The 72,089-nt window shown below is 36.9% G+C and overlaps 1 protein-coding gene and 2 pseudogenes across 1 annotated transcript; all 3 read left to right on the top strand.

Annotated features, from left to right (window-relative positions):
• The window catches only part of LOC123819443, a 3,767-nt pseudogene extending 2,079 nt beyond the window's left edge, over nucleotides 1-1,688 (top strand).
• Nucleotides 1,689-1,774: 86 nt separating this feature from the next.
• On the top strand, nucleotides 1,775-20,155 carry LOC123819442 (annotated as a pseudogene).
• Nucleotides 20,156-39,092: 18,937 nt separating this feature from the next.
• Nucleotides 39,093-63,381, top strand: ZNF510 (zinc finger protein 510). The gene is made up of 7 exons (XM_045839808.1): nucleotides 39,093-39,152; nucleotides 41,328-41,614; nucleotides 42,680-42,738; nucleotides 58,382-58,508; nucleotides 58,793-58,888; nucleotides 61,634-61,757; nucleotides 61,923-63,381. Exons 3-7 carry the CDS (start codon nucleotides 42,724-42,726, stop codon nucleotides 63,307-63,309), a joined length of 1,749 nt encoding a protein of 582 aa, XP_045695764.1. The 5' UTR covers nucleotides 39,093-39,152; nucleotides 41,328-41,614; nucleotides 42,680-42,723; the 3' UTR covers nucleotides 63,310-63,381.
• The last annotated feature ends 8,708 nt before the right edge of the window (nucleotides 63,382-72,089 follow it).

Here is a 72,089-nt window from a genome sequence, read left to right as displayed (position 1 = left end):
GTAGAATGCATTAAAAAAGATGATCCAACTCTATGCTTACTATAAGATACTTATTTATATTTAAAGACACAAATAGTTTTAACATGAAGTATGGGAAAAACATATTCTGTGAAAATAGTAACCAAAAGACAGAAGGAGTAGCTATACAAATATCACACAAACTAGACTTTAAGTCAGATACTGTTAGGTGAGACAAAAAAGGACATTATATATTATAAAACAGGTCAAGTCACTATGAAGACATAACAATTATAAACATATGCACCAAACATCAGAGCTCCAAAATATATGAAGCAAACATTGACAGAGTTGAAGGAAGAAATTGACAGTTCTACAGTAATAGTTAATCACTTTAGTACCCCACTTTTACAATGAATTGAACAACCAGACAAAATAAAAGATGTGAACAACACTATAAAGCAACTGAACCTAACAGATATATAAAAGACTCCACCCAACTACAGCAGAATATACAGTTTTCCCATGTGTGCATTAATCATTCTCCAGGATAGGACACAGAATAACTCTTAATACATTTTAAAAGATTGAAATAATACGTATTACATGTTCCAATCATGATGAAACTAAGAAGTCAATAACAAAAGGAAAATGAGATGTCACAAATATGTGGAAAATAACCAAACACTAGTAAACAACCAATGAGTCAAATAACAAGGGAAATTAGCAAATACCCTGAGAAAATGAAAATGGAAACACAATATACCAAAACTTACAGGGTGTGGGAAAAGTAACATTAACATGGAAATTTGCAGTTGTAAACCCCTACATTAAACAAGAAGGAAGATCTCAAATTAATAATCTAACTTTATACCTTAAGGAACTAGAAAAATAACAATAAACTAAACCTAAATCTAGCTGAAAAAAGGAGGTAATATAGATTGGAAAAGAGGATAAAAAATAGAAAACAATGAAATCAATGACACTAAAAGTTGGTCTTTTGAAAAGAACAAAACTCACAAATCTCAGGTAGATTGAATAAGAAAAAAAGAGAAGACTCACATAACTAAAATTAGAAATAAAAGTGAGTATAGTACTATCAATTTCTGCAGAAGTAAAAGTAATTATGAGAATACTATGAGCAATTTCTACCAACAAATTGGAAAACCTAGTAAATGGACAACTTTTAGAAATATAAACTTTCAAAACTAAATACAAAGAAACAAAGTCTAAATAGATCTACTAGGAGTTTCTAGTGCCATTCTGCAATAAAAGGCATTAAAGTCCCTTGGAGAAGTGGCTGATTCTAAAGCTAAAGCATGGAACATAAAAGATGACTTTTGAGTAGCATGGAGTGATGGTGAGGAGCTATAGCAGCTCTGGGTGCAGGAGGCAGCAGACTCCATAGTGAAGAGTCAGGAGGGAGAGAACATCTAGAAGATGCAGGGCCTCAGGTTCTGGTGCCGTGCTGGCTGTTATGAGGATGGCCAAGCATCCCTGCAACAGGTGCACCAGTGCATTGAACAATGAGTGCCCTGAGGCTCTGCCTCAACTCTAGGCCCCTGTGCACCATTGCAATGACAAAGCCAAAGATTCAATAGATGCAAGGAATAAAGAGCTTCAGATAAAGTGGCAGCTGGGGTTGTATGGCCAAGTGTGTGGATGATCACATGAACCTCTTTCTAACCATGGCCAAGAAGATGAAGAATCTCTCAACCATTCAGAAATAGAAGTGTTTGCCCACTGGGACTCTATTTTAAAAGAAGAATGAGAATTTTGGCCTTTTAAGCAAAGTTTATACATGAAGAAATTAAGAATGGCAGCAAGGTTCAAGTATATGTCAGTTCTCTCTGGACACTAATTCATTTACATTTTAATTCTAGAAGATGAAACTAGTGCTAAAATTTGGGTCAGAATTTTTGAGAGCCTAAATTTCATGTGGCAAGTGCTTATTCTGGCTCTAGGCATTTCCTTCAAACCAAGCCAGAGCCCTGCGAGGTACCAACAGGCTGACGGTTTCCTCTAACCTGCCACTATCTAGTGAAATGTGAGGAGAGGTGTTCCTGTTTGTTGCCAATCTCCTGTTTACCAGAAACATCACCACACCACTTTCCTTAAGCTGTAAAACAAAATCCATGAGGTTACTGTTTTAGAAGGGATAAAAAGGTTTCTGGTATTTGTTTTGCTTGGTTTTGTTTTATAAACAAGGGCATAAAGTTGATTTCTGATGTGGATTTGGGAGAGGTAGTTTGAATAAGAACTTGGAAAGGTTCCTTTGGGTATCCTTTTCTGGCCATCAAGACATGGATGTGCATTTCTTAAAATTCTCACACATTACATCTTTCAGCCTGGAGACCCTCCAAAAAAACCCTGAGAGGCAATGTCACACTGTGAGAGGGAAACAGACCTTCCCTCTTTCACTGGCCACTGTGAGGGGCCCTGAGTCTGTTTTTAGCAAAGTGACAGGACAGTCTTGCTGTGGCATTGTCCCTTGAAGGGAAAGGGGGTTTTGATTGTGCTACATACCAATATCCAGGAATGATCAGGGGAAGAGGAACTGGTGGCTGCTTAATCAGGAGAGTTATAAAGTACTTGACTTGGAAAATAGCTGGTTTTCAAGAATGATATCTCAACCCAGTTATGCTTACTTAGACCTTTGAAATAACAGAGCCTTATTGAGACAATCCTTTGGCAACAGGAAAATCAGGAGAGCAAAAGTAAGCCACTTGGGTGAGCTCTGGCTCCTTTAGAGCAAAAGAAGGGTAGATCCCCATTAGCAAACACCACTTTTGCCAGGGACCTTTGCAACATGCTGTACCTGCCCCAGCTTTCTTCCGTTTGATAAGGACTTTGTTGTCTCTTTACAAACTTTTTATCAATACTTGAAATGATAATGCAGTTTGCTGTTCCAGGACAGTGGCATATTTTCCTAGTGGTCTGGTTTTTAAAAATAAATAAGGCTTGCCCTAACTGCTGTGGCTCAGTGGGTTGAGTGTTGCCAGTTCAAATCCTGGTCAGGGCACATTCTTGTGTTGCTGGCCAGATCCCTGGTTAGGGATGTGTGAGAGGCAACCCACAGATGTGTCTCTCATACAGTGATGTTTCTCTCCCTCTCTTTCTCCCTCCCTTCTTCTTTCTCTGAAAATAAATAAATAAAATCTTTTAAAAATAAAATAGGGAGTTTCCAGCTGAGCCCACAACTGCCAGCAGCTGACAGAGTGTGGGAGTCCAGCCACCACCTGCATGCCTGCAGTAGCGTATGGAAGATGCTACAGGGAGGTCGAGTGCGGGGGCTGGATCCATGCAGTATCTTCTAAAATTTTTCTTTGAGACTTCAGTCAAGACAGAGGTGCAGGTAAACATGGCTTGCCTCCTCACACAACCAGAGCAAAAACTACAACTAGACTACAAAATAAATATCACCCAGAATCATCAGAAAATTGAGCTGTATGGAAGTCTGACAATCAAGGAATTAGAGTCCAGATTCATCCAGATGAGTAGGAGTGGGGACATGGAGAGATGTGGAGATGTATAATGGAGGGTCCCACACCCACATGTGGTAGATAAAAATTGGGAGGGATACCTTGGGAACAAGGGATCCCAGCCCCACACCAAGCCACCCAGACCAGGGTTCCAGCACCAGGAGGGTAAGTCCCCATAACTTCTGGCTGTAAAAATCACTGGAGCTTGGGGGTGGGGGTGTGGAAGAAACTGAGATTCTCAGAAGTCTCCTTTTGAAGGCTGGCAATGGACTTTGGACTTATGTAGACTCATTCCCTCTGGGCTTTAGCATCAGGGAAACAACTGGAAGGGCACCAGTGGCATACAGGGAGAAACTGAAGTGACTGGCATGAGGGTGAGAGCTGAGAGACAGCTTCCTCTTGGACAAAGCTTCATAGGCCAGGCAGTAGCATTGTAGCATTGTCCCCTCCCTGTGCCTACCCCCATAGATAGCCACAGAAGGGCTTGCCCCACCCTGGAGGTTAACTAAGGCTCCACACATCCAACTTACCAGTGTGTTTTTTTAATAGGCCACACTACTAAGACAGGGAGTCAAAGCAGCTCTACCTAATACACAGAAACAAACACAGAGAGGCTGCCATAATGAGGAGACAAAGAAATATGACCCAAATAAAAGAACAGAATAAAACTCCAGAAAAAGAACTAAATGAGATAAGCAATCTTTCAGATACAGAGTTCAAAACACTGGTTATCAGAATGCTCAAGGAACTCATTGGGTACTTCAACAACATAAATAAGACCCAGGACAAAATGAAGGTTACACCTAGTAGAAAAAAGAACAATTTATCTATTTTAAAAATAATTTTATTAAACCAACAGTGGAGGGGATGAAGCTGAAAATCAAATAAATGGTTTGGAATATAAGGAAGAAAAAAACATTCAATTAGAACAGCAAGAAGAAAAAAAAGAATCCAAAAAAACTGAGGATAGGCTAAGGAGCCTCTGGGACATCTTCAAAGGTACAAACATTCAAATCACAGGGGTGCTGGAAGGAGAAGAGAAAGAGCAAGAAATTGAAAACTTATTTGAAAAAATAATGAAAGAAAACCTCCCTAATTTGGTGAAGCAAATAGACATACAAGTCCAGGAACCATGAAGAAGCATAACGAATCCCCAAAAAAGAAAGACCCAAAGAGGACCACACCAAGAAACATCATACTTAAAATGCGGAAGGTTAAAGATAAAGAGAAAATTTTAAAAGCAGCAAGAGAAAGGCAGATAGTTACCTAAAAAGGAGTTCCCATAAGATTGTCAGATGATTTCTGAAAAGAAACTTTGCAAGGTAGAAGGGACTGGCAAGAAGTATTCAAAATGATGAAAAGCAAGGATCAATAACCTCGATTACTCTATCTAGCAAAGCTATCATTTAGAATGGAAGTGCAGATAAAGTGCTTCCAGACAAGGTAAAGCTAAAGAAATTCATCATCACGAAGCCATTATTACATGAAATGTTAAAGGGAATTATATAAGAAATAGAAGAACAAAACTATGAACATTAAAATGGCCATAAGTCACAACTATGAATATTTGAATCTAAAAAAAGTAAATAACCAAACAGAAATACAGTCATAGGTATAGAGTTCATTTGGAGGGTTATCAGTTGGAGAGGAAAAGGGGAAAGTTGAGGGGAAAGTACAGGGATTAAGAAGTACAAATTGGTAGGTATAAAATAGACAGGGGGTTGTTAGGAACAGTATAGGATGTGGAGTAACCAAAGAATTTATGTGCATGACCCATGGACATTAGCAGTGATGTGGGGATAGCTTGAGGGAGTGGAGGGGATGCTGTTTAGAGGGGAGCAAAGGGAAAAATCAGGACAATTGTAATAGCATAAGTGATAAAATATTTTTTAAAAAAATCTTGAAAAGCAAATATGGCTTAATTTTTCTTAAAAAAACAGCAAAAACAAAAAACAAACTGGAGGAAAATAAAGAAATCCTCAGAATAACAGAATGATATGGTTATGTTTTAAGAACAGAGAAGCCAAACTGAAAGCCCATTGTGGCCAAAGGTACAACTATTTGAACAGTAAAATAACATAATGGTGTTTTAAAACTTAAAAGTATAAAGTATCCATGAGTCCAAACTGGTATGTGTTTGAATGAGTAAATAAATTGCTGGGAGAGACCAGAAAAATCCTCAATATAGATTTCCTAACAATTTATGTAGTGATTCCACCTTGATGGAGGTATAGTTCCCCACCCCTCTAGTGGGTGGTGCCTCGTGACTTCTAAAGAATGCAACCTACAGAGAGGAAAGGGGTCAGGCGATGAGTAACTTCACAGTGGGTGCCTGGGTATGCACTACCTCAGACAAGTGATCCAGGCTGTCATCAGTGATGCGTTGATAGCATGTTCCCTTGATGAGATGGGATAAGAATGGCAAACACTTTATTTTTGTGGTCTTTATCCCAAAAATACAAACTCCATTTTTATGAGAAAAATATCACAGAAACCCAGACTGAAGGATCTTCTACTGTGTCCTCTAAACTGCCAAGGTTATCACAAACAAGGCAAGTCATTTATAATGTGGAGGAGCCAAAGGAGACACGACCACCAAATGTGATGTATTTGGATGGTATTTTGAACAGGAAAAAAAAAAAGATTACTTAAAAATTTTAGGGGAGGGATGGATGGATGGGCTGGGATGGGAGTAAAGGGCAGAAAACTGTACTTGAACAACGATTAAAATAAAAAAAATTTAAAACAAAAACAAGGAAATATAAATGAAGTATGGATTTCATTTAATAATATATCAAAATTATATTATTACTTATGACAAATCTGTTAGTAATATAAATGTTAACAGTAAGGTAAATTGGGTGCAGAGTATGCAGGATTTTTTTCTATCCTTGCAACTTTTCTGTGAATTTAAAGCTACTCTAAATTAAAATACTTATTTTAAAAAATTCAGTGCATAATCATAGCAGGAGAATGGTGAGAACATAGGAAAATAAATCATTGAACTTTGTGATAGAAAAATAGAAATGGCTCAATTAGTACAGAGGAGAAAATATATTGAATAAAAAATGAACAGAGCTCCAGGACTCTGTTACAACAAAATCTCTTAAATTTGTGCCTTTAAGAGCCCCATAAGAAAAGGCTAAAAATAATTTCAAACAAATGGTTGAAAATTTCCCAAATTTGGCTCAAGACATAAGCCCATGGATTTAAGAAGCTGGGCAAACTCCATACAGGATAAACCTAAAGGAATTCATTTGAAGAACTCCTTGACTTTCAAACTCCTGAAACTAAAGACAAAGAAGGTATCTTAAAAGTAACAAGAAAAATAATACTTTACTTATAAGGAAAAGAACAATTTGAATACATTCATGAATTGAGTTTATTGTAGACAGTATAATAGTTGGGTCATTTTTTAAACCAAGTGTCAGGGTTCTATAGATGGGAAATAAGTCATGTTGCTTAAAAATGTCATTTAAATACTCTGTATTTTAATTTTTCATCTGCTTGTTCTACCAATTATCGAGAAAGTGCTGTTATCATCCAGTTGTAATTGTACATTTGACTATTCAGTGTTAACAAGTTTGCTTTGTGTATTTCGAAGTAGTGTTAAAAGATGGAAAAACATTTAGGATTGTTTTGTCCTCTTGATGAATTATTGTGCAGTGTTTCTTCTTTATTCCAAAAAATATTCCTTTCTTTTGAATTTCACTTCAATATCAGTATAGCCACTCATACGTTCTCTTTATTATATTTGCATGTTATCTTTTTTGTTCTTGTTACTTGTAACTCTTCTGTGTCTTTATATTTCAAGTGGATTTCTTGTAGACATCATATACTTGGGTCTTGACTTTATCCAGTCTATTAATCTCTGTCTTTATTGCAATGATTAGACTATTTTAATGCTGTTATTGATATGATTGTGTTTAAATGTAACATGTCCCTATTTGCCCGATGTGTTTTTTTCATTTTTTCTACTTTTGCTGTTTCCTTCTGATTAATTGTATATTTTTAGTGATCCCATTGCATTTATATTAGTGGCTTATTAGCTGTGCTCTGTTCTTTGTGTGGTTCCTTTAGCATTTACAGCACACATCTTTGACTTATCACAGTTTACTTTCAAACAGTTTGCTTTGTGTATTTCGAAGTAGTGTTAATATATCTCACAATATATGCTTACTCACAATACTGCTTACTTTTGAGGTACCACTTCACACCAGTCAGAATGGCCATCATAAACAAATCAACAAATGTTGGAGAGGTTGTGGAGAAAAGGGAACCCTAGTGCACTATTGGTGGGAATGCAGACTGGTGCTTCCACTGTCAAAAACAGAATGGAATTTCCTCAGAAAACTAAAAATGGAACTGCCTTTTGACCCAGCAGTTCCACTGCTGGGATTATACCCTATGAATCCTGACACACCAATTCAAAAGAACCTATGCACCCTCATGTTCATAGCAGCACAATTTGTAATCGCCAAGTGCTGGAAGCAACCTAAGTGCCCATCAGTAAATGAGTGGATCAAAAAACTGGTACATTTACACAGTGGAATACTATGCAGCAGAAAGAAAGAAGGAATTCCTACCCTACCTGACAGCATGGATGGAACTGCATTATACCAAGCAAAATAAGCCAGGCAGTGAAAGACAAGTACCATATGATCTCACCTATAAGTGAACCTAATCAACAAAACAAACAAGCAAGCAAAATATAACCAGAGACATTGAAATAAAGAACAAACTGACAGTAACCAGAGAGGAGAGGGGGGAAGGGATAATGGGGGAAAGAAGGGGAAGGGCCATTAAGGAATGTGTTATAAAGTAGACATGGACAAAGCCAAAGGGGGTAGGTCCTAGGGTGGAAGGTGGGGATGGGTGCGTCGGGGGAGGGGCCATTTTTGGGTGAAAATCGAGACAACTGTACTTGAAAAACAATAAAAACAAAAAATCATAATATATTTTCATTTTTTACCTCTCATCTTTTATGGTGATATCATGTATCATAAATCTCACAATATATTTAGTTTTGAAACATAATTTACTGAGCCCATGCCACAGCCACCAGGCCTAGAACTAGCAGAGATGTGGAGGGCAAGGCGCTGTTTGGGGGGCGGACAGGTGTGGGGCAAGTTACCCCTGGGAGGGGAGAGCAGAGCAGGGAAGGAGAGACTTTGAGTGGCATAGAGGCAAGAGGGAGGATTGTTAACTAGAGCAACCCCACGGTCTCAAGAGACCGTGGAATGCCTTCAGGAGTTCTCTGAACATCATAAACTGAACCTGAATGAACAGTGAGAGAAGGACCAGTTTACTGGCCTCACCCTGATTGTCAATGATTGCTATTTAAGGCCCACAAGTCTGTTTTGGTTGCTTGCAGTATGGTTTTCTACAAATTCTTTCAGGAGTTACTCGGGAACTTTTGGTGGAGATTTTTTACTACCACAAGGTGTTAGTAAAATGGCCTTTAGTCATTTAATTGAGTTCACATATACAGCAAAATTAATGATACAGGGAGGAGAAGAAGCCAATGGTGTGTGGAAAGCAGCAGAGTTTCTACAAATGCTAGAAGCTATATAAAAGCTCTTGAAGTCGGGAACAAATACAACTGTGCTCCACTAGCCGAAAATACCACAGGAAAAAATGGGGCAAAAAACTGAAAGATTGCAGAAACTTCAAATGTTATCACAGAATCATTGCCATCTGTAGAAATAGAACCTGCTGAAATTGAGGTGGAAGTTGTGGAAGGCACAATCGAAGTGGAAGATGAAGGCATGGAAATGTCAGAGGATGTGGCTTCTGCCACACAGTCCATAAAGTACATTCAGGGCATGGGCTCCTCTGATGATTCTGCTCTAGCACTGTTGGCAGATAATGCCAGCAAGTACTGTCCAGGTGATAGGAAAGGGCAGATTAAAGAAGATGGCTGTGTATCTGACCCCACAAGCAATACTTCCCACAGGTGGAAGGTATTGAAATTATGAAATTTCAGCTGTGACATGTGAGGGGCTTGTTTCATTGTGAGAAATGTAACCATTTAAATGTTTTACCATTTTAAGGATCACATGAAATCACAGTCCACTGGGAGTTTGAAGTGTGAAATATGCAATATACGGTATCTTTGGGAGAGTGCATGGAAACAACATCTCCATTGTTACCCTCTTGAAGATGGTGGGGTTAGTAAGACGCAAAGAACTGGGGGAAAAATTCACATGTTTATTCTATGAGAAACACTTTGACTACTGTGGACATTTTAAAGAGCATCTTTGAAAACATACAGGTAGTTAGCATATACCTTGTGTTAAAAAGTATGTTTTTTCCAAATCACTTTATGTCTAAATTTCCGAGTCTTTTTAAAGTCAGTACCACAGAAACCATCTCCTGTATTTTCAGAGTACACATTGCCTTTATAATATTAGTTTGTTGGAATACTGATGCTTTAAAAGTAAAATCAGTATCAATTTTGAAAGTAATAATCACTCCTGTGTCTTGCCAGTTTTTATATTTTTTAAAGAAATATGTTAAAGTAGAGTTTGTGATTATTTCCTAAGGGTCATCAGTTATAAAACTTTAATTATATTGAAACTTCAGTGTTACTATTTTTACACTTCCTGTCTTATGTTAACATATTACATAGATGAGTACATTTATAAGCAATCCTGGATATTTTCCTGCCTTGGTATACCTTTGGTCATCTGTTTTGGCCTGGTAGACAGTATATGTCCATCTCCCTCCCACCTCTCCATGGCAAACATGTCAGGAATGGTGGTCAGCCAGGGACATGAGAAGGATAAGGTCTTAATCTTGGGAGCTATCCCGGGCTCAAGGGAGATGTCCCAGGGACTCTACCTTAGGGCCTGTGGTCCTTACAGTTCTGCCTCTGTCCCCTTTGCTTCCTTTTCCCCTGTCAGATTCCCTGTGTTGCTCCCACTCCTTAAGCATTCTTTGCAAGATCTCCTTGTGCCAGATATAGGAACTACCACCAATTACTATTTTAAGGATGAATGCTGGGTAGTCTGTGGACCCACTATAACAAAAGTGTAGGGGTGGTAGTTACTACAATGAACTGTGTCAGATGTCTGGACACTTGTTTTCAAGTCCTTGTGTGTGATTCTTAAAGCTGTTTAGAGTATTAATACAGTGAGTATAGGAGAGCTATCCCACGCGTTCAATATCTTTCTCTTTGATGCTGGAGTTTAGAAAGCTTTTTTTTTTAAAGATTTTATTTATTTATCTTTAGAGAAAGGAGAGGGTGGGAGAAAGAGAGGGAGGGAAACATTGATGCCCGAGAGAGGCATTGATTGTTGGCTTCTCATACATCCCCAACTAGGGACCTCGCCATCAACCCAGGCAGTGCTCTGACTGGGAATTGAACCAGCGACCTTTCCATTTGCAGGGGTATGCCCAATCCACTGAACCACACCAGTTATGGTGACTTTGAAGAACTTTGGATGAAATGTTTTCATAAATCCTTCACTGTTTAGAGTGGCTTGCTATACACTACTTGAAGCTTAGAAACCAGATAGGTTGAAATAATGTGGTATCCCTTAATATTCAGATTATGTTATTAATAGGAACTGAATAAATATGCCAATAACAAGGGAATCTCATACTTAGGGCTCAGTATAGATTTAAGAAGCATTTTTCCCTCTTTTTAAAATATGGTTGACATTCGGTATTATTTTGTATTAGTTTCAGGTGTATAGCATAGTGGTTAGACATTTATGTAATTTACAAAGTGATCCCTCCAGTAAATCCTAGCACCCACCTGACTCCACACATAGTTATTACAGTATTATTGACTATATGCCCTATGCTGTATTTTTCATCCCTGTGACTACTTTGTAACTACCGATTTGTACTTCTCAATCCCTTCACCTTTCTCACCAAGTCTTGCATTCTGCCTCCCATCTGGCAACCATCAGTTTGTTCTCTATGTGATTGTTTCTGTTTTGTTCTTTATTTTGTTCTTTAGAGTCCACATTTGAGTGACATGGTGTTTGTCTTTCTCTGTATGACTTACTTCATTTAGTATAATACCCTCTTGGTCCATCCATGCTGTCACAAATGGTAAGATTTCATTCTTTTTTATGGCTGAGTAATACTTCATTATATATACATGTAATACAGCCTTTTTATCCAATTGTCTGGTGATAAACACTTAGATTGCATCCATAGTTTGGCTATTGTAAATAAAGCTGGTTCCATGTGTACTGAAAAGAATGTATATTTTGCTTTGGGGTGAAATGCTCCAAAAATGTCAATTAAATGCAACTGGTCTAATGTGTCCAAAAAACGACCCCCATAATTTATCATTTGTTCAGAGCTTTGAAAATTAGAAAAATATTTTTATCCTCATGTTTCCAGGTTATCATGCTCTTTATTTCTACATAGAAATCCATTCCTACCTGGTGGCATTTTTCTTCTGTCTGATGAATTTATTTATCTTTTCCTGTAATATTTGTCAGTTAGTGATAAATACTTTCAGGTTGTGTTTGTCAGAAAATGTATTATATTTGCTAGATATAGAAATCTAGGTTGACTTTTGTTTTCTTTCAGTACTTTAACGCTCTCAGTTCATTGTCTTCTGCCTACTGTATATTTTTTCTGACCAGAAGTAGGCATTCATTCTTATCTTTGTTCCTCTCTGCATATTATGTCTTTTATGCCTACTTAAGATTTTTTCCTTGTCAGTGGTTTTCAGCAATTTAATTATAATGTACCTTGATGTGGTTTTCTTTATGTTTCTTGGCATTCATGTAATTTCTTAGATGTCAAGGTATACACATGTTGTCAAAATTTGAACATTGATCTTTATTTCTTCAAATGTTTTTTTCTTCCTCCTTTGTTTCTTTTGAAGTGCTACTTATGCCACATGTGTTATATAACTTGGTATTATCCCACAGGTCACAGATAATTCTGCTTATTATTTCCTAATCCTTTTTCACTTTGGGTTTTTTCTTTTATAGTTTTAACTTATTATAGATTAACTGTGCCTTAAAGTTATCAATCTGTCTTATGTCATCTATCCTTCCTTATGTTGTATCTATACTTTTATTAATCCTATTGAGTGTTTGATTACTTGTTTTATGGTAGGTTTGTTTTCTGATGTGAACACTGGCCTGCAGTGTCTGCGGCGTTATGGATGAGAGGAGATACACTCACAGAGACTATTGAGTCCTGTGAAGGAAAAGGGACGGCATGGCTACTCTCACAAGAGGAGAATGCCCCAACCCTTGCCTTGACAGGTTTTTATTGGCTTTCAATTTGCACAGGAATATAGGTAAAGCTCGTTAATCATTGTCAGGCAGTAAGGATCAAAGAATAGATAGTATACAGAGAACTACAAGGGCTTATTCTGAGTCAGGGTCTGTTAGCTAAAGGGCTATAAAACTTTGGGAAACAAACTCACTTCCTGCTTAGACCCTTATCATTTAATTGAGCAAAGCAGATTTCACAGTAGTTTATGTATTCTTTCTTAGGCCTGATCACCCCGGGGAACCCACCCGTTCTAGCACAGGGCTGTACCACCCTTTGCCATTGTTTCAGGCTTAAGTCAGGCAGGGGAAGTAAGGCAGCTAAGAGATTGGGAGACATCTCACAGACAGAATGTGGACTCAGGCTATGTCAAAGCTGAGGGATGAGGGTCCATCACCCCCTTTTGCTATATCCGCCAAGTCCTTCCCTGGGGCCTCTCTGTGATTGTGCCTGTCTTAGGTCATTCCTCCCTTGAGGAATCTTACCTGTCATTGGCTATCTGATCAAGCACTGGGGGCCAGGCAGAGTGAAGAAAAAGGAGCAGAAGCGGTGCTCCTGCCAGGGAGATAAGCTTTGTCTCCTTAGTGGCTTATGATCCGAAGGCCGCTCACTCAGCCTGAGCAATGGGGCGGTGGGGGGGTAGGCGGTTACAGTTTCTGAAACCAGGCAGGGTGGTTTCCAACAGTTTTCAGATATTTTTTATATTTAAAATTTTAATTTGGAACTTTTAAAAAAATTCCCTTTTTCTTCTCATCATGTTCATGTTTCTCTTTTTAATCTCAAACATATATATTCACTGTTTTAATGACCTTGATTATTAACTTTATGTGTGCCATTTCTTACTCTGTTGCTACTTACTGATTTTTCACCTTGATAAGAGTTGTATGTCCCTACTTGTGTTCATTCTTAGTAATTTTTGTTAAGTGTTGGATACTATGAATTTTATAACCTCTTATCATATTATTTTAAGTTTTCAGGGACATTTTCTAGAATGTAGCTAAGTTATTTGCAAGTAATTTGATCCTTTCAAGGTTTGCTTTGTTATGTGAGATGTAGAGCTCACTGTAGTCTCGGACTAATTTGGCATCTTTAGTACAGCAATAAATACCCTTCTGGTTATTCTCCTTAGTTGGCCAAAAATTAGGAAGTTTTTCTACCTTGCTTCATGGGAATAGACACTTTCTACCTCTGTGCAGGCTTTGGTGATTTTCAGCCTACTCTTTTTCATTGGCCTTTCCCCACCTGCCAGTGTGTTTCTTACAGGCTTGTACAAGTTAGTACTCAGGAGACCTTTCTGCAGGTCTCCAAGACTCTTCATCAGTACATCTCTCTTCTCCGGTATTTCATCCTACAAATTTTAGTTGCCATGGCTGCCTTAAAGTCCATTTCTATTTCCTCATCTTTCTGAGTCAGCTGGGCTCTGTTCAGACTCTTTTTGTGTTATGGGTTGGAAACTCTCAGCTTTAAGCAGTGATAATCATAGAGTTCACTTAATTTATTTCTCTATTCTCAAGTATCCTTGTCTGCACTGCTTGTTGTCTAGAGTCTAAAAGCCAATTTATGTAATTTGTATGGTTTTTTAGGTGTCTGATATGGAGGGTTAAGTCAGTTTCTTTTACTCTGTTATAGCCACATTTCAAAGTCTGTATGAAAACTTTTGCTCAAAACACAGAAATGGACCATTTTAGTTTTTATTTTATTAAAGATTTTATTTATTTATTTTTAGACAGATGGGAAGGGGTGTGGAGAGAGGGAGAGAAATGTTGATGTCCAAGAGAAACATCCATCAGTTGCCTCTCCCACACCCCCGTCTGGGGACCTGGCCCACAACCTAGGCATGTGCCCTGACTGGGAATCAAACAAGCAAGCTTTCGGTTTGCAGGATGATGCCCAACCCACTGAGCTACACCAGTCAGGGGGAAATTGGCCATTTTAGAATAGGCTTCAGATTAAAGAGTTTAAGGAAAATGACCTATTATGAGTATAAGAAAATGGGTTTTTTGGTAACTTTCCCCCCCAAAACTTTCTTGTGAATGCACTCAGTGTGCCACTTCTGAAGCTGTACCTTCCTTCACATTCAAAAACAGTGAAACCTATGCAGCTAACTCAAATGCTAAATTATTCTACAGGGTACTGCTTCACCAAACCAGAATTGATCTTCGTGTTAGAACTAGGAGAAGATCCATGGTTACTAGAGGAAGAATTGCTAAGCAGAAGCTCCCCAGGTAAGTTATTGAATACCGGCAGAAGGCATCCAGGAAAATTAGATCAGTTACAAGTGAGCAGTTTGAATTGCTCTCTAGCACTCTCATTTTAGAGAACTTTACATTTGGAACTTTAGAAATAATAGGTCTGACATGTTAGGTAGATAGCCAACAAAGGGAATGGATTATAAGCATGTTAATATTCTCATCTATAAAAGATAAGAGCTAAGTATACCATTTGAAGCTGAAAAATAAGTAATGGATCTGTATTAACAGTAAAAAGAAAAACTAAGAAAGGTCAATAAAGCAGCTAAAATTGGAAGTAAAGAGATCAGAAGAGAGAAAGGAGGTGATTTTATCATCATATAATAATTGCTCAATACCATCTAAATAGATAATTAAGGAATTACATAATGTAATTAGAAAGATAACTATTGGAGCAAAGCACAACCTTCATAATTGTTAAAAGTTATGTACATTTGACAGAGCAAAGAATACAGACCTGTTACTAGAAAAGTTTCCTATAAAGCTGTATCAAGGGTCTCCTGGGCTCATTGGACCTGAAGGGACCTCAAGGGTCTATCAGGTTCATTGAGTCTCTAGGAAGACTAAGCATATCGTCATACTCATAGCTAAGATTTATACAGTGAGATGATACAAAGCAAAATCAGCAAAGAGAAAGGTGCATGGGGTAAAATCTAGAGGAAACCAGGCACAAGCTTTGAAGACCCCTGGCCATGAATTGTAACAACGCATGTGAAATGTTCTCTATCTCGAAAATTCAGTAGGGACAAGGTACTTGGGAACCATCTAGAAATCTAAGTTTTCAGATGTCAGCCAAAGGTTAATCTTCCAAGCAGGCCTTTGTCAGGATATCAGTCTCCTGCCTGCTGTGTTAACTCTTTTCTGCACTAAAAGTCTGCAAACATACTCTATAACATAGAGTAAAACAAATATATCTGTCACATCACTGATGTAAATGTATTAAGTTCACCTGTTAAGAGAAATGCTATCAGATTATCAAAGAGATACACCTAAAATATAATTCAGAAAGTTTGAAATACAATCCTAAATTAAAACAATAAACATAGAAATAACTCAGTATATATTTATGCTGAATATATAAGGTTCATTTCAGGTCAAAAAGGACAGTTGCTTAAAAGGATAACTTTTAAAGGAAATATAAAAGTTTTCATTATTACTGTGCCAAATAAATTATCAAGAGCCATAAAACAGAAAACTCCAAGAGTTGTAAGGAGAAATAGGAACACATTCAATATGACAGACCTTGCTATTCCTCTCTGATTTCATACCACAGCCAGTAGACTCGAGAATACTGCTGAGCGTGACCAGCAAAACCTAAAACATTTACTCTCTGACCTTTTACAGAAAAGTTGACCAACCTCTGGTCTAGAAACTATAACTAGCATATTTTATAGAATTAATCTATTATGTGTCTTTCAAAAATCTATTCTGAAAACAAAGAATAAATCTCATTTTAAATGATCTTGGAACATTGACAAAAATCTAAAGGTATTTTAGACAAATCTTGATACATTTCACAAAGTAGAGGTATTATTTTTCAATAACACTTAATTGCAGACATAAAAATTAAAATTCTTCTATCTTAAAATCAATAATGCATGCATATCTTTTTATAAAAACCTATTTTATCAAAGAGTAAATCAATATTTTACAATATCCAGAATTTTTAAAATATATTTTATTGATTATGCTATTACAGTTGCCCCATTTTTTTTCTCCCCTTTATTGCCCTCTGCCCTGTGCCTGGCCTTCTACCATCATTCCCCCACCCTAGTTCATGTCCAGAGATCATACATACAAGTTCTTTGGCTTTGCCATTTCCCATACTATTCTAAACCTCCTCCTGTCTATTTTGTACCTACCATCTATGCTTCTTTTTTTTTTTTATTGTTGAATCAAGTACAGTTGTCTGCAGTTTCCCCCAGGACCCCTCCCCCACCCCAGGCATCCCCACCTCCTTTCCCTGATTCCACCCTTCCTTGGTTATATCCATGTGTCCTTTATAGCTGTTACTGAAATCCCTTCCTCCTCTTCCCCCATCTAGGCTTCTTATTCCCTGTACATTTAACCCCATTCTCCCCCTTCCCTCTCCCCGCTGATAACCCTCCATGTGGTCTCCATTTCTGTGATTCTATTCTGTTCTAGTTTGCTTAGTTTGTTATTGTTTTTGATTTTTAGGTTCTGTTGTTGATAGTTGCCACTTCGTTGTCATTTTACTGTTCATATTTTTGATCATCTTCTTTTTCTTAGGTAAGTCCCTTTAACATTTCTTATAATAAGGGCTTGGTGAGGATGAACTCCTTTAACTTGACCTTATCGGGGAAGCATTTTATCTGCCCTTCCATTCTAAATGATAGCTCTGCTGGATAGAGTAATCTTGGATGTAGTTCCTTGCCTTTCACGACTTAGAATACTTCTTTCCAGTCCCTTCTTGCCTGTAAGGTTTCTTTTGAAAAATTAGCTGATAGCCTCATGAGAACTGCTTTGTAGGTAACTGTCTCTTTTTCTCTTGATGCTTTTAAGATTTTCTCCTTATTTTTAATCTTGGATAATGTAATTATGATGTGGCTTGGTGTGTGCTTCCTTGGTCCAACTTCTTTGGGACTCTCTGAGCTTCCTGGACTTCCTAGAAGTCTATTTCCTTTGCCAGATTGGGGAAGTTCTCCTTCATTATTTTTTCAAACAGGTTTTCAATTTCTTGCTCTTCCTCTTCCCCTTCTGGCACCACTATGAGTCGGATGTTGGAACATTTAAAGTTGTCCTGGAGGTTCCTAAGCCTCTTCTCGTTTTTTTGAATTTTTGTTTCTTCATTCTGTTCTGGTTGAATGTTTATTTCCTCCTTGTGCTCCAAATTGTTGATTTGAGTTCTGGTTTCCTTCCCTTGACTCTTGGTTCCCTGTGCATTTCTCTTCATTTCACTTTACATAGGCTTCACTTCTTCCTCTATTTTGCCACCATATTCAACCACTTCTGTGAAAATCCTGACTACTAGTGTTTTGAACTGTGCATCTGATAGGTTGGCTATCTCTTCATTGCTTAGTTCTGTTTTTGGAGCCTTGATTTGTTCTTTCATTTGGGCCATATTTCTTCATCTGAGCCTGCCTATTACGTTGTAAGGGGTGGAGCCTTAGGTATTCACCAGGGTGGGACAACCTACCTAGGTGTGTTACGGCACTGTATGTGGGGGAGGGGTCCAAGCTGGAACAGTGCCACTTGATTAACTCTCTTCTGGCTTTCAGTCACTTTCTGCACTACCCACAAGCAAATTGGGCCCTTCTGGTGCTGATTCCTGGGTAGTGGGTTTGTGTATATTCTGGCACCCTGTGGGTCTCTCTAATAAACTCTCCTATGAGGCTGGGAGTTTCTGCTGCTGCCTCAACCCCCACAGGTTTTTTCAGTCAAAGGCTTTGAGGCTTTATTTCTCTGCACTGGAACCCTGGGTTGCATGGTCTATCTTGTTCCCCAGTTGTACCTCCTGGATGATCCACATGTAAATATGGGACCACCCACTCTGCCAGCTGCCACCTTGCCCGATCCACCAGCCTCTGCCTTGCTGAGTGTCCTATCTACCCTAGCTCCCTGTCTCTGCCTGGATGGATGTTTCTTCTTTAACTCCTTGGTTGTCGGACTTCCATACAGTTCTATTTTCTGGCAGTTCTGGTTATTTTTTGTTTTTTAAATATGTTGTTGTCCCTTTGTAGTTGAGCAAGGAAGCAAAGTGTATTTACCTATGTTCCCATCATGGCTGGAAGTCCAGAATTTTTTTTAATTGAAACATATGTGTCAGAACCTTTGGGCTATAGATAAAGCAGTGCTTAGAGAAAATTTTCAGTCTCATATACTATTTTAAAAAGAAGAAAGTTAAAAAAACCAGGAAACTAAAGAGTCAACTACATAGTTGGGCATGTAAGTCTCATTCCATAGGGAATATGTTGAATATCATAAAGTAATTTTAATTTTCTCAGTTTTATAAAAATCCCAACTTGATGAACTCTCAGAGAAGAGCCCAGAATGCCAAGGCAAACAGTTGTGGGAAGTTTTATTTACCAACAAATCATTGACTACAGAGCAAGAAAGTTCAGGAAAACCATGTAATATGGACGTAAACATTTATCCTGTAAGAATGATATCTGGTAAATTTGACACTACAGGGCCTCCTTACTTGCACCCCAGCTCATTGACCCCTCATTGTCAATATTCAAGAAAGAAGACTCATGAGATTAATGTAGGTGAGAAAGGGACCCTCAGTATTAAGGATGGCAGAACTAATACTGGAAAGAAATCTTTTGTTTACAGTAAAAATGTAAAAGCCTTTGATTATAAAGAGGAAGTTATTCAGCATCAGACAATTCAGACTTTGTGGCAAGGTTTTGAATGTAATGAATGTGGAAAATCTTCCCTTGAAAAGACTGCTGTTGTTACATCTAATAAATACCACCCAAAAGTGCAATTTTATCAACTTAATACATTTGGGGAAAACCAATATAATAAATCAATCCTTATAGTCTCTCAGAGCTATTATCCAGAGGAGAAGAGCCACTGTGAGTTTAATGGATATGAATGTACTGAAAACAAAAATAAATTTCAATAGAATCACTCAAAAAACTGACACAGAAATCTTTCAGCCAAAAAGCGCACATTAGAGAACACCAGGATATTCATAAAGGGATGACACCTTTTGAATATGGAAAGAAATTCAGCCATAATTCAGCCCCCTTGGTGCATTAGAGAACTCACACAACAAACCCACCCTCTGATTGTGACGCATCTATAGAGACATTGGGTTACCAATCAACGTTCAGTATACATCAGGGAACTCACATAACAGTGAAACCCACTGAGTGTAATGAATGTGAAAAATCCTGTTGTATGAATTCACATGTAGCCCAGCCTCAGAAAAGTCACACAGGGGAGAAATGCTATGAATGTCACAAATGTAGGAAAGCTTTCAGTGAAAAATCATACCTCTGAAAACATCAGAGAACTCACACAGGAGAGAAACCCTATAAATGTGATGGGTGCGAGAAATCTTTCAGTGCAAAGTCTGGCCTAAGAATACATCAGAGAACTCACACAGGGGAGAAACCATTTGAATGTGATGAATGTGGGAAAACTTTTAATTATAAGTCAATCCTTATAGTACACGAGAGAACTCACACAGGGGAGAAACTTTTTGAATGTAATGAATGTGAGAAATCTTTCAGCCATATGTGAGGCCTAAGGAATCATCGGAGAACTCACACAGGGTAAAGACCATATAAATGTGATGAATGTGGGAAGGTTTTCAAACTGAAGTCAGGTCTAAGAAAACATCATAGAACTCACACAGGGGAGAAGCCCTATAAATGTAATCAGTGTGGGAAAGCTTTTGGTCAGAAGTCACAACTCAGAAGGTGTCATAGAATCCACACAGGAGAGAAACCATACAAATGTAATCATTGGAGGGAAACTTCCAGCCAGAAATCAAACCTTAGAGTACATCACAGGACTCACACTGGGGAGAAACCCTATAAATGTGATGAGTGTGGAAAAACTTTCAGGCAGAAATCTAATCTAAGGGGACATCAGAGAACTCAACACAGGAGAGAAACCCTATGAATGTAATGACTGTGGAAAAGCTTTCAGTGAGAAGTCAGCCCTAAGAAAACATCAAAGAATTCCCCCAGGAGAGAAACCCTATAAATACAACCACTGTGGAGAGGCTTTCAGCCAGAAATCAAACCTCAGAGTACATCAGAGAACTCACACGGGGGAGAAACCCTATAAATTTAATAAATGTGGGAAAACTTTCAGCCAGAAATCAAGCCTTAGGGAACATCAGAGAGCCCACACAGGGAACTAAACATATGAATATAAAGAATAGGGAGAAACCAAGTAGGGAGGAAATAAAATCTCACAATACAAAAGAGATCAAATTGGAGAGAACCCCTATGAATATAATGAACACTTGAAAGTTCCTCTGTAACTTACCAACCTTCACTAAACATCAGCGAACTTACACAGGAGATAAAGTCTTAGAATATATTTTGTGTAAGTAGTATTTCATCCAGAGTGTGGACCTCAGTGTAGATCACAGAACTCACCCAGCAAAGAAACTCAATAAAGATAAAGAATATAAGATATACTCTGTGCACTCAATCATCAGAAAATTCATACTGCAGAAAAACTCTGGGAGTGTAATAAAAATCTGAAAACTCTGTGCCAGCAATCAAAACTCATTTATTATAGAGAAATCACAGTGAGAGAACTGGGAATGTTATCAGTGTTTGGTAACTGTTAGCCAAAACCTAGCTTTCTTAGTACAGCTGAAAACACAGAGAGAGACCTCATCACATAACAATGCAGACAAGATATGTGGTAGTGAATGAGGAGATTTATTCTACTGTAAGTTATCTCTCAATATGACTTACTCAGGGGTAACCACCTCTGTTACATAAGAAGTATTGATTCTTCACCAGTAACTATTTCCTCTTCTCCTTCATACCACACTGAGTCTAAATTTCTCAACTACTTTGTCATCCAAACAGGGTAATATTATTAATCTCTGGCTAGTGGAATGTGGGAGTCATCGACAAGTCTCATTAGACACATCCCTGATATTCTCCATGTTTTCTCCTGTCCCTTACCAGAATGTAGTGGCAGTTGCCCTCAGTGAAACCATGAGGCTCAAGATGGAAGAGCCCATGATAAAAGGAAACAGTCCCAGAGTGACTGTTGGATGGAGCTTTTTTTGGTTATACAGTTAAGACTTTTTGCAGTGAGAAACTTGTTCTCTGTTGAGCTTTTGTAGGTTTTGGTATACTTAATGTTGACATATACTTGCCATCTCTCAGTTAACAAAACCTATGAGTATTTCTGTGGACATCTGAACCCAATAAAGAAACATCACATAGGAGAAACTCCTGACAATATACTGAATGACCATAGAATTTATCCATAATGCTTCCTTGTAAGCTCAGAAAATATTAGGAGAAGAAATCCAACATTTAAACATATGTAGGCAATTCTTTACCAAAAAATGACTCATAGATGGAGGACAGGGTGACAGCTGGGGTCAGAAGGAGATCAGAGGGTGGAGGGGTTGAGTAAAAAGAAAAAAGGACTCATGGACATGGACAACAGTGTGGTGACTGCTGGGGGTAAAGGGGACTAATGGTAAAGGAAAAAATGCAATAAAGACTAAGTAGAAATAAATTATATATAAACAGTATGATTATATTCCTTATTTTCATTATTATACTAGTATTCAAATCAATAACCCAAAGATATAAGCATAGTTTAAATTTAAAAATATCATTTTGATCTCCTAAAGAGTAGAAATGTTGAACAAATATCTGATCATTGAGTTATGAATGTGTGAAAGTTTTCAACAAATTATCAAACTTCAGTATCTCTGAGTATGTTACAAGAGGAAAATCTATTAGCCTTTACCTAGAAATACTTATATCAAAACTATTTTTCATATGTAATATTAAAAGATTTAATGATAATATAACTATTGATTCATAGACATTCACTAGAATAAGAAGCTTTAAAAAAATAAATTCCATAAACTGAACAGCATTGAAGTATATGAATATTTTCTGAGTTCTGTATTGCTTATCTATGAGTTTATATATGTGCATGCTACTTAAGAGATACTTGTTTTATATGTGAATTGGAATTCAATGTTGTAACAGAATTACGTACCCCTTGTGTAGTAACTATTCTGATATCAGCTTCAATTTGCCACATGTATGTTAATAATAAATACGCCTTTTATATGAAGTGTCTGAAAATTCAGAATCATATCACATTCCCTTTCTTATGCTGCCCTCTGACATGTAGATATAGGAAAGGACATTGTCACTAAACTGTCTCTTTTGAATGAAGCCAAACAATTAAAACATATACATTTAGCCATATGTGTGGCTAAATGTGTGTGCTATGGCTATGGCTTCCTGGTGTGCACACCCTCCCCCCACACATGCACAACCATATATAAAATCTTAAATATCACTCATTCCTCGGAGGTATCAAGTATTCAAAGGAGCCCTTTGAAGGCATTCTTTATTTATGGTACTTTTTAAAATTTCTAGCTTTGAAATTTTTGCTGAAATAATCAATCTGAAACTTGTTGTCTAGTTTTCCCACTAGAATCATTTTACATGGCATTTGGCATTCTCTGTCTCACTTAAGCAATGTCTTGCTTTGGGTCCTTGTTTCTCCATCAGCCACCTAGCTTCCCAAACTTTGGGTTCTTTTTGTGCTCTGCATTCTCAGATACCTGATGCATTCAAGAAAGGTTGTTAGTTTCAAGTCTGCCCAGCTGTTGTCTTAGGGAGAGGTGCAATGGCGTTTCCTGCTCTTTACTTACTGAGCTGTAACTGAAAGTTGTCAGTTGATTTTTAACAAGTGTTCTTAGGTGATTTGATGGGAAAAGGAGGATTGTTTTCAAAGAGGTGTTAAAATAGCTGGATATTCTTATATTTAAAATTCCTCTCTGTTTATACCATAATTAAATATTTATTGAAATAGGTTGTAGACCTAAACAAAATACCTAACAATATAAAATTTGTTAGAAAGCATGGAAGAAAATAATTGTACTTCAAGGAACACCAAGATTTTTAAGATTTAATACAAAATATGAAACATTAAAACAAAAAAATTAATTTGCAATTTATTAAAATTTAAAATGCTTTTCAAGATTTTATCAAAATGAAAAAGGAAATCACAGATTTGGAGGAAATATCTTTAGTAGATATATCTGACAAAGGACTTGCATGTACAATGTGTACAGACCATTCATAAAGCTATAATAATACAGAAGACCCAGGTAAAATGAGAAAAGTAAGAAAAAGGTTAAAACAGGCTTTTTACAAATGAAGATATATAGTTAGTCAATAAGTTGGTAAGATTCCAAAGTTCTAGTCATCAAGAAAGTACAAATTAAAACTATAAGATAACAGCATTATAAATCCATTTGAGAGTTCTGTATATATAATGCAACAAACAATTTCATTTCTAGGTATTTACCCCAGAGGAACAAAGAATTGTACCAAAAAAATAATAAAAATAATTTTTAAAGAATTATACCAAAATATTCACAAAATTTTATTTATAGTAGTCCCAAGTAGAAAGAACTAAAATGTCCATCAACAGCCTTGACCAGTGTGGCTCAGTTGGTTGGGTGACATCCTGCAAAGAGAAAGGTCACTGGATTGATTCCTGGTCAGGGCACATGCCTGGGTTGTGGGTTCAGTCCCCAGTCAAGGCATGTGCAAGAGGCAACCAATTGATATTTCTCACACTGATGTTTTTCTCTCTCTCTTACTCCCTTTTCCTCTCTCTAAAGATTAATAAAATCTTTAAAAAAATAAAATGTCCATCAACTGACAAATGTATAAACTGTTATATTACTTAATGGACTACAGTTCAGCAATAAAAAGGAAGCAAGTCCTAATGCATGTAACAACATTGATAAATTTCAATAAGATTATTCTGAGTAAAAGAAGTGAGGCACAAGAGAGTAGAGTTACATGGCTCCATTTATATGAAATTCTAGGAAAGACATCTAAACTAGAAGTGTAGCAGACCATTGGTTGCCGAGGGGTGGGGATGAGGATTAGCTGGGTAGGGGAACAAGGGAATGTGTTAATGTGATAGAATGTTCTATATCTTCATTGTGATGGTATTTACAAAGTTGTATACATTTTCATATAAAATATACCAAAATGAGTATATATGATATGAATTATACCTCAAAAAAGTTTATTTTTAAAATTGTAAAAGTGAATTTTGGAACCCTAGTATACTGAGACCCAGATTCTCAATTTGCTAAGTGGTTTATTGACTTAATTACTTGGGTATTTATTCCCTTTCCCCTCCTCTATGGCTCTGACCTTGAGCAAGCTATTTTCATTTATGTTCCACAGATTCCTCATATGTGAAAGGTGGGTAATGATGATAATTACTACAGTCCTTTTTGGAGTCATTTTCTGGGTTAATCTATATCAGTCACAAAAAGTAGAATCTGGCACTGAGTAAATGAGCAATAATAACTATCATGATTATACTATTAGTATTTTTAAAAATCAAAGTAAAGGTCTGTGGTTGGTGTTTCTTTAAAAAGCTTAAAGCAAGAGAGTAGTTCTCCCCCCCCCCCCAAGAAAGGGTAAATTACACCCAAAGGAGATTCAGCCTTGATGTGATGGGAAGGTGGGAGGTTCCTTGCCCTATTATGGCATCAATTTTTCTCTATCCATGACACCATTTTTGAGGTTTTTGAAACCTGAGGCCCTCTTGATTGGCTCATATGACTTCGCCCAAAACATTTTCTATGTGTCAGTTTCCAGGAAATTGCTTTTTTGGAAAGATAGAAGTCCCCCTTCTCATCACTCTTACCTTTGCCCACGCCTCCTAGAGCTTCTCTCTGGTAGAAGCTCTTTGAAGCCAGAACAAAAACAGAGTATTGTCAATTGGGTTCTTTGTTACAGTCCAGGGTAGAAGTTACACACTGATATACACATATAAATGTTTTAGAGAGAAGTCACACTATGGAAATGTACACACGCACACACACCCTGAGCTCTGTTTCATTACACTGGAGGTGATTTCAGGTGTCACGCATGATCCCTTTTAACACAGGACTGCATCCTCTGTTCTCTTGAGTAGTACAGTCACAGGGTAACTTCCAAGAGAAAAGGGTACTCAGAAATTAGAAGCTGACTTGGCCCTAATCATAGGCAAAAGGCATGAGTTTTCACATTCTTCACCACAGGTGTGTCAGAACATGAAAAAAAAAATTCAAGTATTAGATGGCCCTCTGTGTGTGTAGAGTCCATGGGGGCAGGATTTGGGCTAGTGTTTGAGAATCCATTTTTGGGTCATTGGAGAATTTTGGCAGGACCTTGAATGGAGACTGACCTCAATTCTTAGAGGTCCTTCCTTTTCATAAGAGAAACTTCTCATCAGTGGTTTGGACATGAGTATATTGGTAAATGCTTCAGCAGTAGATGAGATAAAATCAAACAGAGTGATGAGCCAAAGCAGTCTTTTATTTGTGGTATAAGTTATTCTTATATCAAAATTATTGGATCAGGGCAGAAGACAGACAGTAGTTACCAGATAGGTACACAAGTACGGAAGATTATAGTGAAAGGGTGGAGTGTACTGCACATAAGTATGCAACAAAAATTATTAAGTCGCCAACAGTTTTGATTGCTAGACCTTATTCCCTGCATTAATGTATTATATCCACTTATATATTTCAAATGGAGGTGAGCATTTTAGTTAACTTTCTGTTGGTATCATGTGTCTCAGTAACAGCCATGGAGAAACCAAAATCCTGCGATTTCTGGTACTGCCTGATTTTTTGGGGCATAACAGCCCAGAGTGGGTAAAAACATGATGCCAGCAGATGGTCTTGCTGGTTGCTGTGGGGCCAGGGTCCTGGATATCATGGTCAGCTTGATACACCGCTGAGGCTGCTGAGTTACACTTCCTACTGCCCTCTTTACTGTGTGGTGTTTGAGACAAAGAGTATCCTCTGCACCTGAAGAAGGGCAAGGTGGCTGTAGGCACATAGAATTTTAGCTCTAGACCGCATCTCAGTGTGTACTTTTTACAACTCAGGTGCATCACACCTGCTTAACAGATGCTTACAGCTCCCCCTCATTATTTTCTAACAACTAAACATATAGTAATTTTTCATAAAATTTTCTGGTATTTTAATTTTTGTTGAAAAATAAATACAGTTTTTACAAAGTAAGTCTAACTTGGCCTGACTCTTTGGCATATTTTCCCAGTCTTTTCATGTTATTTAGCTATAAATTCCATCCTTAGCAGTGTTTTTACTGTATCCTGTGTTGGGAGCTGACCAACAACTGACCTTTGACACAGTCGGGTAGGGTGAGATGCGTCTGCAAAGCAGACGTGGCTGTGGCCAGGTCTCCTGTCTATCTCTTCCTGTATGCCTGTCCCTATTAACATCAGGTGGTGGGATTTTTGGACGCCTGTGCTTTATAGCAAGGGACCTTGCATGATGCCTCTGGTTCTGCGTGAAATGACTCGCTGACCACTAACTGGGGGCTCCTGGTAGCCCTGGTGCTGCCCGCTCCCCGCACCTGGAAAGTTAAGGATAGATTTAAACTATGGGCAGACTAGCTGCCAGAACGCTGGAGGAGGCTGTTGCTAGGAATGTCTAGGGAGTCAGCATTCAAAAGCTCAAGATTTATTAGAACCACTGCCTTTCTCATGCCCTGGGCAGAAGCGGTTATTGATGGGACCAGATAAATAGAGGAGGAAGGAGTTTTAATTAAAATATAATAATCTCAGTACATGGAAACATAATATGCCCCCCCCCGATATGTAGTTAATAGATCTAGGCAAAAAATCATTTATCTAATGTAGACAATCTAATTTCTATAAACAATAACTAATTTTTAAATCATTCCTTGTACCCCTTTGATTTAGACCAATCTATAGAAACTTAGTAGATATTTAATTATAATTAGCATTTAAAAGTTTGTGCTCATATAGCTTCGTTGGCTATCTGATTAATGACCCTCTTGGCCAAAATAACCTTTGTTTAATATGGTTGATCTGTGGGACTTCCTGTACTTTTTGGTTATTTCTTTGTTTAACATGATTGATTTGTAAAATCTTCTGTGTTTTTAGAAATTATTTCTGTGGTAATCATTTGTTTTAATAATCACACTATGTATAGAATATTGTATAACCTCCCCTATAAAAATAAAGATTGATTTTTCTTGGTGAGTCAGTCAGGTCTAAAGAGCCTGGCTGTCCTCCGGCATCACATCTGGTGTCTGTCTCGTTTCACCTGAACCGTTCCTCCTTCGGGGACCCTGAGACCCGCCGAGGCTGGGCCCCGGGAATCCTGTGAGTTGGATATGCTGCATTTTCCTTTTCATTCATCTCTATTTTGTAATTTTCCTTGTGATTTCTTCTTTGAGCTACTGTTTAAGAGTGTGTTGTTTAAGTTCCACAAATTTGTGAACTTTCCTGTTTTCCTTCTGTTACTGATTTCTAACTTCATCCTATTGTGGTGATAGAAGAGACTTAAGAGGATATATACCTTTTTTAATCTATGGAGACTTAATCTGTATTTTAGCATGGTCTATCCTGGAGAATGTCCCATGTGCACCTGAGACAAAGGTGTATTCTGTTGTTATTGGGTACAGTGTTCTATAAATGTCTGTTAGATTTAGTTGACCTACTGTGTTGTTCAGGTACTCTATTTCCTTATTTTCTGTCTGATTGTTCTTTCCATTATTGAAAGTGACATATCAATAAAAATGAAGTCTCCCTATTATTGTAGAAATGTTTGTTTATCCCTCAGTTCTGTCCATTATTGCTTCCTATATTTGGATGGTCTGTTACTAATTTATAAATGTTTATACAGTCGTGTGCTGCTTAACAACAGATATGTTTGAGAAATGCAGGTGACTTGTCAATGTGCAAACATCATGGAATGAACTTATACAAAACTGGATGGTATAGCCTACATACAACACACTAGGCTTTCTGGTATACCACTGTCATATATGCAGTCACTCACTAACCAAACTGTTGTTTGCAGTACATAACTGTACTAATTTTAGTAATCCTGTGTCTGAATTGCCTTTCTAGTTGGAAGAGACTATTAAAGAGTTTCCTTTTAAAACAACATCACCTGAGGTTGCAGATAAACCTCCTTTACCCCTTAATCAAAGACTGAACTAAGAGCCATCGTTAAAGAATTTCTCAAACCCAGGGAAAATCCTCAAAAGTTTTTTGCAAATGGATTGCTCCCTGAGCATGACAGAGGGAAGGGAGACAAAATTTCACTTTGTTGCCATGGCCAGGTGGCTCAGTTTGGCATTGTCCTGTACACCAAAAGTTTGAGGGTTCAGTTCCTGGACAAGGCCCATACCTAGGTTGTGGGTTCAGTCCCTGGTTGGGGCATGTAAAGGAGGCAACCGATTGATGTTTCTCACATCTATGTTTCTTTCTCCCTCTCTCTTTACCTCACCCCCCCCGCTGCATCCCTACCTTCCTCTCTCTCTAAAACCAATAATATCCTTAGGTGAGGATTGAAAAAGCAAGGGAGGTGGTCCTTGGAGACAGGTTCAGGGAGTGGGCCTGGAATGAGCTGCTGCTGCCTGTCATTTCCCCTGGTTACCAGTCTCATGGGGAACCTTAGAGTTTAGGAGAGAAAAGTGAAGTGCATGCCTAAGAGGGATGAAAGGGTGATGTGCTTCAGAGAGAGCCTGTGCTGCATCTTTGCCTTGAGAGTACTTACTTGTTTTCTACAAATGAGAATTTGGGGGGAGGTAATTAAGGGAGGATCTTAGTAGAATATTCATCAGCATTATGCTGATGTGCCAAATGAAACTTATTCATTTGACTTCGTCCATCCTTGGGTGTGGTTGGCATAAATGGCACTAATGGGATTTCTGTTACCTGTCTCCCAGAGTAGGGAGATTTAAGCTATTTACCCTTTGTTTGGGGAGAAGAACTATAAATCATTTACTCTTAAGTATCCTTAGTTGAGGAAGATAGCATTTTACTATTTACTAGATGGCTCTAAACTGCTTGGCCATTTAATTGTATGTCTTAGTTTACCTATTCCACTTGTCCTGGCTTACTAACCTGTCTAACTTTCATTATACCTAGGCTTATTAGAGGTCAAATAAGTTCATGTTATCTCTGTTACAAAATTTGTCAATAAGAAAGAAAAGTTGGTAAGATAGAATTTTTGAAAGTAATCTAAAGTAATAACAGATAAAACAGATGTAAGTAGGAAAGAAGGATTTTAGGTGAACTTTAGTTTCTCTGAATATTTTTAGTAATCTGAAACCTTAAATAAAACTTTGTAAGATTAAACCAAATGATGTAAATATATTAAACATCTAGTTCATTTATAAAATATGGAAATATTAATTGCTGGACATAGGTTTATCCAATTTTGGCTTCCTTTTACAGAGGAACTAAAAATATTTGGATCTGTTAATAAGTATTTTTTATAACACTGAGAAATTTTCTATGAGAAAGCACATTTTTAGAAATTACAAAAATAGCCCTGGCTGGTGAGGCTCAGTGGACTGAGCACCAGCCTGTGAACCAAAGGGTTGCCAGTTTGATTCCTAGTCAGGGGACCTGCCTGGGCTGTGGGCCAGGTCCGCAGTAGGGGGCACATCAGAGACAACCACGCATTGATGTTTCTCTCTCTCTCTTTCTCCCTACCTTCCCCTCTCCAAAAATATTTTTTTAAAAGGAACTACAAAAACATTTATCCAAAGAATGTTAGTGTAAATAACAGTTCATGATTACTTACTACCCAGTAGTGGAATTGCTGGTTCATAGGTAGTTCCAATTTTAATTTTTTGAAAAAATTCCATACTGTTTTTGCACAGTGGCCGCACCAATTTGCAGTTGTACAGTGTTTCCTTTTCTCCACATCATCACCAACACATGTGATCGGATCACTGGGGAGGAGTAGGAGGGGCTGCAGGAGGAGGTTGCCTGAGGCAATGGTAAACAGTCTAGCTTGGGACTGACTGAGAAGGTGAATGCCTCTGGAGCTTATGGAATTACAGGCCAGAAGATTTAAAATAAAAGGAGGGCAGAGACTGGCTCTCTGGTTGTCTTTCTCCAGGATGCCTGGGTGATCATGCTGCAGCTGCTTATGTTTCCTAAAGGATGGTATTTTGGATAGATTTTGGGTTGGAGAAGAAACTCCAGACTCAGCCTAGGATTATGCTGGCCTGGCAAAGGGCAGCAGGATTATTCTTCTTTGGGTGTTCAAAAGTGGACAGCTCTGAGGCTGAAGGCTGCCAGTCTTCCAAAATTGTGTAGCTTTTGTTGTTTTAGTTTGTAAACTAATCCTTTAGAACTAAGATAATTAAAAGCTAACAGGGGAAATGATAGGGGAACTCAGGAGTTAAAGATTTTAGCCTTCATTGGTAGGTTTAAGAGACTAATGTATGAGAAAAGCTGTTATTCCAAAATTGTGTAGTGTTTGAATAAAGACTCCTTTCCTTTATCACCAAACCTTTGCCTCTGGAATTTTGCCTGCAGAGTGGCAATGGGCAGTGGAACCCCACTTGCTGTTCAGTAACAATGATAGCCATTCTGACAGGTGTGAGGTTGTATCTCATTGTAGTTTTAGTTTGCATTTCTCTGAGATTAGTGATGTTGAGCAACTTTTCATAGGTGTATTGGCCATCTGTATGTCCTCTTTGAAGAAGTGCCTATTTGGGTTCTCTGCCCATTTTTTAATTGGATTGTTTGGGGATTTTTGGTGTTAAGTTGAATGAGTTCTCTATAAATTTCAGATATTAACACCTTATTGGATATATCATTGGTGAATATCTTCTCCAAATTGGTAGACTGTCTGTGTTTTGTTGATGGTTTCCTTCGTTGTGCAAAATCTTTTTATTCTGATGTAGTCTCTGCTTATTTTTCTTTTGTTTTCCTTGCCCATAAAGATGTATAAGAAAAAGAAAATTACTAAGAGCCATGTCAGAACATTATTGACAAGAAAAATTTCAAACAAAAAATCTAACATTATACTATAAGAGCTAGAAAAAACAACAAAGCCAAAAGTGAGTAAAAAGCAAAGAAAGAATAAAGGTTACTGTAGAGTCCTGATTAATGTGGTTCAGTTGTTTGGGCCTCATCTTGCAAAGCTAAAAGGTTGCTGGTTCAATTCTTGGTCAGGGCACATGACTGGGTTGTGTGTTCAGTCCCTGGTTGGGGTGCATAGGAGAGGCAACCAGCCAATGCTTTTCTCATACTTTGATGTTTCTCTCTCTCTCTCTCTCCCTTCTTTCCTCTTTCTTAAAAAAACAAACAAACAAACAAACAAAACCTTTTTAAAAAGATTAGAGTAGAAATAAATGAAAGAGTCTAAAAAACACAAAAATATCAGTGAACCCAAAAGTTGGTTCTTTGAAAAGATAACAAAATTGAAAAACATTTAAACAGACTCATCAAGAAAAAAAAGAGGATTCACATAAAATTAAATAAGGGGGAAGTAACAACTGACACCACAGAAATAAGGATTATAAGAAGATACTACAACAAATTGGACAATCTGGAAGAAACTGATAAATTCCTAGAAACGTACAATCTTCCAAGACTGCAGTGAAAAGAAATAAAGAATTTGAATTGACGGATCACTACCCATGAAATTGAATTGGTAATCAAAAAACTCCTAACAAATGTAAGTCCTGGACCAGATGGCTTTACAGGTGAATTTTGCCAAGAAAGCATTCAAAGAATAATTAACACCTCTTCTTCTCAGATTATTCCAAAATATTCAAGAGTAGGGAAGGCTCCCAAGCTCATTTTATGAGGCCACCATTACCCTGATTCCAAAACCAGACAAAAACATTACAAAAAAAATTATAGTCCAATATCCCTAAAACTTTTCTGGGACATAAGGTTGTTTCAATATCCACAATCAATTAAAGTGGTACACCACATAAACAAATAGAAAAATAGAAGTCAGATGATCATATCAATAGATGTGGAAAGTGCATTTGAAAAAATCCAGCACCCACTTATGATACAAACTCTCAGCAGAGTGGGACTAGAGGGAACATAACTCAACAAAATAAAGGTCACATATGACAAATCCACTGCTAACATTGTACTCAATGGGGGAAAGCTAGAAATGTTTTCCTTAAGATTAGGTACAAGACAAAAATGTTCAGTTTTACAACTTTTATTCAGTATAGTATTGGAAGTCCTAGCCACAGAAATCAGAAAAGAAAAATGGAAAGACATTTGATTTGGAAAGGAAAATGTAAAACTGTCATTATTTGCAGATGACATGAATATATATATTACATATATGTGTATATATGGAGAGAGAGAGAGAGAGAGAGAAAATGAGAGAGAACCCTATAAACTCCACCAAAACACTATCAGAATTAATAAATGGATTTAAGAAGGTAGTAGGGCTTTAATGGGGAAAAGGTGAAAAGAATGCAAGACCATATGAATAGCATAAGCAGAGAAATAGAAATTTGAAGAAAGAAGAGAAAAGAAATGCTAGAGATAAAAAGAAAACACTGTAACAGAAATGAAGAGTGCCTTTAATGAACTCATTAGTAAATTAGACATGGCTCAGGATATAATCTCTGAGCTTGAGACTATCTTAATGGAAACCTCTAGAACTCTTGTAAAAAGCAGACTGAAATATGAAATAGAATATCCAAGAAGTATGGAACTATTTCAAAAGTAGTAACATACTAATAATGGAATACCAAAAGAAAGAGGAAAGGAAGCAAGGGAACTATTTGAAATAATAATGATAAATACTTTCCTCAAACTAATGTCAGACAAAAAACCACAGATTAAGGAAGCTGAAAGAACACAAAGCAAGATAAATGTTCCCAAAACTATACCTAGGCATATCATATTAAAACAGCAGAAAATAAAAGAAAAAATAATAAGAAGCCAGTGACAAATAATACCTTACCTACAGAGGTGCAAAGATAAAAATGACATCTGACTTCTCAGAAACCATGCAAGTAAGAAAGCAATAAAATGAAATATTTAAAGTGTTGAGAGAAAAAACTGACAAACTTAGAATTTTGCACACTACAAAATTGTCCTTCAACAGTGATGGAAAAATAAAGAATTTTTTAAACAAATAAAAAAATGAAATGTGTTGCCAGCAAACTGGCCTTGCAAGAAATGGTATAGTTCTTCAGAGAAAATGAAATTTATATAGATCAGAAACTCATATCTACATAAATAAAGCAAGAGCATTAGAAAAGAAGTGATAGTAAAATAAAACTTTGATTTGTCTTTTTCTTAATTGATCTAATATGTTTGTCCAGAGTAATAGGAACAACAGTGTAATCGATAATCATAGCTTACATATAAGTGAAATGAATGAAAGAAATGCCACAAGGACCAGAAGGAAGGATTAGAAATATGTTATTATAGGTACTTAAACTACCCATGAAGTGATGTAGTGTTATTTGAAAGTGGACTGCGATTAGTTGTAAATGTATATTGCAAACTCTGCAGCAACCACTAAAAAAAGTACAAAAGGAAGTATAATTGATATCCTAAAAATGAGAGAAAATAGAATCATATAAAATGCTCAATTAAAAACAGAAAAGGCAAACAAAATATGGAAAACAAAAATAGGAACAAAGAACAGGACAACACATAGAAAACAGTAACAAATATGGTAGATATTAATCCAACTATATCAATAATCACATTAATGTCAATGCCTAAATATATCAATTAAAAGACAAAGATTGTCAGAGTGCACAAAAATATAAGATCCAATGGTATGTGTCTACAAGAAATCCACTTTAAATATAAAGATACACATAGATTAAAAGTAAAAGGATAGAGAACAATATAATGTGCTAACACCAATCAAGATAACATTATTGTAGCTATATTAATTCAGACAAAGCAGACTTCAGGGCAAGGAAAATTATCATAGATAAAAAGAGCTTTACATAATGAAAAAGGGTTCAATTCTCCAAGAAGTCATAACAATCTTTACTGTCTAAGTGCCTAAAAATAGGGCATTAGAATACATGAGGCAAAAATTGGTAGAACTACTAAGAGAAATAGATGAATCCACTAGTATACCTGGGGACTTTCAATAGCTCTTTATTAGCAATGGGCATATCTAGAAGGCATAAAATCAGGAAATACATACCTGGATTCAACAGCACCATGAATTAGCTGGATATGATTGACATTTATAGATTCCTTCATCTAACAATATAAGAATACACATTGTTCTCAAGTTCATATAAAAAATTAAAAAAGATAGACCACATTCTATATCATAAAACTCACCTTAAGAAATGAAAAAGAACAGAAATTACATAATGTATGCTCCAAGACCACAGTGGAATTAAACTAGAAATCAATACATAACCAAAGCTGGAAAATTCCAAAAATAGCTGGAGATTAAGCAATACACTTCTAAATAACACCTGAGTCAAAGAAGAAATCTCAAGAGAAATTTTAAAATATTTTAAAATAATCGAAAATACAACATCAAAATTTGTGGAATGAAAACAGTGTTTAGGGGGAAATTTATAGACATATATTATGGCCTATATTAGAAAAGAAGAAAGGTCTAAAATCAATCATCTATGATTTTGCCTTAGAAAACTAGAAAAAGAAGAACACATTGAATCCAAAGTAATTCTACTTTTGGGAATTTATTTAAAAAATCTGAAAGACTAAATTAAAAGAATATAAGCACCTCTATGTTTACTGCAGTATTATTTACAATTGTCAAGATTTGGAAGCAGCCCAAGTGTCCATCAGTAGATGAGTGGGTAAAACAACTATGGGACATTTACACAATGGAATACTACTTCGCCATAAAAAAGAAGAAAACCTTATCCTTTGCAACAGCATGGATGGACCTGGAGAACATTATGCCAAGTTAAATAAGCCAGTCAGAGAAAGACAAATATCATATGATTTCACTCGTGGAATCTAATGAATAAACTGAACTAACAAGCAAAATAGAGATACACATAGATAGAGAGCAGGCTGACAGCTCTGAGGGTGGGGGTTGGTTAGGGGGTGGAGGGACGGAGCAAAAAGAGAAAGGGCTCATGGACATGGTCAATAGTGTGGTAACTGTGGGGGAGGAGGGATAGGGGAAGTGGAAGCAGAAATAAGGGGATGAATGGAAATGGAAAAAATGCAATAAATAAAAATAAAAAATTTTTAAATAAATACAAAGTAAGCAGAAGAAAGGAAATTATTAAGGCAGAAATCAGTAAAGCTGAGAAAAACAATGAAACCAAAAGCTGAATATTTAAAAATATAAATAAAATTATTGATAATATTTCATGTTTTATATTTTAAATCCCCATGATCATTTTTTTAGTTTTATTTTTATTATGTATGCTGTTACAGTTGTTCCCGCTTTTTCTCCCTTTCTCCTCCTCCACCTATGCCCATCCTCTCCCCATCCCAAGCCAATCCCCATATTGTCTGTGTCCATGGGTTGTACATAAATGTTCTTTTGTTAATCCCTTCACCATCTTTCATCCTGTCTCCACCTTCCTCCCCTTTCTGGCTGCTGTCAGTCTGTTTTATGTATCTAAGCTTCTGTTACTACTCAGTTTGTTGATATACTGTGTTCATTAGATTTCACGTATAAGTAAGATCATGTGATATTTTTCTTTATGAAAAATAACTTCAAAGGGGTACAAGATTTATCAGGGTGCTCTCTTCATAAGTTATATTAATGTTTAATGATTATGTTGTGCACCTGAAACTAATATAATATTGTATGTCAACTGTAGTTAAAAAATAAAAAATATTTTCAAAAATGCCATTAAGTAACTGTAAAAATATAAATATAAATAAAATTGATTAACTTCTAGCCAATGTAATATAAAGATGAAAGAAGACACAAATTAATAATATCAAAAGTGAAAGTTGGGACATCACTACAGGTGCTATGGACATTACAAAGATAACAAAGGGATACTATGAATTACTCTATGCCCACAAATGTGATAATCTAGATGAAATGGACCAATTCCTTGAAAGACACAATCTACCAAAACTCACCTATAAGAAACAGACAATCTGAATAGGCCTATATCTATTCAAGAAACTAAATCAATAACTTCTAACTTTTCAAAACAAAGCACCAGGCCCAGATGAATTCACTTGTGAATCCCACCAAACACTTAAGGGAGAGAATATATGAATTCTCTATAGCCTCTTCCAGAAGGGAATACATGTTAACTTGTTCTATGAGGACAGCATCGCCCCAATACCAAAACTGAAGACATTACAAAAAATGAAAACTGCAGAACATGATAAAAAGGAATAAGTTTTGATTAGCAAGAGAAAAAGGATTAATGTTACCAGTAAATTAGTGCAATTTATGTGAATCAAGGTATAAAATTTATTTTGTTGACACTATAAGGACTTAATAAATACTAGTTTCCTAGAAGAAAATAATAAAATTGAAGTTCCAATCAGAATTCTAAAAAGTTTTTTCTGGTGTTTTCTTTTTGATATTTGTATTTTTTGTTTGCTTAACCTAGAGGAACAATTCCAACTTTCATTCCAGTAAAAACTTTTAGTCACCATTAGAATAGAATTGAAAATGCACAACAATATGTCTATATTAACATGGATGCTATTGCTTTAAAATAGTTAAAAACTGATCCTCGTGCAAAAAAAGTTAAGTCTAGGAAAAAGAGAGAGAAAGAGGTATGTATTAGAGTTGGTATTTAAAGCAGTGGAAAGAGAATGTTTATAACCTTCTTAGAAAAAGGTATGTACTGGAACAAAAGCCATATTCATGGCATTCATAAATAAATAATTTTCATAGGGATTCAAGCTATAAGTAATGAAAAGGCAAATTTTTAAATTTAAATTTCTAAATTTCATAAGTTTTTAAAATGATTTTACTTATTTTTAGAGAGAGAGGGAGAAGCAGAGAAACACCTATGGGGGTACCTTTCCCACACCCCTAACCAGGGTCCTGGCATGCAACCCACACATGTGCCCTGACTGAGAATCAGACCAGTGACCTCTCAGCTGATATGAGTGACTGCTGCTTTTTATTATTTATTCATTCATTTACTTTGCAACACCCAATTCTGACCAAAGTCAGCTGCCTTGGAACCTCTGCAAAATGAACTAACCAAAACTCCAATCCTATAATCCCTTTCTAACACTCTCAACACTTCATAGTTGCCATATATATGTGTGTTCAACCTCACTGCAACTACTATTAAAATCCAAATTGTTGAATGACAAGTGTGTTGCTGGTGGTATTTGGCTGAAGTACATTGACATCTTCTACAATTATTGGAGTTCTGTTAGGAAGATCTGTCCCTTCATTTGTTTTACCTTATATGGACACATGGAGATTTATTTCATTCTTTGGGCTATAATCCATTACTGGATTCATTATTTTGCTAAATATGTTCCAGTTTTGGTCATTGTGAGCTCTTTCGGGATGTCTTTGTGTCCTTTTACTCCCCTTGTAATAGGCTTTATTTTCTAGAACAGTTTTATGTTCACAAAGAAATTGAGTAGAAAGTACAGAGCGTTCCTATACATTTTCTGTGCCCCCAACTCCTATAGCCTTCCTGACTAAAAACATTCTGTACCAGACTGGTACATCTGTTACGCACAATGAACCTACACCAATACATCGTTATTACCCCTAATGTAGCAGGACTCACACAATGGGTTATGTTACAAATGAAAACCTATTCAGCCTAAATTTATGGGAGTACATCTCACTGTTAAGGATCCTAACACACATCAATCACAATCCTCTCTCAGTTTTTGCTAGCTTCCTTTACCTTAGAAGATAGAACCTGCCTTATGAGGAAATCTCTGATCTCCTAGGCAATCATGCCCTGTTTCCATGTTGCCTCTTCAAGCTCTTCAAGTGTTCTTTAAAATTTGCTCTTGCCCAAAATCCCTCAGAAGAGTAATCCACTGCTTGTTAGGCACTGTACTTCCTTATTCCATCGACTGTTTTCCCTTGAATAAAGGACATCAAACTTCTTACAAATTGTTTTTAGTTTTGGCATTTGACTCATACACCTTTACTTAGCAGCTCTGAGCTAAAAGGCATACTTTGAACAATTCAAGTGTTTCCCTTCATAAACTTTATATTACAAAATTTCCAAACATAAGAAAAAAATAGTAAAATAAGAATACCAATATTCTAGAGGTAGAACTTAACATTTTGCTGTATTTGCCTTTCTAGTTATTTCATTACAAATAAATAATACAATGGTAAGTACTTCACTATGTATCTTGAAAACAAAGTAAACTTGCCTACGTAATCCTAATGTCATGATCAGAATCAATAAAAGTAATGGTAACTTCCCTTAATACCAGCCCATGTGCAAACTTCCACATTCATTCCCAAATATTTTGTTTTCTCCAACCAGGATCCACCAAGAGCCTCACATTGTATTGGCTTGTAAGCCAAAGTTTAATCTATAACCTCTGGGGCCGTGGTAGAATCTACTCCCCGGTTATAAGCAGACTGTTAATATCATCACATTGCTCCCCACCTCTACACACACAAATTGCGAGAGGTCTCAGTAGGGGTTGTCGCGTGCATTCTGGGAAAGGATGTCCAGTGCTTTTCTCTGCGCATGTGCAGCCAGTTCCACTAGACTGGTGCGGCTCCCTCTCGCCTCGCTAACCCTGAGGGTTCCAACATCAGGTGAGCTCTTTGCCCGGCCCGCCTTGGCGCAGCTGGAGGCCCAGCAGCGGGTTGAGGGCGTGTGCCTAGGGGAAGAAAACAAGAAGTTCCAGTATCTAACCCCCAAAGCAGGGCTGCAACCGCCTATCCCAGAGCCGGGCCTGGACGTAGACCTGGGAAGGGTGGGTGGGGGCGGGCCCCAGCCCCGCAGTCTCTGTGGTCCCTGGTGGGGCTCAGCCCTGGTGGAGATGCTCCGGGGGTGGGTGGGATGTGGCAGCTGAGTGCTGCGGGCTTTGGGGAAAAATCCCTTGCGGGTGGCAGGAGGGAATGAGCCTTACAATATTGACTGATACTGACCGACTGTGAACCTGACTCAAAAGCGCTCCCTGGCCTTGGGTCTGCAGTGAGAAGCCGAGTTTAGGAGCCAGAAGGACTAGTTCAGTTTCACCTCTGTCACTGGGCATGTGTCAGGTTCGTCATCTGTTAAAAAAAAAAAAAAAAAGAAAAAGGATGTTAGTAAAAACTGCTTTGTGGTATTGTCTAGAGAGAGAGAAGTCGTAACTGTAAAGCATTTACTTAACCAATTGCTAGTTAACGAGCTCTAATAAGGACTAGCTAGTAAGTCAGCGTTACATGCTGGCTCTCATTATATTTGGAAGACAACTCTTTTTTTTTCATTTAGTATTTCATTTAATTCTCACAACCACCCTATTATAGGTATAGGGTGGTTGTAAGGTATAACCACATCATTAAAAATAAGAAAATGAGCTTGGGAGTAAAATATACAGAGTCAAGGTCACAAAAGTGAGGAAGCTAGGATGCAAATACAGGTACAGTTTACTCCCAAATTCAGACTATTCCTAAACCCTACCTACTTAAAACCCAGGGTTGCAGCTTTCACAGAACTAGCAGAGTGACTTGTGTCTGATCCCCAGAACTGTAAAGTCAATGTGAACCATGTTTCACTCTCTGACAAGTGTATATATTCTGGGATTTCTGGCATGTCTCCAAAGCCTCTGGGTAAGGCTCCTGGCACCTCCTATACTGTCCAGGCTGTCTGTGTTCAGAAGGCACAGCCTGATAGTCTAGCACAGTGCTGTCCAATAGAAGGGTAAGGTGAGCCTCATATATAATTTTAAATGTTCTAGTGGCCACATTAAAAGTAAAAAACATGTGAAATTAGTTTTAAGAACATACAGCAGCAGATCCTTGAGCAATATTTCATTCAATAGTGTTATCTAATAACATTGATGAAGGTGAAAAAAACTGAATTCCCTGCTGGGCCACTGTCTTTGTAGAGTTTGCATGGTCTCCACATGTGTGCATGGGATGTGCAGTGTCCTCTCACATCCCAAAGATGTGTACAGTTAGGTTAAATGACATGTCTACATTGTTCCAATCTGAGTGGGTGTGTGTGAGTGTGCCCTACAATGGGAGGGTGTCCTGTACAGGGTGGGGTCCTGCCTTGTACCCTGAGCTGCTGGGGAGGCTCTAGACACCCTAAACTTGAGAGAGTGAGAAAATCATTATCTTGTTTCCATTAATCTTTCTTAAATATGTATTGCTCACATTTATTTCAATATTTAGTATTGGAAGTGTTTGGGGTCTTTATTTAGAAGTTTAGTGATGTTTTTATGACCATGAATAAGCCATCGGAACTTAACTCTTGTTTATATCCATTAGTTGTGGTAAAATTGTTTGTTATATGCCATTTCACTTAAAGCCACAGCTTCCAAGAACCTGCCAATGATGTTAAGTGAGGACTTACGGTATTGTGTTTATCTTAATATATACAAAACATTATTTCAACATGTGGCACTAGCCACATTTCAGGTGCTCAAGAGTAGGATCTGGCTAGTGGCTACAATAACAGATAGAACAGTTCTAATGAATTCCCGTAGAATCAGGTTTAATTTTATCATATACACCAGTGGTTCCAACTAGAGTGATCACCAACTAGAGTGATTTTGCTCCCCAGATGATTTTTGGAAATGTTTAGAGATGTTTTTGGTTGTCACAACTGGGAGGATTGCCGCTAGCACCTAGTGTTTTGGGGCCAGAAATGCTGCTGGAATCCTACAATGCACAGGACAGTCCCCATGATAAAGAATTATCTAGCCCAAAATGTCAGTAGTGTTAAAATTGAGAAACACTGCTCTTGATGAAAGTTTCAACTAAAGTGAATTTGTTTCCTAGGCCTAAGTCTCAACGTCTCTGGAACAAAGTGGCTTTGTGTGGCAAGAAGGAGGGAACCCTGGGGTAGGAGTCCCACCTGGAAGAACAGCCTATCTGACAGGAGCTGCTCTGACCAGAGCTTTGGACCAGATGCAGGAGAACCCAGAAAGAAGCGGGTCCTGATTTACTCCCCCCAGAAGCAATTCTTAGGCACCTTGTCCAGAGAGAGCCAGACTTGGTGATGTCGCCATATCCAGAAGCCATCACACTCTGTGTGACAGTGGGAACGTTGGACTAGCTTGCAGAAGGTGATAAGCTGGGGTTGAGAGGGATGGCCGACTGTCAAGCTGCACAGGGAAAGCCACAGCCAGAGCCAAGGAAATTCTGTCTACTTAAATAGCCCTCCATTTTCTTCTTTCTTTCCAGATTCTGAGCCATTCTCATATCATGTCTGTCACATGTGGCATCTAAAGATACTCTGGAGTTTCCTTTATCCTGAACATAATAGAATCACAAAATGATGGCATAGGAAGGGATTTCTATTTCCAATTCTTGAAACCTTAAAAATATTGAACCTGAGATGTATGTCCCCTGGTCAGCCAGCATGGTACTATTCATTCTGTCACAGCTAAGTCACTGGAAGTGTCTTACCAAAAATATTTTTGATAAGACTTTTGGGAGGTGGGGTGCTAGAAAAGGGTAAAGGGGGGAGTAAAGAGTGATGGGAGGAGACTTGACTTGGGATGGTGAACACACAATATACAGATGATGTAATTGTGCACATGAAATCTATATAATTTTATTAACTGATGTCATACCAGTAAATTCAATACAATTTTTCAAAAAAAGTAAATTTGACTTAGGAATTTTAGCTATTGGGGGAAAACAGAAAGGGAAACTTAAAAGTCTTTTTAAGAAATTGAAACAAACTAAAGTGAAGAGATTTTAAAATTTTTAATCAGGAAGCATCTTATTCTTTTCAGTTTTCTGTTGATTTTCTAACTCAAGGTGTAAGTAATAATAATATTAAATATAATTTATAATATTAAATATAATAGCAATAATATTAATTCTCTGTTTTGATTTTTTGTTAACTAGTCAGAGGGGACATGCTTTTTTTTAAACAATAGGGAAATAATTTCCAGTCACCTAATGAAAATTAGCAAGGTTAAATCCACGTGATCATATCAGAGATGTTCATATTCAGGAAGTGCTCACTCTGTGTGGTGCTTTCTGCCCCCCACCAAAGGTCAGTGGAACATTTTCCCATAGGGTAGGCCTTTTTCCTAGCTGGTGTGATGAGATTTTTAGGCAAGTGAATGCAGAGGCTCACCAGACCTTTCATAACTCTGTTCTTCTCTCCTTACCCCCAGGTTATCTTTCACAGTTCTCTACACTCTCCCAAGAACAGCAGAAAATGAACATACCTCAAGTGAGTTATTCATTAACACCTTTATACAATGGATTTTATCAGTGGCTAAGGAACCATTGATGTGGAAATAGAAATAGAAATGTATCGCATCTTTCAAGGAAGATACAGAAAAGTAGATGAGTAGCATAGCAGAGTTGTCATGTAGATAGATGCAGGTCTTCTGATTTTACATATTTTCCAAAGTGCAGCTGTAAATTTCTTCCCAACTTTTCTAATTAGGCATGTCAGAGTCAGACAGACAATATTAGTTTAAAGGTTTGTATTGATGACAAGCTTGAACCAAACATTCCTCATGGAATCTAAAATCATCAAAGTCAGGAAACAGTGTCTTTGTTGGTCTTCATTTATGTGATAATGTAAATCTTTCTAATAAGAGCAACCCTGAAATAAATGTAGGACATTGTTCTCACTTTTTCCTCAGTGGAAGTAGAGGACGTATTGCCAAAGCAGGGCTTTTGTTGTGCAGTTGTTCAGGTAACTAAGACAGAAGTTGAAGTTGAGATAGATATTTTCCTGATCATCCTGTTGAATTCAGGAATGATAGTTGGACTAACTGGAGGTCAGTATGAATGACCTGTATGTTCACATCCTTAAAATACCTCTCCATAAGTATTTCTCTAAGTACCTGTCATAAGCAAGTTGTTTAGCAGACAATTTAAAGTTCTGTTCTCTGGCAAATGTCATCACACTTTCCATTCACACTTCAGTCCGCTGCATGAGGCTTTGATCTCTCTCCTCATACACCTATGACTTGCACTCACCAGCGACCTAATTACAGTTGAATCCAGTGGGTCCTGCCTACTCCTCACCTCATCACACCTGCATGCAGTGCCTGACGGCTCTGCACCCCCGCTCCATCCCCCTGGAAGAATTCTCATGTTAGTGTTTGTGACACCCTCCTCTGCTGCTGTCCTGCCTGTTGTGTCTTTCATGGAGTCATTGTCCTTCTCTTGCCCTTTCACATGTCTCATCCACAAATTTCCATTACTTCTCACTATTCTTGTAACTAGTCTTCTTGAATCATTTCATCCCCTGTCTGGTTTTAAAAATGACATATTTGCTAATTCTTCCAAATGTGGCTCTGCAGTCCATCCAGACCAGTAGCACTTGTGATGATGGAAATCAGCTCTATCTACACTGTCCAAAGTGGTGGCCACTAGCCACATGTGCCTGTTGAACTCTTGGAATGTGGCTTGTTTGAGTGAGGGACTGAATTTTTAAGTTTTAAATAGTCACATGTGGCTAGAGGCTACCATGTTGGACATAGTTTACTCAACATCTTTCTGTAGATGTCTGCAGCTCAGCTGATTCAAATAAAAGCCAATGTCTACAGCCCTTCCTAGACTAATCCTCTTTATTGTTCCCTATTCCTTGATAAATTCTATTCAGCCAGACACCCAAGCCACAAAAGTGGAGTGCATCCATCTTTGGCTCTCCTTGCTCTCACTCTCACAACTCTGGCTGCATCTAGTTCATAATCATGTTTTCCTACTTTTCATGTTTGGGTCAAAGATAATAGCAATTTTATATGGTTCAACCTAATGTCTTTTATTTTATTTATTTTTTAAGATGCCATATTGACATTTTATTTAACTAGATGTTTCTGAGTATGTACTTTTTTAAAATTGTTGTTCAAGTACAGTTGTCTCCATTTCCCCCCCTTCTCTTGCTTCCCACCCATCTCTGCTTCCCACCCTCGATCCTATCCCCTTTGGCTTTGTCCATGTGTCCTTTATATATGTTCTTTGAAAGCCCTTCCCTATTTTCCTCCATTGTCCCTCTCCCCCGTCCTCTCTGGTTACTGTCAGTTTGTTCTTTATTTCAATGCCTTTGGTTATATTTTGCTTGCTTGTTTTGTTGATTAGGTTCCACTTATAGGTACAATCATATGGTATTTGTCCTTCACTGCCTGGCTTATTTCACTTAGTATAATGCTTTCCATATCCTCCATGCTGTTGCAAAGAGTGGAACACAGGAGCTCCTTCTTTCTTTCTGTTGCATAGGATTCCACTGTGTAAATGTACCACAGTTTTTTGATCCATCCATCTCACCACTTGTATTTAACATAGTATTGGAAGTTCTAGCCTCAGCTATCAGACAAGAAAAAGAAATAAAAGGCATCCAAATTGGAAAGGAGGAAGTCAAACTGTCACTGTTTGCAGGTGACATGATAGTGTACACAGAAAACCCTATAGACTCCACCAAAAAAATACTCGACCTAATAAGTCAGTTTGGCAAAACAGTGGGATACAAAGTCAATATTCAGAAATCGAAGTAAAACAGCGAAGTGTAATGTCAGTATTCAGAAATGCACCAACAATGAAATATCTGACACAGAAATCAGGAAATCAATCACATTTGCTATAGCAACAAGAAAAATAAAGTACCTAGGAATAAACCTAACCAAGCAGGTAAAAGACCTGTACTCAGAAAACTACACAATACTGAAGAAAGACATTAAGGAAGACACAAATAAATGGAAGCATATACTGTGTTCATGGATCAGAAGAATTAATGTCATCAAAATGTACATATTACTCAAAGCAATTTATAGATTCAGTGCAATCCCTACTAAAATACCAAAGACATATTTCACAGATATAGAACAGATATTTCAAAAATTCATGTGGAACCAAAAACAACCCTGAATAGCCACAGCAATTTTGAGAAAGAAGAACAAAGTAGGAGGGATATCAATACATGACATCAAACTATATTATAAGGCCATAGTATCAAAACAGTCTGGTACTGGCATCATAAGAACAGACACATAGATGATGGAACAGAATAGAGAGCCCAGAAATAAACCCAAGTCTCTATGGTCAATTAATATTTGACAAAGGGAACAGAAGCATAAAGTGGAGTAAAAATAGCCTTTTCAACAAATGGTGTTGGGAGATCTGGACAGCTACATGCAAAATAAGGAGACCACCAACTTACACCATATACAAAAATAAACTCAAGGTGGATAAAAGACTTAAACATAAGTCTCAACCTAATGTATTTTAAATGCATTTCTCCACTTTATCCCTTCCTACTGCTACCTGTGGTTTCTTGACTGAACCAAGATATCATGACTGAATCATGGAGTAGCTTCTTTACTAATCTGCTCACCTCTTTCTTCAACTCCTCAAGCACATCTTTTGCATGGGTTGTTCATCTAAATCAGAGATGTCAAACTCATTTTCACTGGGGGCCACATCAGCCTCGCGGTTGCCTTCAAAGGGCTAAATGTAAGTTTGGGACTATATAAATGTAACTACTACTTAACTGTTAAGGAGCTGAAATTACATTAGGCCCTTTGAAGGCAACCATGAGGCTGATGTGGTCCCTGGTGAAAATGAGTTTGATATCCCTATCTAAAAACTTAGGAAGTAATGTCTTTCCTGTGTGTAAATCACCTCAGTTGCTCCTCACCCCTATACAATAAAATTCCCTGTTTCTCAAGATGAGCAATTCAGGCTTTGGAGGCATTACCCCTCCTCATTACTTCTTTTTACTTTATTGCTGCTCCGACTTTTTTGACATTTATTTATTGATCAGCCAAGATGTCCCAGGAAATTGACATGTGCTATATAGTTATAGCTTAAACAATACAGGTACTTTTTTTCTTAATAGCATTCACAATCTAGTGAGAACTAGAATATTAAAAAATTCAGTATGTAAGTTTACTGTAAAGCAAAACCTAACTTCATTTAGCTTCTTAAACACACTCTACTGTTCCTGACTCTGCTTCCTATTAAATTATCATTGCCCTCTCCAAATAGAGCTTTAGGATCAATCCCCATTGGGTTCACCTGGTGCTGTGGACTGAATTGTGTTACACCCCCCCCCCCCACATCCCCCAATTCATATGCTAAAGCCCTGACCCCTAATGTGACTGTATTTGGAGACAGAGCTTTGAGGAGGTAATTAAGGTTAAATGATGTCTTAAGACACTGAGACAAAGTGAGAAGGCGGCCATCTGTAAGCCATGAAGAGGGCCTCACTGGAATGCACCATGCTGATACCCTGATTGTGGGCTTTTGGCCTCTAGAATTGTGAGGAAATAAATCTCTGTTGGTTAAGCCACCCAGTCCAGTATTTCGTTATGGCAGTGCATGTAGCTAGGACACCTGGCTCTTTACTTTCTTTTCCTTTTTTTCCCCATTTATTTTTAATTGTAGTAAAATACAGATAATGTAAAATTTACCATCTTAGCCATGTTTTAAGTGTACAGTCATTATTGTTAAGTACATTTGTATTGTTGTGCACCATCTCCAGAACTGTTTCATCTTGCAAAACTGAAGATCTAGACCCATTAAATAGCTACTTCCCATTCCTACCTCTTTTCAGTCCCTGGCAAACACCATTCTATTTTCTGTCTATGAATTTCACTACTCATATAAGTGGAATCATGTAGTGTTTATCTGTTTTTTTACTTGACACTATTACAGATGTTTCCCCATTTCCTCCACTTTGTCCCCCTTCACCCAGTGCCCACTACCCTTCCGGCTTTCACCACATTGTCGTGTGTGTCCATGGGCTATGCATATATGCTTATAAGTTCTTTGGCTAATATCTTCCAGTCTCCCCTTCCACCTCCCTTTTGAAATCTGTCTGTATGTTCCATGTATCCATGACCTCTGGTTGTATTTTGTTCATCAGTTTATTTTGTTCATTACTTTCCACATGAGTGAGATCATATGGTACATGTCTTTCTCTGACTGGCTTATTTCACTTAGCATAATAATCTCCAGGTTCATCTATGCTGTTGCAAAGGGTAATAGCTCCTTTTTTATAGCTGTGTAGTATTCCATTGTATAAATGTACCACAGCTTGTTTTCCACTCATCTACTGATGGACACTTGGACTAGTTTCACACCTTTTTAAAAAAATTTAGTTTATTTATTTTTAGACAGGGGGAAGGGAAAGAGAAAGAGAGGGAGAGAAACATCAATGTGTGGTTACCTCTCTCAAGGTCCCTGTCGGGGTCCTGGTCTGCAACCCAGGCATGTTCCCTGACTGGGAATCAAACCAGAGACCCAACGGTCGCAGGCCAGCACTCAATCCATTAAGCCACACCAGCGAGGCCCTATTTTCACATCTTGAGTATGGTAAATAATCCTGCTATGAACATAGTGTTGCATATATTTTTTCTGATCAGTGTTTCAGGATTCTTAGGATATATTCCCAAAAGTGGGATTGCTGGGTGAAATAGCAGTTCCATTTATAATTTTTTGAGGAAATTCCATACTCTTTTCCACAGTGGCTGCACCAGTGTGCATTCCCATGAACAGTGAACTGGGGTCCCCTTTTCTCCACATCTTCATGTGCAGTTGTTTGCTGACTTATTGATTGTAGCCATTCTGGCAGGTGTGAGATAATGCCTCATTGTAGTTTCAATTTGCATCTCTCAGATGATTAGTGACATTGAGCATTTTTTCGTGCTCAATAGACATTGAGCAATGTCTATTGGCCATTTGTATGTCCTCTTTGAAGAAATGTCTGTTCAGGTCCTTCGTCCATTTTTTAATTGGATTGTCTGTCTTAATCATATTGAGTTGTATAAGTTCTGTACATATTTTAAAAATTAACCTCTTATCAGATGTATCATTGGCTACTGTGTTTTTAATACAGTAGGTTCTCTTTTCATTTTGTTGGTTTCTTTTGCTATGCAGAAGCTTTTTGGTTTGATGTAGTCCCATTTGTTTCATTTTTTTTTCTTCGTTTCGCTTCCTTTAGAAGGTATATTGGCAAAAACATTGCTATGTGAGATGTCTGAGATTTTACAGCATATGTTTTTACTTAAGATTTAACATATTTAAGAGATAAGGGAAGGAAGGGAGAAAACAAGGGAGAGGAAAATATTTGTGAGAGAGAAACACCTACTGGTTACCTTTTGTATGTGCCCCAACCTGGGACTGAACCTGCAACTCAGGCATGTGCCCTGACCCAGAATTGAACTGGCAGCCCTTTGCATTGCGAAACAATGCCCAACCAACTGAACCATACTAGTCAGTATATACTGCCTATGTTTTCTTCTAGGATTTGTATGGTTTTGTGACTTACATTTAAATAAATCTTTTATCTGTTTTCAGTTTATTCTTTTTTTTCTTTACTTTGGTATGTATTTTTATTTATTTATTTATTATTTTTATTTTTTGCCCTTTTATTGTTTTCTTTATTATATAAGCAAAATATGCTCATTTTAAGGCATTAGAATATTAAAATAACATAAAGGAGGAAATAATAATAAGCATAATTATACCAACTCAAAGAGAAACAGAATATTTTTCTGATCATACATGTACACTTTTTTTATGTATGTGTATATTTTAAAAATGGGTCACAGTGTTTATATTATACTTTTTCCTCCTTGTATATTTAACTACTAAATATTTTTCATGTCACATTTAGATCATGTAGGTTTTATTATATTAATATGCCACAGTGTATTTATTCTTGGATGGCTGCATTCTTTCCAAATTTTAGCAATTATCCACAGCACTGCAAGGTGGTTAACTGCTTAAGTTTTTTTTTTTAAGTATGTTTTATTGATTATGCTACTACAGTTTTCCCAGTTTTTCCCCCTTTATCCCTCCTCCACCGTGCCCCCCCAACCCTCCAGCATTCCCCTCCCTTAGTTCATGTCCATGTATTGCACATATAAGTTCTTTGAGTCCTCTGTTTCCTATACCATTTTTTATCTCTCCCCATCTATTTTATGCCTACTAATTATGCTTCTTCTTCCCTGTACCTTTTCCCCCCTATTCCTCCCTTCCCCCTCCCCACTGAACTCCCTCCATGTGATGTCCATTTCTCTGATTCTGTTCCTGTTCTAGTTGTTTGCTTAGTTTTTGTTTTCATTGGTTTTCTTTTCTTTTAGGTTCATTTGTTGATAGTTGTGAGTTTGTTGTCATTTTACTGTTCATATTTTTTATCTTTTTCTTAGATAAGTCCCTTTAACATTTCATATAATAAGGGCTTGGTGATGAGGAACTCCTTGAACTTGACCTTATCTGGGAAGCACTTTACCTGCCCTTCCATTCTAAATGAAAGTTTTGCTAGATAGAGTAATCTTGGATGTAGGTCCTTGTCTCTCATGACTTCAAATTCTTCTTTTCAGCCCCTTCTTTCCTGCAAGGTTTCTTTTGAGAAATCGGCTGATAGCCTCATGGGCACTCCTTTGTAGGTAACTGTCTCCTTTCCCCTTGCTTCTTTTAAGGTTCGCTCTTTGTCTTTAATCTTGGATAACTTGATGATGTGCCTTGGTGTGTTCCTCTTTGGGTCCAACTTCTTTGGGACTCTCTGGGCTTCCTGAATTTCCTGGAAGTCTATTTCTTTCACCAGTTTGGGCAAGTTTTCCTTCATTATTTGTTCAAATAAGTTTTCAATTTCTTGCTGTCATTCTTCTCCTTCTGGCACCCCTATGATTCTGATATTGGAGCGTTTCAGGTTGTCCCAGATGTTTGTAAGCCTCTCCTCACTTTTTAAAATTCTGTTTCTTCATTCTGTTCCCATTGGATGTTTATTTTTTCCTTTTGTCCAAATTGTTGCTTTGAGTCCTAGTTTCCTTCCTGTCACTGTTGGTTCTCTGAATATTTTGCTTTGTTTCATTTTGGGTATCTTTCATTTGTTTTTTCATTTTTCGAGCAAGATCAGTCAGATCTGTGAGCATTTTGATTACCAGGGCTTTAAGTTCTCCATCAGATCAGTTGGCTGTGTCCTCCTCACTTAGTTCTGTTTCTGAGGTTATGCTCTGTTCTTTCATTTGGGCCATATTTCTTTGTCTTGGCACACCGGTCTGGTTGTTCTGATGGATTTTTTCTTTAATCCCTTTGTTGTCAGAGTTCCATGAAGTTTGCTTTTCTGGGTCTCCTGGTTATTTATTAATTTTAGATTGGTTGTTATCCTCCTTTTGGTTGTTCGAGGAAGCAAAGGGTTTCTACCTGTGCCTCCATCTTGGCTGGAACTCTTAACTGCTTAAGTTGTTATTTTATTATTACCTTTCTACAGCCCATCTTCCTGGAATTAGAGGGTCCTCTTCTGTCCACCTGGGCAGAGGACCCTTTGTCAGAGTGGGTAGGCGGAGGGCTATTTATTTTTAAGTATATTTTACTGATTATGCTGTTATAGTTGTCCCCTTTTTTTCTCCCCGTTATCCCCCTCTGCCCTGTACCACCTGTCCCTCCTGTATTTCCTACCCCCCTTAGTTCATGTCCATGGTTCATGTATATAAGGTCTTTCGCTTCTCCATTTCCTATACTATTCTTTTTTAAAAATATATTTTATTGGTTATGCTGTTACAATTGTCCCATTTTCTCCCCTTTATTCCCCTCCACCATGCACACCCCCTCTAATCCACATTCTTTCCCCCTCCCCACCGCTCTGGAGAAGTGTTTCTCAACACTCTGGATGAGTGTTTCTTCTTGAACTCCTTGGTTGTTGGACTTCCATACAGTTCGATTTTCTGTCAGTTCTGGTTGTTTTTGTTTTTAAATTGTTGTTGTCCTTTTGGTTGTGTGAGGAGGCACAGTGTATTTACCTACACCTCCATCTTGGCCAGAAGTTCCTGTACTCTCTTTTCAGTTTATTCTTGTGTGTGCTGTAAGTTGATGGTCTTTTCTTTCTTTCTTCTCTTTCTTTCTTCTCTTTCTTTCTTCTCTTTCTTTTTTTTTTTGCATGTACCGGTCCAATTTTCCCAACACCATTTATTAAAGAGACTGTTTTTTTGTGACTGGCTTACTTCATTATTATAAAGTTCTCAAAGTTCATCCATGTTGTAGTATATATCAGAATATACTTCTTTTTAAAGCTAAATAATATTGTATTGTGTGTATATACCACATTTTACTTATACATTTATCCAATAACGGACACCTGTTTTCCTTCTGCCTTTCAATTATTGTGAGTAATACTGCTGTGGAAATAGGTATACAAATATCCTTGAGACTCTGCCTTTAATTCTTGTGGCTCTGTACCTGGAAATGGATTGCCTTGATGCTACAGCTTTATAGTTATGTTTTGAAATCAGGAAGTGCAAGTCCTCAGAGCTCAGTGCCAGTGTTTTCTTTAATGGTAGCCCTTTGTCATGGGTGTGTCATGGGTAAAAGATCTTTCCTTACTCCAAGATCCTGCAGATATTCTCCTGTGTTGTTAGTAGATTCTTGATTATTTAAGCTTGATTGCCTGACATTGCGTTAGTGTATGATATAAAGTGTCAAGGTTCATATTTCCATATGGATATCATGTTACTCTGGTACTCTTTGTTGAAAAGACCTTCCTCTGTCCACTGAGTTGCAGCAGGGATTCTGTTGTCTGTCAAGTAACTGTGTGTCTGTGTCTATATCTAAACTATATTTTGTGTTTTTTTTGAATTATTTATCTCTTTGCTAGTATTTCACTGCCATAATTACTGTTTCATAACAGTAAGTCATGAAATATAGTAGTGTAAAGCCTTAAAGTTTTACTTCTTCAAAAAACTTATTGGCTAATTTTGTTTTTTTGCATTTTCATAGAAATAATGTCAGTTTCCATAGAAAATCCTGCTGGGTAGTTTTTCAGATTAGATGTGAATTCTTTGATATATTTCATTAGATTGATTCCTATATATTTGATCTATTTTGATGTTTTTGTGAATAATATTGTTTTTTTATTTTTATTTTCTAATTGTTTACTGTTGGTTTACTATACCGCAATGTTTTTTTAATGCAAATATATCTCAGATATATTGTAGGTTCAGTTCTAGATCACTGCAATAAAGCAAATATCACAATAAAGTGAGTCACATGCAATTTTTGGTTTCCCAGTGCATATAAAAATTATGTTTACATTGAACTATAGTCTATAAAGTATGTAGTAGCATTATGTCAAAAAGAAACAATGTACATCCCTTAATGAAAACAGTTTGTTGCTAAAAAATGCCATCCATTATCTGAGCCTTCAGAGACTCATAATCTTTTTTGCTGGTGGAAGGTCTTATCTTTAGTCTGTAAAAAGCACAATATCTGGGAAGTGCAATAACACAAGGCGTGCCTGTATTTAATATCTAATAATTTAATAGCTTATTTGTAGATTCTTTTTTATTTTAAATATACACAATCAGATCTTTTGCAAATAAAGACAATTTTACTTGCTTTCCAATCTTTATGTCTTTAATTTCTGTTTAAGTCTTATTCTTGTACATTCAAAACAGTGTTGAATACAAGTGATAGTCACAGAAATCCTTTTCTTATACCTCACCTGAGGGGGAAAGTACTCAAAATTTCACCGAGTTTAGATTTTTTGGAGATGTCCTATGTTAGAATAAGGAAGTTTTCTTTTTCAGTCTTTAGTTTCCTGAGAGTTTTTGTCACATATAAGTATTAAATTTGTCAAGTGTTTTTTCTGAATCAAGTGAGATAATAATAGAATTTTATTCCTTTATTGTGTTAGAGGGGTGAATTACATTGATTCGTTTATCAGTGTTTAGTCTTGCATTTTTCAGCTAATTCCCACCTGGTCATGAAATACTATCTTTTTAATATGTCTCTGGATTCAATTTATTCATATTTGAATTAGTGTGTTTCAGTATATTTTAATGGAGAGGTATTTGGCCTGAATTTTTCTTATCATGGAATGTCTTGGTCATGCTTTGGCATCAATATTATGCTCTCTCAAAATGGTTCTCCATTTTCTGTCTTATGGAAAAGTTTAAGATTGCTGTTATTTATTCCCTAAATGTTTGAAAAATATACCAGTAAAACAGCTTGGCCTTGGAGTTTCTTTGTGGCTGGTTTTTAAATATAAATTCAATTTCTGTAATAGACACAAAAACTCTGAAAATGCCTATTTTTTCTGGTGTCCTTTTTAAAAACAACTATATGGAGATAAAAATCACATACCTTACAAATCACACATTTAAAGTAGTCAGTGGTTTTTAGTATATTCACTACTGTGCAATCATCACCACAGTCAATTTTAGAATATCTTTATCATATCAAAAAAACTCAATACCATCAACTATCACATTCCCCCGATCCCAACATACCCCCACCCCAGCCCTAAACAACCACTAACCTACATTTTGTTTCTATAGATTTGCCTAGTTTGGACATTTCAGATAAGTGAAATTGTATAATCTGTGGTCTTTGTGATTGTGTCTTTCACTTAGCATAATGTGATCAAGATTTCATTATGTGGATATGCCACATTTTGTTTATCCATTCAACAACTGCTGGACATAGGGTTGTTTCTTCTTTATGGTGGTTATGAGCAGTGATGCTATTAACATGCAATAAATAGATGATTGATAGATGGTAGATAGATATGTAGATGGATGGATACACTCAAGTGTTGATGTGAACACTTGTTTTTCATTTCTTTTTTAAGAAAATATTTCATTTATTTATTTTTAGAGGGAGAGAAACATCAATGTGTGGTTGCCCCAACTGGGGACTTGACCTGCAAACCCAGGCATGTGCCCTTGACTGGGAATTGAACTGGCGACCCTTGGTTAACAGGCCAGTGCTCAATCCAATCCACTGAGTTACACTAGCCAGGGCCTGTTTTTCTTTTTTTTGAGGAATAAATCTAGGACTGGAATTGTTGGGTTATATGGTAACATTACATTTATCTTATTCAGGAACTGCGAAACTACCTCCATAACTATTATACATACCATTTCACATTCTCATTGGCAATCTGTTAGGATTCCAAACATTGTCTCCACCATTTGTTATTTAGCCTTTTTTTAAAAAAATTATGACCGTGTTAGGGTGTGAAGCTGTGGCTTATTGTAGTTTCAGTTTTCATTTGCATTTCCCTGACAATATCATTGAACTCCCTGACAATATCATTGAACATCTTTTCATGTGCTTACTGACTATTTGTGTATCTTCTTTGGAGAAAAGTCCATTCGGTTGCTTTGCCCACTTTTTAATTAGGCTTTTGTTGTTGTTGTTGTTCAGTTATAAGAGTTCTTTATATATTCTGGCTACTAGATATTTCTTAGACACAGATACTTCTTGATGGTTAAGTTGAAAATCTAAGTAAAATATGCATTTAATATACTTAACCTATGGAATGTCATAGCAAAGCCTAGCCTACCTTAAACATACCTAGAACTTAAATTAATCAAAATGGGGAAAATCACCTAACACACAACCTATTTTATAACAAAGTGTTGAGTAGCTCATGTAATTTATCATGTATCACTTTCACATCATTATAAAGTAAAAAAATTGTAAGTCAAACCATTGTAAGCCTGGAGTTCTGTATATAATTCATGAATATTTCCTCCCACTCTGTAGGTTGTGTTTTCACTATCTTGATAATGTCCTTTGATGCACAGTCTTAAATTTTGATTAAGTCTAGTATATTTTCTCTTTGGTTTCTTGTGCTTTTGATGCATTGCCAAATTCAAGGTCATGAAGATTAATTCCACATATCTTCCAAGAGTTTCAACTTGGAAGAAATTTACCTTAAACTTATGTTTAGGTCTTTGATTCATTTTAAGATACATTTTTGAACATAGTATGAGGTAGGTAGGAGTTCAACTTCATTTTTTTTTCATGTAGCTGTCCAGTTTTCTCAGCATCATTTGCTGAAAAGACTATTTTTTGATATATTTTATTATTTATTTTTACAGAAAGGGGAAGGGAGGGAGAAAGGAGGAAGAGAAACATCCATGTGAGAGAGAAACATCAATTGGTTGCCTCTATCAAGTATGCACCCCAACCGGGGACCAAACCCACAACCCAGGAATGTGCTCTGACTGGGGATCAAACTGGTGGCTCTTCGCTTTGTGGAATGACACCCAACCAATGGAGCCACAGTGGCCAGGGTGAAAAGACTGTCCTTTTCCTATTAAATGATCTAATGCATGGGTTTATTTCTAGACTCTCAGTTCTATTTTGTGGATCTATATATCTGTCTTTGCACCAATACCACACTGTCTTGATCACTGTTGCTTTATAGTTAAGTTTTGAAATTAGTAAGTGCAAGTCCTCAAACTTTGTTATTTATAAGATTGTTTTGGCTATTCAGAGCCTTGTGTGATTTCATATGAATGTTAGGACTGACATTTCTGCAAAAAAGACCATTGGAATTTTGATACAGGTTTCACTTTGGGGTGTATTACTGTCAAGACAATATTAAATCTTCCAGTTGATGAACATAGATGTCTTTCCATTTATTAATGTCTCATTTAATTCCTTTTAGCAATGTTTTTTAGTGTTGAATGTACATATCTCACATCTTCTTGGTTAAAAATTATGCCTAAGTATTTTATTATTTTCTATTTTATTTTATGTGCAATTGTCTTCTTCAACTTTTATTGTTTGTTGTTAGTGTACAGACATACAATTGGTTTTTGTGTGTTCATCTTGAATCCTCAGAGTGTGCTGAATTTGTTAGCTCTAATAATTTTTGTAGATTCTTTAGTATTTATAGACATTAATTTTCAAGTTGCCCAGCTTTTCTCTTGTTGTAACAGCACTACTACAGTCATGTGCCACATAACAATGCTTTGGTCAATGACAAACTGCATATATGATGCTAGTGTACCATATAGCCGAGGTGTATAATAAGCTGTACCATTTGGGTAGGTGTACTAATCTCTATGATGTTCACACAGTGATGAAATCATCTAATCAAGCATTTCTTAGAACATATCCCCATTGTTAAGTGGTGCATGACTGCACTGCTCTTTTCAGCTCTCTATATCTCTGAGCAAAAATTCAAAACACCAGTATAAGTAATTTTTTTCTAATTTTATGGGACTTACTGTTTTTGTATTTTAGTATACAAAGTACACAAAAAATAATTTGTTACAATTAGTTTATTCTATATATTTCATTTAGTCAAATTGGTTAATTATATCATTTAAATATGTTGTATCAGTGGTCAGCAAACTTTTTATGTAAATGTCAGATAGTAAGCTTTGTTGGAACCACCAAACTCTATATTTTTAGTGCTATAGCAGCTATAAATAATACATGGACAAATGCATGTCACTGTGTTCCAATAAAATGTTATTTATAAAAGAACTGGTAGTGGGCCAGATTTGGCCTCTGGGCTATAGAGTCTGCTGACCCTTGTTCTAAATCCCTTCTGTTGTTTTTTTTTTTTCAGACTGCTTTTGCCATTAGTTACTGAGAGAGTTGTGTTAAAATCACTAATTATAACTGTGGATCTATCTACTTCATTTCTGTTAACTTTTATTTATCAACAGTCAATTCTCATTATTCTCAGTTATGTTCCAAGTCACCATGAACACTGAATAAGCAAGTACTTAAGCCTTGCTCTTAGGGGAAATACTGGGTTAGGTTCCTGCAAGTCTCTGGTCACAACATTTTGGGCAACTAATCAGTAGATAACCTTGTTTTATATGTGTTTTTGTTTAAATCACCTTACTCGATTATTGTAGATTCATGATCTAATAGCCAACAGCACCATAATTAATGCTTGAACAAAGCTCATCTAACACCCTTATTTTCTCCATCAGACATAGCACAACCTTCTTGTACTTGGGAACATTAAAAAGTGAAATCACAAGAAAAAGCATAAAAATGCAAAAAGTGTGCTAAACAGCCTGCAAAAAGATACTTGTTTATGGTATGAGAGCTGAAACATGAAAGCAAACATTATCTTGTTCAACCTCAGCTGGGAAAACGTGTATTGGGCACTCAAATTTTTTACCATTCTGTGAATTCCACAAATGACCACAAAATCATGAGTATTGATTTTGAGGTTATAAGTAAATATTAGTGAGTAAGTGAATTTGCAAATACAGAATCTCTGAAATCTCTGAATAATAAGGGTTGACCATATTTGGAAGCTATATTTTCAAGTACATACCAATTTATGTTTGTCATATCTCCTGTTAAAAGAATGACTTTATCATCATATTGTTATTCATTATGTTTTTAGCATTCTTTCTTTGAAATCTACTACTTCTCATGTTATTATGATATCAATTTTCTTTTGGTCAGTGATTACTTATGTATCTTTTTTCCATCCTTTTTACCTTCAATCTGTATTTATCCCTCTCTATAAATTGTATTTGCTTTGTTGTTTTTATGCTGTCAATTTTTCCTTTAATTGGATTGGTTAGTCCAGAAATTGTCAAGTTCTGTAATGGGTCAGATAATACGTATTTTCCTTTGATAGGTATAAGGTCTCTTATGGAACTACTAGGCTCTGCCATTTCAGCACAAACACAACCGAAGATAATACAAAATGACTGGGTATTTGTAACTGTGCCCCAATAAAACTTAATTTAAAAAGTGACATGCTGGATTTGGCCACAGGTCATGATTTGCTGACCCCTAGCCTAGAGTGTATATGCCTAAGGTTGTATATTGGGGTGTGGGGAAAAGTTTATTCCCCACGTCCCAATATATTTATTTGGAAATTTATTTATACTTAAAAAAATTCAAACAACAAAAGCTTTACTAATGTGCTTATTGGTTGCACATATATATAACTCAAAAGTATATACAAATTAAGTTATAAACACTTTTACTAATTAACTCCAAAGTATAAAATTAGATCCAAAATAGGTATACTTATTTTCATTTATTATACTCTTTATAGTAGACATAAGAATTGTTTTCATATGTATTTTTCTATGTCACCTAATTCTGAACCCTTCAAATTGACCAGAAATGTATTATTGTAGGCATCAGTGTCATTCAAGGATGTGACTGTGGAGTTCACCCAGGAGGAGTGGCAGCAAATGGGTCCTCTTCAAAGGACCCTGTACAGAGATGTGATGCTGGAGAACTACAATAACCTAGTCTCAGTGGGTGAGTGTATGAGCATAGCTTACTTTCAGAATGCTGTGTAGAAAGCATTTCTTCTTTATGCACTAGTACACATGGATACTTTATTTAGATTTTAATGTTATTTAGGCTTTTAATTCAGGAGTATAAAGTAACTAATCCCTGTTGGAGAATGTGTTGTTAACTTCCAATAATAAATTCAAATGAGGACCTTCAGGTTGCTTTTCCTGAAGCTGTATCTTTCTAAATTTTGGGGTACCAACAGTCTTATCATCTAGCCTAAGTACTCCATTGTTCCCTATTTATAGGAAATTGCATTTTTAAACCAGAGGTCATCTTCAAGTTGGAACAAGGAGAAGAACCTTGGTTCTTAGAGGAAGAATTCTCAAACCAGAGTCACCATGGTAAGTTTGAGCACTGGCAGACAGAATTCTATGGGTAGCTAGATTCCAGAAGTTTAGTTTAGCAGTGAACACCTGTGTATTTCAAGAATTTTCTTAAGCTTCTTTCTAAAAATAAATAAAATTTAAAAAAACAGACTTTTAAAAAAAGTCACAAAGGCACAAAAATCATCAATCAAAAGGAGATGATTGACCTGGCTGAGTGGCTTAGTTGGTTGGAGCCTCATCTTGTACACTAAAATGAGTATTTACAGCAATATTGTCTTGGGTGCATACAGGAGGCAACTGATAATTGTTTCTTTCTCTTTCCCTCTTCTTCTCTATCTAAAATCAATAAGCATATCTTCAGGTGAGGATTAAAAAATAAGAAATTATTAATAAACTTCACTAAATTAAAATTCAGAACTTTGTTCATAAAAGATACCAGTAAAAAGGTCAAAAAACAAACCATTGAGTAGCAGAATATGTACAATACAAGGAACCTGAGAAGGACAAGCATCCTGAGAATGTAAGAACTTTTGCAGGTCAATACAGGAAAGGGTAGTAACTCAACTGAAAAATAGACTAAAGATTTTGAATAGGAACTTTGAAAAAAATAGGCATGTATCTTTGAAAATGCATTCAACCTTATTATTTTTCACAGAGTGAAAAATATATATTAGGTGAGCTAAGAGAGGTGGATGATATGTGGTAAAATTAACAAACCTGGTAATGCCAAGTCCTGATGAGGATGTGAAATATTAAAGATCCTCATTCACTGACTGAAAATGTAAACTGGTAAAACCACTGTGTAGTTAGGAGGATGTTATCAAATTAAGTTGAAGTTTTACCTACTTTGTCACCAAACAGTCCCTTCCCTAACTGTATTCCCTATAAAAAGGTTTGTTGTGTTTTCCAGAATGAATAAAAGAGTATTTATGGCAACATGGGGGGGGGGGGTTGCCAAAAATTTGGCTCATCAGCAATAGAATAAAGAAATACTTGTATTTCTAAGGGAGAATTATAAAGCTACATAAAATCTTATACAGTGATTATAAACATAGTATTAAGTAAAATCAAAAAATATAAATATGCATGTATGATTACATATATGTGTCAGAAAAAGGCAAAGCTTAGTTACATTTTTAGGGAGTCATATGTTGGTGCTAAAACTACAAAGACAATACAGGAAATTATTACATAAACATTAGGAGAGTGATGGTCTCATAAGCATGAAGAAACTGTAAGCAGGGAGGGTCAAATAGGGATTTTTGCCAAGTCAATTGTGTTCTAATTTTTGGCAAGATTTAGAATTCCATGACTGTTCCCTGAATACTGTTATATAATACATATAACTTTGATACAAATATAAATTATGTTTATGCTTAATGGAGAGTTAAAAAATGACTCAAAAGTAGATGATATTCGCAAGTCAGATATCCCATAACCAAGAGGCATCTAGAATACATAAAGAATTTGGATCTTTTAAAAAAAATTCTCACTTGAAGGTATGTTTTTATGCTTTTTATAGAGAGTACAGGGTGGAGGAAGAGAGAGGAGACACATGAATGTGAGCAAGAAACACTAATCAGTTTCTTTCTTGTATATACCTGACTGGGGATCGAACCTGCAACCTTTTGGTGTATAGGACAACACTCCAACCAACTGAGGCACCCAGTCAGGGTTTGGACCATTCTAAAGTGGATCCATGATACCACATTAAAAATTGGACCATTCATATAAAATTGAAATGTGGAAATTTAGGGTGCATCCATGATACCACATTAAAAACTGCACCATTCAGATAAAATTGAAATGTGGAGACTTAGGGTGAGGTAAGTGATGAAGTTCACTTATTGTTCAATTTTGAGAGAATATATCAAAGGTACCAGTGAATCTAACTTAGTTGCAAGGATGGATTTTCCTTTTATCAATTTTACACTTACTTTTATTACTATATAGGCTCTCAGCTTTAAGGTGGGTTAAACCCTGAACTGTAAATTTCATTTAATCATGAGTCAGTTAATGCCATCAATTTAATTTGATGTTGAAAGATTGAATGGCAATAAGGGATGATATCAGATTGGTAGTATGTATACTCTTGAATATTCTATTAGTGTAGCCTAGATAATACAGGACTTATACTGACATTATTTCTTCAAATCAAATTCTTCCCCTGTTGGGCCTTGCCCAACAATGCTCATTGTCTTCTAATTTTTCTTATTACTCTACTTACTTTATAGTCCTTGTTATATTCATCCCATGATGTGGTTTTCCTGCTCCTTAAATAATTGCTCCTATAAAAGTCTAATTTCTGTTTTCCTTTTCTTTCCCTTTTACATCCAGGTAGAAAAATCCAGTCTATCACAATCCAAATACAGATATGCATTTATTACCAGTTTCCCCTCTCATTTTTTCACTATAAATATTTTTGAAAGAGGGTGAATATATACACACACACACACACACACACACGTGTATATATGTGTATATATGTGCACACACACATATACATATATGTATATATACATATACATGTGTATATATGTGTATATATACATATATACACACACACACACACACACATATACATATATACACACACATATGCACATACAAATTATTTCATCAAAACCTGAAAAACCAAACCCTGAAATACCAAAACCTGAAAAACCAAAACCTGAAATGCAACATAAGGTATATTTCCATAAGTCCTTTTCATAAAAAAAGTAAGATTCATAAAATGCTTTTAATTTTTCCCATTTTTAGAATATTACAGAGATGATTACCTGATCAAGAGGAAAAAAATCAAACACTTTCAGCAAGTAACATTGATCAATAATAAACCTTTGACTGGAGAGGAGGAGGAAGTTTTGGGAAAACCAGTTAATCTGTACATAGCTCCTGTTTTTTCAACAAAAATGTCCTGTAAATATGACTCAGGGGGATTGAATTTGCATAATATTTCTCAATTTATCATTAATAGAACCCATTCAATAAAAAAAACAGGTTTCTGTGATGTCTGTGAAAATTTGCCTTTCAAAATTAACTTTGAAAGAACTCATACTGGAGAGAAATTTTATGAATATAACAAAAATGGGAAAGCCTTCAGTTACAAGGACAATCTTCCTGAGCATCAAAATTGCCAAACTTTCAAGCAAGCTTTTGAATGCACTAAAACTGAAAAACTTTATGATGATGGTGCCTGTGTTACAGATGAAATTACTCACACAGGAGAAAAATCCTGTAAAGATGATGAATTTAGGAAAAACTGTGATATGATGAGTCTCTTTGACCAAGAAATAACTGCGATGGGAGAGAAACACTCTAATCTTAAGCAGTGTGGGAAATCCTTCTCTGAGAAGTCACCTGTCAAGGAATACAATACATTTAATATCACTGTGAAACACTATGGATGTAATGCCAGTAGGAATAACTTCAACAGGAGGTCTCATCTCACTGAGCCTCAGAGAATTGTTACAGAAGAGAATGCATTGGTATGTAATGACAAAACACAAACTGGGGATAAAACCTTTGAATATCATGAAAATAGGAAATTAGCCCACAGAGTACACCAGAGAACTCACTCTCAGATAAAACCCTATAAATGCGATGAATGTGAGAAATCCTTCTGCCAAAAAGGACATCTCATTCAACATCAGAGAACCCACACAGGAGAGAAACCCTTTGAATGTAATGAATGTGGAAAAACTTTCTCCCAGAAGTCACATCTCAGCACGCATCAGAGAATTCACTCAGCAGAGAAACCCTATAAATGTAAAGAATGTGGGAAAACATTTGTGCAGAAATCAACTCTCAGGGGACATCAGAGAATCCATACAGGAGAGAAGCCCTATGAATGTAGTGAGTGTGGGAAAACTTTCGTTCAAAAGTCAACCCTCAGAGACCATCATAGAATTCACACAGGGGAGAAATCATTTCAGTGTAATGAATGTGGGAAAACTTTTGGCCAGAAATCAAACCTCAGAATACATCAGAGAACTCATGGTGGTGAGAAAACTTATCAATGTAATGAATGTGAAAAATCCTTCTGGCGAAAAGACCATCTCATCCAACATCAGAAAATACACACAGGAGAAAAGCCATTTAAATGTAATGAATGTGAGAAAACTTTTGCCAGGACATCAACTCTCAGAGTTCATCAGAGAGTTCACACTGGGGAGAAACCATTTAAATGTAATGAATGTGGGAAAAAATTTGTCAGGAAGGCAATCCTTAGTGATCATCAGAGAATTCATACAGGGGAGAAACCCTTTATATGTAATAAGTGTGGGAAAACTTTTGGCCAGAAATCAAACCTCAGAGTACATCAGAGAACTCACAGTGGGGAGCAATCTTATGAATGTAATGAACATGGAAAATTGTGTAAGAAGTCAACCCTAAATGTATGGCAGAGAATTCAGAGAGAGAGAAAACCCTATTGATACAATAACTGTGAAAAATCCTGGCTAAAAGACCAACCCATTTGACCTCAGAAAATTCTAACAGGAGAAAAACCATATAAATATAAATGCAGGAAGAATTTTGTCCAAAAGGTAACCTAGAGAGTATTCAGAGAATTCACATAGGCTGCTATTTCTTTCAAGCTAATGTGGAAAGCCCTTTGAATGAAATCATGCCCTATCAGAAAACTCTCACACATCACACAGGCTGGTAATCTTTTCACTAGTAAGAATATCATTTTTCCTCTGGGCACATAGCTAATATAAATTCCCCAGTCTCCCTTTCATCTAAGTGGGACTTTGTGACTGGCTAGTTGAACATGGATGCTCATGTTATATGTCACATATAGTTCTGACAAAGGACTTCCCCAACAAACTATCAGGCTGCTGTAAGGGTGAAATGGAGAGGACTTCCAGGACAACCTTGGGTGCCATGGTTTAACATGGCACACAGCCCAAGACAAGAGCCAAAACAATGTGGATCAAAATTCTCTTCCATATCTTTTCATTTGAACATTTTGTGAGCAAGACTGAAGCTTGTGTTCTGTTGAGCTCTTACATGTTTGGGGTCTGTTTCTGCACATAATTTAGCCATCCCACTACTAGAGAGGCAGAATATTACTGTGTAAGTTAAGCTTACATCAGCCACAGGGTACAAACCTTGTTATAGGGTTGATATGTCAAGGAGTCAGTCCCTCAGAGATCATCAGAGAATTTACACAGAAGACCTCCTTTCAATATAATGAAGTAGGTTGTATCACCTGATACTGGGCTTTGAACCAAAAAGTTGGAAGTTTTTAATTTTTTACTTTATTTTAATTGTTGTTCAAGTACAGTTGGAAGTTTTGTTTTTTTTTTAATTGGATGAACTGATGAGCAGCTATCATGCAACTAAAGTAAATGTGTCTTGTTTAATGTCATGAAGCCACTCTCCCATCATACCTCCTGGCACTTTCATATACCCCAACCTCAGCTGCTTTAAGGAGAAAGAGATTTTCCTATCTCCAAAGGGGACCTAAAGCCTTTGGCATACATCCAAGTGCTCTGGGAACTTTGAGGGAGGGGAAGAACTCAGGTTTTTATGGTCCTATAGGATGCAGATACCAGTTCCCATAGAGGCAAGGGATACCTAGATTTAGATAATGTTGCTAGGTTACAATTTACAGTAGAGAAGGGAAATGAATGAAACATTATCAATAAATGGGGCCATTTGTACCAGTGCAATATACTGTGGTTACTTGTACATCTGGAAGTGCAGTAGAAATTAATATGTTGTACTCCCTGTTCTCATTAATCACAAAATGCTCCCAGTCAGGAAGTAAAGAAGATACCTTTGAGCCCCACAGGCCTTAATGACCATTTGGGCTTCAAGTCTGACTAATTTTGTTGATTCAAACTTCTGACAAAAGGAGGCACCCTTGGGAGTGAGGGGGTAATTTGACTTTATGCCCTGACAATGCTACCAAGGATACCCTTTATGTATGCAGCCATTAGCTTACTCTTGAATTCTTTTACATTGGATACCTGATTTGCAGAGGCCTTGACTTGATTTGGGGGTGTGCCATCTTAGGCTTACTAACAAGATGGAAAGGACTTAACAACCCTACTGTGAAATGACATGGTGTATTCAAGAATACAGCTGTCCTGACCCAGCAGTATCAGCTGTATATGAAATAGTAGCTATTCCTTAGAGAGGAGATTTATCCCCACTTTGCTGCCTGGAGCAAACCTGCTGGCACAGTAAGGCCCTAAATTCATAGAGATTACTCAAAGTAGGCCTTGCTTCACTAATGGTTTGACTAGTTGAAATCACTCTGATCCTATAATTCTTCAACCTCTGCAATTATGCAGACCCAAAACTTAATGTGTTCTCAACTATAGCCAATATTCCCTTTGATAAAATTGGTGTATTTTTATTTAGTCTGGGCTCTTGTGCCTATTTGAGATGCCAGTTATAGCACTACAGAGTGACAAAAGCAACCCTATTTGGAGCTGTGAACTGTGGGGAAAGTTACAGCTGCTAAGCACAACATCTGGGTTGTTTGACTACATGCCCATGTTAAGAGACTGTTCAGTGACAAAACTGGAATGGATCAAGCCTTTACTACCCTACTTGCCAGCATTGCTACCTGGGTCAGCTGTCATACTGACAGCAAAACATCCACCATCATACACTGGATACAAAGTAAATGTCTCTATATATCTAGTGCTTCATTTGATGTAATTTGATATTAGAATCTGTAATTTTTTTCTTCTAGATTAGTAGCCAATGCTCAATATACTGTTTTATCCACCCCTTTCCTACTGATTTTAAATACCGCCATATTCTGAATTGCCATTTGTAAAGATACTGCATATGGCTGCTCATGAGCATTTCCTACATTCTGTTATATTAGTAACAAATCCTCCTTTTGTGGACATGGCTACCTTATATGAGGGGGAACCCAAAGGTTATCTTCTGGAGGGTGGGCCCCTTGTAGTACAGACTTCTGCTGCTAGGTTAGTGTTCTAGGAACCCATCTGTATTGGTGTTCTGAGAAGATCACCAGCTGGTGTTCTGAGAGGCTATGGTTTGCTTTGGTGAATGTTTTTGGAAGAACTTTCAATGCATTAAGGGCACCTGCCCATGCTGCACTGAATGTTCATCAGTTTTGACCAAAGATTTCATGACTGCCATGCCCCACCCACCTTTTCACCTAATTTTGTCCCAAGTGACTTCTTTATGTTTCCCCAGATGAAAATAGTCCTCAAAAGAAAATGTTTTGCTGATGTGGAAGAGGTGAAACAAAAAATGGAAGAAGTACTAAAAGGCATCAAAATAAATGAGTTCAAAAAATGTTTTGAGCAGTGGAAAAAACATCTCAATAGGTGTATTGCATTAAATGGAGAGTACTTTGAAGCTGACTGAAGTATAAAACATGTAAGAATAAATACACAATGTTTTATAAATAAATTCTGGAGTTTTTGGGTCTCCCTTCATAGTTAATAAAATAAGAAACTACTTCGTCTGATGTTGCAGCAATTCTGCTATACACTTACCCTAAATATTTGAAAAAGACATGCAAAACTTGTACATAAATGTCATAGCACTATTCATGATATCCAAAAGAGGTAAATAATCCAAATGTCCATCAACAGATGAACGGATAAATGTGGTCTATTTGTAAAATAAAATAGTATTCAGCTATGAAAAGGAAAGAGGTTCTGATACATATTACAAAACAGATCAACCTCAAAACATGCTGAACTGAAAGAAGCCAAACACTAATGGCAGACTTCACAGCAAAGAATATTTCTAAGTTAGAAAGTGGCATTACATGATAGAAGGTTCTGTCTACCCAAAATGTAACAATCCTATGTGCGTAAAACAAAGGTATCACCATACATGAAATGAAAACCAAGAAAATCAGAAATAGACAAATCTATTGTAGTTGTCAAATTCAACATGCCTCTCAGCAATTGGCAGAACACCAAGTAGGAAATCAGCAAGGATATAAAAGATTTGAATAGTGCCTAACCAAAATGAAGATAATTTGCATTTATAGAACACCCAGCAACATCAGGATACACATTTTAAGAACACATGAAACATTCAATAAGATACACCATATACTATGACATAAAACAAATTGAAAGATTTTATTCTTATTTTTGTTAGTTAAAATATAGGAGAGAATAAACAAACGGGACCTCATCAAAATAAAAAGCCTCTGCATGGCCAAAGAAAACATTAGCAAAATGAGAAGGGAAGCAATCATATGGGAAAACATACTTGCCAATGATACCTTGGACAAGGGTTTGATCTCCAGAATATATAAATAACACACAACTCCACTGCAGGAAGACAAGTAAACTAAAAAGTGGGCAAAGGACCTGAACAGACACTTCTACAAGGAGGACACACAGAGGGCCCAGAGACATATGAAAGGATGCTCAGCCTCACTAGCCATCAGAGACACAAATTAAATCCACAGTGTGATACCACTTCACACCAGTTAGAATGACCATCATAAATAAATCAACAAACAATAAGTGCTGGTGAAATTGCGGAGAAAAGGGAACCCTGGTACATTGTTGGTGAGAATGTATTGCTGCTGGTGCAGCCACTGTGGAAAAGTCTGGAATTTCCCCAGAAAACTAAAATTGGAACTGCCATCTTGACTCAGCAATTCCACTGCTAGGATTATACCCTAAGAATCCTGACACCAGTTCAAAAGAACCTATGCCCCCCAATATTCATAGAAGCACAATTTTCAATAGCCACATGCTGGAAGCAACCTAAGTGCCCATCAGTAAATGAGTAGATAAAAAAAACAACAACGGTACATTTACACAATGGAATACTACACAGCAGAAAGAAAGAAGGAACTCTGGAGCTTCTACCCTTTGTGAGAGGAAAGATGGAACTGGAGAGCATTTTGCTAAGTAAAGTAAGTCAGGAGGTGAAAGACACATACCATATGATGGGACCTAATCAACAACAACGACAACAAAAAAAAGCACAAGAAAGCAAAATATAATCAGAGACATTGAAATAAAGAATGAACTGACAATAACCAGAATGGGGAGGGGGAAGGAGATAACGGCAAAGAAGGGGAAGGGTTGTGAAGGATTATGTATAAAGGACCAATGGATAAAGTGAAAGGGGGGAAGGGTTGAGGGTGGGAAATGGGGGTGCATGCAGCATGGGAAAGTGGAGGATGAAAATGGAGACAACTGTATTTGAACAACAAAAAAAAAAGGTAATAAAAAAAGTATAAAGAAAGTAAATTATAGGTTGATATCCCTGATGAACATAGATGCTAAAATCCTCAACAAATTACTAGCAAACCAATTACGGCAGTGCATCCAAAAGATCATACACCATGCTGAAGTGTAATTTATTCTGGGAATGCAAAGTTGGTACAACATTTGCAGATCAATACATGTGATTCACCAGATAATCAGGTTCCACTTATGGGTGAGATCATATGGTATTTGTCTTTCACATCCTGGCTTATTTCACTTAGCAGAATGCTCTCCAATTCCATCCAGGCTATTGCAAAGGACAGTAGCTCCTTCTTTCTGCTGCATAGTATTCCATTGTGTAAATGTACCATAGTTTTTTGATCCATTCATTTACTGATGGGCACTTAGGTTGCTTCCAGCACTCGGCTGTCATAAACTGTGCTGCTGTGAACATTGGGGTGCATAGGATCTTTTCAATTATTATTTCAGGATTCTTAGGGTATAATCCTAGCAATGGAATTGCCAGGTCAAAAGGCAATTCTATTTTTAGTTTTTTGAGGAAATTCCATACTGTTTTCCATAGTGACTGCACCAGTCTGCATGTCCACCAACAGTACACTAGGGTTCCCTTTTCTCATCAGCACTTACTGTTTGTTGATTTATTTATGATGGTCATTCTGACTGGTGTGAATGGTATCACACTGTGGTATCATTCAGTGGTATCTCACTGTGGATTTAATTTGTGTCTCTGATGGCTAGTGAGGCTGAGCATCCTTTCATATGTCTCTGGGCCCTCTGTGTGTCCTCCTTGTAGAAGTGTCTGTTCAGGTCCTTTGCCCACTTTTTAATTTACTTGTCTTCCTGGAGTGGAGTTGTGTGTTATTTATACATTCTGGAGATCAAACCCCTGTCCAAGGTATCATTGGCAAGTATGTTTTCCCATATGATTGCTTCCCTTCTCATTTTGCTAATGTTTTCTTTGGCCATGCAGAGGCTTTTTATTTTGATGAGGTCCTATTTGTTTATTCTTTCCTTTATGTCTCTTACTCTAGAGGACATATCGGTGAAAATATTTCTATGTTGAATATCTGAGATTTTCCTGCCTATGTTCTCCTCTAGGACTTTTATGGCATCATGACTTATATTTAAGTCTTTTACCTGTCTTGAGTTTATTTTTGTGTATGCTGTAAGTTGGTGGTTAAGTTTCATTATTTTGCATGTAGCTGTCTAGATCTCCCAACAACATTTGTTGCAGAGGCTATTTTTATTCCATTTTATGCTTCTGTCCCCTTTGTCAGATATTAATTAACCATAGAGACTTGGGTTTATTTCTGAGCTCTCAATTCTCTTCCATTGATCTATGTGTTTTTTCTTATGCCAGTACCAGACTGTTTTGATACTGTGGCCTTGTAATATAGTTTCATGTCAGGGATTGTGATCCCTCCTACTTTGTTCTTTCTCAAAATTGTTGCAGCTACTTGTGATTGTTTATGGTTCCATATAAAATTTTGAAATATTTGTTTTATATCTGTGAAACATGTCATTGGTATTTTAATAGGGACTACATTGAGTCTATAAATTGCTTTGGGTAGTATGTACATTTTGATGGTGTTAGTTCTTCCAATCCATGAACACAGTATATGGTTCCATTTATTTGTGTCTTCCTAATTTCGTCAGTGTTGTGTAGTTTTCTGAGTACAGGTCTTTTACCTCCTTGGTTAGGTTTATTCCTAGGTACTTTTTAATTTTATTTTATTTTAATTGTTGTTCAAGTACAATTTTCTATCTTTTACTCCCATCCCAGCCCACCCACCCAGCCCTCCCAACCTCCCTCCCATTTCCACCCCCCTTGTTTTTGTCCATGTGTCCTTTATACTTGTTCCTGTAAACCCTTCCCCCTTTCCCCTGAAATTCCCCTGAAATTCCCTCCCCTCTCCTCTCTGGACACTGTCAGCCTGTTCTCTATTTCAGTGTCTTTGGTTATATTTTGCTTGCTTGTTTGTGTTGTTGTGTAGGTTCCTGTTAAAGGTGAGATCATATGGTATATGTCTTTCACCACCTGGCTTATTTCACTTAGCATAATGCTTTCCAGTTCCATCCATGCTGTTGCAAAGGGTAGGAGCTCCTTCTTTCTTTCTGCTGCATAGAATTCCACTGTGTAAATGTACCATAGTTTTTTGATCCATTCATTTACTTATGGGCACCTGGGTTGCTTCCGACACTTAGCTATTGTAAATTGCGCTGCTATGAACATTGGGGTGCATAGGTTCTTTTGGATTGGTGTTCCAGGGTTCTTAGGATATAATCCTAGCAGTGGAATTGCTGGGTCAAAAGGCAGATCCATTTTTAGTTTTCTGAAAAAATTTCATACTGTTTTCCATAGTGGTTATACTAGTCTGCAATCCCACCAACAGTGCACTAGGGTCCTTTTTTCTTCATAACCTCTCCAACACTTGTTTGTTGCTTTGTTTATGATGGCCAAACTGACTGGTGTGAAGTGGTATCTCATTGTGGTTTTAATTTTCATCTCTCTGCTAGCAATATTGAGCATCTTTTCATGTGTTTCTCGATCCTTTGTATGTCCTCTTTGGAGAAGTATCTGTTCAAGTCCTTTGCCCATTTTTTAATTGGGTTGCTTGTCTTAGAGTGGAGTTGTGTAAGTTCTTTATATATTTTGGAGATTAAACCCTTGTCTAAGGTATCATTGGCAAGGATGTTTTCCCATACAGTTGGTTCTCTTTTTATTTTGATACTGTTTTCTTTAGCTGTGCAGAAGCTTTTTATTGTGATGAGGTCCCATTTGTTCATTCTTTCCTTTATGTCCCTTGCTCTGGGGGACAGATCAGTAAAAATGTTGCTGCATGAAATATCTGAGATTTTCTTGCCTATGTGCTCCTCTAGGACTTTAATAGTGTCATGGATTATGTTTAAATCTTTTATCCACCTTGAATTTATTTTTATGTGTGGTGTAAGTTGGTGCTTGAGTTTCATTTTTTAGTATGTAGCTGTCCAGTTCTCCCAACACTATTTGTTGAAGAGGCTATTGTTATTGCCTTTTATGTTGCTGCCCCCTTTGTCACATATTGATTGACTGTAGAGACTTCGGTTTATTTCTGGGCTCTCTGTTCTGTTCCATTGGTCCATGTGCCTGTTTTTATGCCAGTACCAGGCTTTATTTTTCTTTTAATTACAGTGGCCTTGTAATACAGTTTGGTATGAGGTATTGTGATCCCTCCTACTTTGCTTCTTTCTCAAAATCGCAGCAGCTATTCAGGGTCATTTATGGTTCCATATAAATTTTTGGAGTGTTTGTTCTATGTCTGTGAAATATGCCACTGGTACTTTAATAGGTATTGCATTGAATCTGTAAATTGCTTTGGGTAGTATGGACATTTTGATTATGTTAATTCTTCCAATCCACAAACAAGGTATATGTTTCCATTTGTTTGTGTCTTCCTTGATTTCTTTCTTCAGTGTTGTATGGTTTTCTGCATACAGGTCTTTTACCTCCTTGGTTAGATTTATTCCTGGGTATTTAATTTTTCTTTTTGCTATATCAAATGAGATTTTTTTTCTTGATTTCTGCTTCTGCTGTTTCATTGTTGGTTTACAAAAATGCCTTTGATTTCTGGATATTGAATTTTTATCCCACTGTTTTGCCAAATTCGTTTATTAGGTTGAGCAGTTTTTTGGTGGAGTCTATAGGACTTTCTATGTACACTATCATGCCATCTACAAACAATGACAGTTTTGTTTCCTCCTTTCTGATTTGGATGCCTTTTATTTCCTTTTCTTGTCTGATTGCTGTGGGTAAAACTTCCAATACTATATTGAATATGTTTTTCTTCCTCTTCCTGAAGCAGTCCCTTTAGCATATCTTGCAATGGTATTTTGGTGGAAGTGTATTCTTTTAGCCTTCTTTTGTCCAGGAAACTCCTCATTTCACGTTGCATTTAAATTGAGAGCCTTGCTGGATAAAGTAGCCTTTGTTGCAGGCTACCTTGTCCTCCAGCTCACTGATTTGATCATCTGCT

The sequence above is a fragment of the Phyllostomus hastatus genome, unplaced genomic scaffold (genome assembly GCF_019186645.2).
Source record: "Phyllostomus hastatus isolate PE091 unplaced genomic scaffold, TTU_PhHast_1.1 phas_contig_312, whole genome shotgun sequence".
Classification (NCBI taxonomy): domain Eukaryota; kingdom Metazoa; phylum Chordata; class Mammalia; order Chiroptera; family Phyllostomidae; genus Phyllostomus; species Phyllostomus hastatus.
This window is presented reverse-complemented; position numbering and strand designations above follow the sequence as displayed.

Coding starts and splice junctions, on each gene's coding strand:
- ZNF510 (XM_045839808.1), top strand. Junction 58,509..58,792: donor CAATAACCTAGTCTCAGTGG/GTGAGTGTATGA, acceptor CCCTATTTATAG/GAAATTGCATTTTTAAACCA. Junction 58,889..61,633: donor CTCAAACCAGAGTCACCATG/GTAAGTTTGAGC, acceptor TCCCATTTTTAG/AATATTACAGAGATGATTAC.